Source organism: Ovis aries, chromosome 1, assembly GCF_016772045.2.
Source record: "Ovis aries strain OAR_USU_Benz2616 breed Rambouillet chromosome 1, ARS-UI_Ramb_v3.0, whole genome shotgun sequence".
Lineage (NCBI taxonomy): Eukaryota > Metazoa > Chordata > Mammalia > Artiodactyla > Bovidae > Ovis > Ovis aries.
This window is the reverse complement of record NC_056054.1, coordinates 201368929-201427204: the sequence shown is the minus strand read 5'-3', so window position 1 is coordinate 201427204 and position 58276 is coordinate 201368929. Positions and strand designations below refer to the sequence as shown.

The following is a 58276-nucleotide window of genomic DNA, read 5'->3' as shown; positions in this document are numbered from 1 at the left end:
AAAGACCATAAAATGCAATTTAGCTCCTCTTGCATGTGGCCTCTCTCCCTTAGTAGGCATCTTCCTGAAAGCAGTAACCTGGCCTCCCTCTTAGCTCTGCACTGTATCTGGCACAGTGTTAGCCACTTGAATTACAGTAGTGAACAAAACATAAAGCCCTTGTTTTCTTGGAGTGTATATTTTGATAGGGAGAATGGGTGAATGCCAAATCTGAGCTGAGGCCTGAAGAGTAAGAAGCCAGCACACGAAGATCACAGTTAAAGCGACTTTTACGCAGTGGCAGACTCTGTTCTAAGCTGCTGCCTTAAACAGCTGTTAAGAGAACAGTCCATATTCATGCTCTCATGAAACTGGCATTCCAGTATGTGTGTGTGAGGGCAGGGATGAAAATAATAGAGCAGTATAAAAACAGAGATTCAATAGTTGCTAATTTTGGTTGCTCCGTCAAGGAAGTCTTCTATAAAGTGGTGAATTTAAGCTGTTATCTGAGTTTAAAAAGGAGTCACCCCTGTTAGGATCTGAGGGAAGAGTGTTTCAGGCAGAAAAAAAAACTAGAATAAAGGCCTTAACTAGGAATGAGCTTGATGTATTCAAAAAAGATAAAGGAAACTGTTTTGCTGGAAAACGTGGTAAGGAGTATACTAGGTGAAGGTACAGATCATGTACGTTTTTTGTTCTTTTTTTCCCAGCTTTATTAAAAAATAATGTTTCTTACTGGCCACATGTGGCTATAGAGCACTTGAAACTTGGCTAGTGGCACACTGGAATGATGCTGAGAGTCAAGGTGCATTCATTTATACATTCCTCCCTATGTCCTGCTTCCTGATTCTGACTTTTGCCTGCCACCTGCTGTGATCACTTGATCACCATAGCTGCATTGCCAATCATGGCTCAAATATTTATCTGTGAGGTTTGCTTTTTCTATTTAAGTTCCCATAAATTTTTATTTCATTATATTTATTCTGCAGATGATCACTGGCATGTTTGAACAGTATCATTCTCCCATTTCCCCAGCTCTTTATATTCTAGACTGAGAGATTTTAGATTATCAACTTAATCTGACTTTATACACATTTCTTATTTTTTGAGATGTAACAGTACAGACTTTTAGGATTGTACAGGAAGAGACTCTCGCCTTTGGGATGTTACTAGATTTTAGAACTAAGATATTTTCTAGGATTAACATTATTCTGAAAATTTGGGTGACTGCTTCAATTTCTTTCGTCTCATCCTCAGTCACCCCTTCTCTTCCTGAGGATGAGATAGGTGGATAGTATGATCGATTCAATGGACATGAGTTTGAGCAAACTACTGGAGATAGTGAAGGACAGGAAAGCCTGGCCTGCTGCTTTCCATGGGGTCGCAAAGAGTCAGATACAAACATGACTGAGCAACTGAACAAATCTGGTTCTTTATATTATCAATGTTTTAACATTGACTCAGCTAGGCCAGTATTCCTCTTTAAACTTTTTAGGCACTAGAGAATAATTAGGTAGATGGTTTATTTAAAGTTATATATTTAAAGTTATATATTTGCCTTTCCCTGCCTATTAATATTTTTAATGTGTATGATACCCAAGTGATATACATATATATAATTGATAAATTTTAAATCTCTTTAGACATTTCTTATGGGGCTTCCCTGGTGACTCAGTGGTAAAGAATCCGCCTGCCAATGCAGGAGACATGGTTTGATCCCCGGGTCAGGAAGATCCCCTGGAGAAGGAAATAGCGACCCACTCTAGTATTCTTGCCTGGAGAATCCCATGGACAGAGGAGCCTGGCAGGCTACAGTGCATGGGGTGACAAAGGGTTGGACACGACTTAGTGGCTAAACAAGTAAACATTATTATATTATCTAATAGCTAGTATACAGGCTGGGGATCTTATTGTTAAGTGCAACGGAAAGTCATTCAAGGCTTTTAAGCAGAGAAATTATATGATCTGACACGTGTGTAAAAAATCATGGCAGGGAAAAGGATCGGGGTGAGAAAGAGATCCTAAGATATTAGGAGTGGAGGCAGGGAGACCAGTTAGGAAGCCCTTGCCTGGTGGGAGATGATGTGACTTGGCCAAGAGGTGGTGGAGATATATAATAGTGGACAGATTCAAGAAATGGTTTAAAGGTAAAGATTCGGATAGGGGACACAGGAGAGAAATCAAGGAAGATACCTGAAGCTTTGCAGTGAACAACTAGGTGGTGATTTACTGAAATGAGCAAAGGGGTGGGTGGAAGGGGTCAGAGGGTCGTTTCTGGTTGTTTTTTTTTGTGTTGTTGTTCTTTTAAGTGTAATATTTATTATTCTTTGCGTGGTTACTATGTGCCAGACGCTGCGCTAGACGGCTTACAGATTAAAATTTCACAATACTATCAGTAAATGCTGTGCCTCAGTTTTGTAGAAAAGAAGCTTAGGCTTAGACTTGGGACAAGGCGCATGTTCTCACCGCTAGAAGTGGTGGAAGCTGAATTCGAACCTAAGTCTGTCTGCTTCCACGGACATCAGGCCTCTTCTTTGCGAAACGAAGACCGTTTCGCGTGAGTTTTGTTAGGAGAAGGCAAATCATGACCTAAGCGTCGCGTCCGTTGTACCGTTGACTTTCAGTCATTGTCCCCGCCCATCTCGCTCGCGTACCTCCTCCCGGGCGTCCAGCGCCTAGCTCTATATGAATGAAATTCCTAGACTTGTAACCAATATAAAACTTCCCTCCTGCAATTGGCCAGTGCTGGAGGAAGAGCCTTGTGATTGGTAGAGAGTCCAAGGAGGCGGGCGGAGGGAAACTTCTCGTACCGTGGACGCCGGCTCTAGGACGCATCCTACATCACCAATCTTTACGTAATTTTCTCCGACTGGCAGGTGCCTGGGCCGGACGGATTCCTGCGGCGGCGCGATTCTCTGACGTTTCCCCTTCTAATTGGCCGGGAGCTGCGGCTGCAGTCCCGAAGCCTAACTGGCCGCCCGCGCCGCCTCGGAGGTGAAGTGTACTGCACTGATTGGCTGTGAGGCGCCGGCCGCGTGTGATGTCCGGAGCAGCGATTGGCTCTGGCCCGCTAGGGGCTTCTCTCGCCGGGACTCGGGACTCCCGGGAAGTGGACTGGTAGAGGAGGGGGCAAGCTAGCTGTCGCTGCTAACTAAGTCGGAGACCCGGGCGTAAGACGGCTTCTCAGGGCCCGGTGGGCTGACGAGCCGACGCGGCGGCGGGGGCTGTGAGGAGTGCGGGGGACCGGGGCCGGCACAGAGGGACTATGGCCCCGCAGAACCTGGGCACCTTCTGCCTGTTGCTGCTGTACCTCATCGGGACCGTGATCGCCGGGTGAGGAATTGGAATCTGCGGGCACGGGGCCATTAAGTCAGTCTTGGCTAGGAAGCAGGCTGGGGAGAGAAGGGGACATTGTCCGACGGGGGGAGTGGTAGGGGGCGTTGCTGTGGTGAGGCGGTGGAGAGGAGGAGTGGGTAGTGTGGGCCAGGCTAGTGGGATGGAGAGGACGACAGTGGGTGACCCGGGAGATAGGGACTTAGACTCGGAAGCCCTAGAGCTAGATTTGCCCAGAGAAGCGAGGGTTGGATGCAGTGACAAACGCAACGTGGGATGAGGGGCTGCTGAGTTTGGAGAAGGGGACGATACAGTGTTAAGTCTACGACGAGCCGTTGGGCTGGCATTAAAGTGGGTGGGTTGTGATACCAGGCAAAGTGAGGAAGTGGGGAGAATAGGTAGGGTAGCCATGCCGGGACTGAAAGAAATTGGAATGAAGGAGCAAGGCAGACCCTTTGAAGAGCCCTTGTACCTTTCAGCTTCGTGAGATACTGAGCCTAAGCTGTCATGCCTCATTGTCTCTCCAGGAAGTATTCTTAGGGAGCTGAGTAGTATTACAAGCAGAGGGGAGAAACATTTCACGAATAGCCAGTAGACTGGAATTCTAGCCCCACCCAACTTATGAATTATGTGACTTTGAAAGAAAACCAAAATTCCCATCTTTGACATGAGGATGATAATGTGCCACCTGTTTGAAGGAAGCAGGACCTCCTGGACTCTAGAGATTCTCCAGCCTTTAAGATCCACTGTCCTGTAGGGCCGGTATCCACTGAATTTGATATGTCAGGCTCATATTTAGAATGTGGAAAATAGTAAATCCTTAGCTTCTGACAAATTTGTAGGTTACTCTGAAAGAAGAAAGCACTACCTAGAAGAACTTGACACTTTTAAGTGCTTATTATTCTCTTAAAAGTCCCCCCACCCCGTGTGCATATATGCTTAAACTTTTTTTTTTCCCTTGTGAAACATCTTATATTTCTAAAATAAAAATCTTCTTCTCCTAGGTAAAACTTTATTGTATTTTTAACATGTTTTTGTTAGCACTTTTTGCACTTAAAGCAATGTGTACCTTAAGTTGTTGAACAAGATGTCAGCATGCTGCTGCTGCTGCTAAGTTGCTTCAGTCGTGTCCAACTCTGTGCCATCCCACAGATGGCTGCCCACCAGGCTGCCCCGTCCCTAGGATTCTCCAGGCAAGAACACTGGAGTGAGTTGCCACTTCCTCCTCCAATGCATGGAGTCGCAAAGAGTCGGACACGACTGAGTGAGTGAACTGACTGAATGACTGCAAAATTGATATTTTCTCTTTTTCAGCGCAAAACTCCACAACTCATACATTCAAATGAATGTTATTCTCTTTTCAGGCTTCTCTTGTTTGGGCTTTGACTTAACTTCTGTGTTAACCTTTGAAGTTAATTTCAGCCACTTCATCTTTAACATTCAAAGAGTGCTACTGTTAGAATGTTTATGTGATACAATTTTTTTGGATAAAGAAAATCATCCTTTGAGATTATTTGATCTTTGGAAGCAGTCAAGTCATTTGAAGTCGATAATAGAGGATGACAAAGAGACTCAATTTGATTATAGCGGTATGACCATAAAATAAGAAAATGACTTTCTTGACTAAAACTAGTTATCCTAAGAATGCCACAGATACTTTGAATAATCCTAGCATTGTTCAAAAAGTACATAGCCTCTCATTATGATTGCTTCAGTGTATGAAACTCATTACAAATTCTGGTGTGGTTTTTTAAGTCATTCTTTTTGTGTGTCACATATGTACCTTCATTTTCCTACCTCTTTGCTCAGACACAAACCTAAATGTAAAGGAAAAAATTTCACTTTTAAAAATGTAATGTATAACCCTTTAATGAAGTATCTTCTCCCTCTCCTGCATCCCCAGGCGAGACTTCTATAAGATCTTGGGGGTGCCTCGCAGTGCCTCTATAAAGGATATTAAAAAGGCCTACAGAAAACTAGCCCTGCAGCTTCATCCTGACCGGAATCCTGATGATCCACGGGCACAGGAGAAATTCCAGGATCTGGGTGCTGCTTATGAGGTGAGTCAGGAAGAAGGTAAAGTATAAACAAAACCTTGCAGATACAGAAAAGACCATGTAACGCAGAGTAACACTCCCGTTTTTCAGGTCACTTTTTAAAAGAAATAGACAGTAGATAAAAGTAGTGCTCAGTGCTGTATTGTACATGTATTTTAGAAGGTACTACTTCCTGCCCTTTTCATATCAGCATTTGTTTTATTAAGGAGAGTAGTGTTGAAAAAGATGAATGAAAGCAGATAGAATTGGTAGATTAATAGTAGATTGGAAGTTGGAGCCAGAAGCAGAAACAAAATCTAAATGAGGATTGCAAATCCACCCGCCTACGTGGACCAGGCAGATAATATGCATGGCAGGTATTAGGTAAAACAGGAGAGTGGATATTCTGCCTCCATTTTAGCAATCATCAGGGAATGAAGAGGACTCTGACAAACTGAAGACTTCTTGACTCATTTCAAGGGGGCAGCTGTTATTCAACCCCAACCAGTTTTTGCCATATATAGATGTAAGCACTGTGTTGCCAGATCATTTAATTTTTCTAGAGGAGTGGAATCCCTGATTTTTTTGGTAAATTTTCGTGGTTATAACGTGTTGGGAACTAATTCAATTTAAAATTTTCTTTTATGTGCAGATCAAAGAAAACATAGCTATAGTTTGAATTTACAACCTCTAATCTAGAGGTTAAAACATTTTGATGTGTATCATTTCATTTAATCTTCATTAGGACAACATGAAATATAGTAGAGCTGGGCATATTCTTATTCCCATTTTCTTTCTTTTTCATTTTTAACAACACAGAGGAGTATTTACTGAATCCTAATCACCTTTTTTACTGTTTGAAAAACCGTTTCACACAGAACCATTTTACACAACACCATGGTGAAAAAATTTTTACAAATAAGCAGCTGATAATCTTTCATGTGTATTAATATAAGAGTTAGCTGCTTAGCATGTGTTGCAATTCACCTTTCCCCTAGAAATAGGATAAGAGATTGGTGGTTATATTTTTTTTTCAGCTTTGTTGAGATATAATTGATAAATGAAATTGTAAGATATGTAAAGTGTATGTTGTGGTGATTTGATATGTGTATACATTGTGAAAGGATTTTGCTCAGTCCCTCACATCATGTATTTCTTTTTATAGTGAGGACATTTACTTTCTGCTTTCTTCACAGCTTGCAGCTATACAATACATTGTTATCAGTTCTAGTCACCATTTATTCCCATTTTCTAAAAGGGCACAGAAAAAATTAATTTGACTCTAGTAGTCAGGGAGCTGACACTGTTTCCACTGTTTCCCCATCTATTTCCCATGAAGTGATGGGACCGGATGCCATGATCTTCCTTTTCTGAATGTTGAGCTTTAAGCCAACTTTTTCACTCCTCTTTCACTTTCATCAAGAGGCTTTTAGTTCCTCTTCACTTTCTGCCATAAGGGTGGTATCATCTGCATATCTGAGGTTATTGATATTTCTCCCGGCAATCTTGATTCCAGCTTGTGTTTCTTCCAGTCCAGCGTGTCAGACTTTATCTTTTTGGGCTCCAAAATCACTGCAGATGGTGACTGCAGCCATGAAATTAAAAGATGCTCACTCCTTGGAAGAAAAGTTATGACCAACCTAGATAGCATATTCAAAAACATTACTTTGCCAACTAAGGTCCGTCTAGTCAAGGCTATGGTTTTTCCAGTAGTCATGTATGGATGTGAGAGTTGGACAGTGAAGAAGGCTGAGCGCCAAAGAATTGATGCTTTTGAACTGTGGTGTTGGAGAAGATTCTTGAGAGTCCCTTGGACTGCAAGGAGATCCAATCAGTCCATTCTGAAGGAGATCAGCCCTGGGATTTCTTTGGAAGGAATGATGCTAAAGCTAATACTCCAGTACTTTGGCCACCTGATGCGAGGAGTTGACTCATTGGAAAAGACTCTGATGCTGGGAGGGATTGGGAGCAGGAGGAGAAGGGGACGACAGAGGATGAGATGGCTGGATGGCATCACTGACTTGATGGACTTGAATCTGAGTGAACTCCGGGAGTTGGTGATGGACAGGGAGGCCTGGCGTGCTGCAATTCATGGGGTCGCAAAGAGTCGGACACGACTGAGTGAACTAAACTGAACTGAACTGAGTCAGGGAGCTACAGCTTCTGAATTCAGATTAAATCCCTATATAGTGAGAAGATTGGAAACAAGTCTGGAAAATATTTTAGTGGAGGAAACCACAAAGAGGGGATTCCTAAGGCCGCCTGGGTTAAAGAAGTGAATGAAGTAAAAGTGATTTATATGCACATGAAACTTAAAATTAATGAGGTTTCCCTTTCTTCTCTCAACACCTATAGGACCAAAATTCCTAACCTTAGGCTCACAAATAAACTTGAGAGAGTTGGTGGACCCTCTTAAATTACTATATGTAACATTTTGTTTCTTGTTAATATGGATTCCATGTTTTGCACTTTATTTACCATGAATACTCCCATTACTTGATAGAAACCCAATAATCAAAACTATTTTCTGGGAGAACTGTTGCTAAGGATTTTCCATCCTCTTTGTAGATTCTCCATGTTGTTTCACCATGACCTAGGCAGGCTATACATGCATCATTCAATGAAATTGCATTTTAACTCAGAGCCTTTCTAGTCCCCAGTTCAAATTTTCTTTCTTCTTTGTGTCATTCATTTGATTGCCTGTCTTTGGTCCTTGGATAAATCAGTGTCCACAAATCAAAATCTCACTAAAGTTGAAGGGTCTATTGTGAATACGTCTATCTTCTCTACTGAGCTGAGATTACTGCAGGTAATTAGTTGAGACTGGTTGATTGGCCAGTCAACTAAGAAATTCCTCTCTTTCTCTTAAAAATAAAAGTTTCCAAGACTGGAATAAAACTGCATTCTTTAGACAGAAGAGAAGTGAGGAGTAAGTGAATGATAATAGATAACTTTAAGGGTAGTTTTGGATGAGTTATTACAGAAGCCTCCTATGTCCAAAAAGAAGCTGACTTAAAAATAGTCTTTGGGGGGGGTTTGAAATGGAATTTCTTATGGATCCAATGTAGAATTAATTTCTTTGCCAAGGCAAGAACAGAGAAGTGGACTTGAAAGTGAAAATATTGAAAATCCCAATAACATAATAATGAGGGTTTTTCTGTTTTGTTTTTTAAGTTAACTCTGCCCATTTCTATTTCCCCAAAGTAGCTTTTTTTTTTTTTTTAAAGGATATTTACCAAACCCTTTATTTTTCACCTGCTCTATCATAGTGGCTTTAGTTGAGTACTCAAGTCACTTCTAGTCTAACTCGTTTCTCTTTGATTTTAAGAATGCTCACTTTCTTATACACTGACTTTCTTCTTATCCTTCTGAATGTATATTAAATGTTAATAGTTTTTTTTTTTTTACTGTGGCTCCTTACACATCATTCAGGCCCTGAGCCAAAAATGTGTCCTATTTACATATGCCAACCAGATCTTCCCTTTCTTTTGCTGAGTCAACAAGCCCCATATATTTCCAACCTTTTTTTTTCCTGAGCCAACACAAGTATGAGTTTCGAATAACTTTTTCCTTCCGTCTGCTGTCTAAATAGAAATGTAAGAATACCAAAGAGCATAAAGTTGTTGAATTTTCAGTTATGTTGTTGTTTAGTTGCTAAGTTCCGTCAGTCTCTTTGTGATGCCATGGGACTGTAGCTCGCCAGGCTCCTCTGCCCATGGAATTCTCCAGACAGGAATTCTGGAGAGGGTTGCCATTTCCTTCTCCAGGGGGTCTTCCCAACCCAGGGATCAAACCTGCATCTCCTGCTTAGCAGGCGGATTCTTTACCACTGAGCCACCTGGAAAGCCCCTTCAAAGTGCATATATTTCAGAATGCTGTCAGTAAATGGGAAGCTTTTTTTGGAAGGCAAATTTTGAATAACGCTGAAGCTTATTTTGTTTTACATTCTTTATTCTAGATATGAAATGGTCCCAGTGAGAAAGCATATACTTATGACTGAGCATCTGGTTTTCTAAAACCATTAAAACTTTAGAAAGTCTTTTTTCAAGTTGTGAAATTGAGCTTGAGCATCCTTCGTAGAGCAGTATCCCTTTTCACTTTTTGCAATTCAGACTCGGGACATTGTGAGCTGTATGTGCCAGACAGCACTCTTCCACAAATGGATTTCTACATATATCAAAAGAATGAAAGGGGAATATGAAAATATTGCAGTGTAGACCTTTCTGGAAACCTGTCATTTGATTTTCTCGACTTGCCAATCTCTTAATTTGTGTGGGGTAGTGTCGGGTAGAGCTTATGGTATAGGAATTCATCTCACTCTTTCCTGTTACTGCCCTCACATTCATAGCCATGTCGCTAATCTTGTTAGTGCTAATCTGCATGATGTTTATGCAGCTCCTTGAGTTCTGATCAATTTAAATTAAAAACATGAGTTGAGCATTGTGAAAAGTTACAAAGTGAACGCGGATCAAAGAATTTATTAACTCTTAAACATGCCTTAATACCATACATAATGAAAACCACCATCCACTAAAATTTTACACACAGTATCAGAGTTTAAAAATTTTAAAACATGAATGTGAATGCACCTTACCAGACCATTTTTCATAATCGTTTCCTCCACTGGCTTTTGCCCCCAGGTTCTGTCGGACAGTGAGAAACGGAAACAGTATGACACATATGGTGAAGAGGGCTTGAAAGATGGCCATCAGAGCTCCCATGGAGACATTTTTTCACAGTAAGTAATTTATCCATCTGCAAAGTATTAGTGTCTGAGAGTGGATCACTTAGTGATTATTGAAGAATTATCCTTGCTCCCTTGCTCAGAATCTTTTGATGAAAAGTACAACTCAACTGATCCTTGACCAGCAGGTCATTCATCATCCTTTGTATGGGAATATACCTCTCTATTTTCACAAAGCTCCAGCAAAGATGGGTAGTACTTATAGGGATGTCCTTCTAGCCAACCATATCAGTTGAATCAATTCCCACTCTGTTGGGGGTGATATATGTTGGAAACCAGTTCATTTTGTCTCCTCGCTGTCTTCAGATCTGCAAACCACTTACTGAGCAAGATGATTCTTGTAAGAGAGAGAAATTCCTGCTCCTATACCCAGAGCTGCCTCTTCATCCTGGCAGCAAGAAAGGGATGATTGTGATCATCAGCATTGGTGGAAGGAGTCAGGGCAGAGAACTCTCCGTCTCTTGCTGCTCCCGGCTTTCTGAGCATGCTGAGTGGCTGGATGATAAACACCTTACCTTCCCACTCTTTGAGGCCCACTTTATTGAACATTTGAATTTTCATGTGCTCTGATGATGCATAAATAGGTGGTCTTGATCGGGGGTTTTGAGTCAAATTATAAATAAAAAGATATTTGAATATGCATTTCTGTGGGGGGAGGATGCAATGCTTTCTTCAGATTCTTATAAAGAGTTTTGTGAACTCAAAAAAGTAAGAATCACAGTTGCTATGTTTAGTGTTTGGGGGTGACAGTAGATTTTCAGGACCTGTGAAGATGTGTGAGTAATATGGTTAGGAAATCCTGCTTTTCCCCAGGATTGATTTGGCTGCTTTAGCCTACCAGGGAAGTGTTCTGTTCAAACCTCTTGGCAGTTAGAAGTGATACCCAGAGATGCCAGAAAGAGAAAAGGCTCTGCCCATGCCCCTCCTGCATCAAAATCCTCTCCCTCTGCTTTTATTCAAGATTCAGGGAGTCTGTTCACCGAGACTGGGGGATTTTTTGTCTTTTTTTTTCTGGAGGGAGGAGTTGAGGGGTTGTATAGTTGTCATCACTATGCTAACATCTGAGACTTCTTAACCAAAATTTAAGACTAAAATTAGAACTCCTATGGAGTTAAAGGTCACTGTTTATATTAAAGTGATGCTTCTGTTATTTAACACAAGTTAATTTTGACCATATGAGACCAGAACTTCCTTTTCTGTCAGGTCCAGAGTTTTACTGAGGCTGATGCTTTTTTAGTTTAATTATGTATCCAAGATTTTTGTACAAAGCAGTAGCTTCTTTCACCAAAGTTAGTATCTAAAAAGCATATAAAGGTGAACACTACAAGAGTCCAAAATTACTGTTGGTTTCAGCAATACATGGGCTTATATATACTATACCCTTTCTCAACATCTCCATTATATTCTGATATTTGTCAGTATTAAAGAGATTATTTTTTCATTGATTTATAATTCATTGGCATACTTTGTACACTGTATTGTATATCTAGACAATATTAAAAAGTAGTTTTTTTGTGTTGGGGCAATATATATGTGCTGTATATTTATACTGTAAATACTATATAAGTTATATATGATGTTATTACTTCAGTGTATTAAAAATGTCTTTCAGTTTTGCTCATTGGTAGGTCACAATATTTTATCAGTGTGAAGAAAACTAAAATTATAAGAGGTGAATTCTGATTTCTTTTCCTGATGATTTTACACTTACCAACAGCTTCTTTGGAGATTTTGGTTTCATGTTTGGAGGAACCCCTCGTCAGCAAGACAGAAATATTCCAAGAGGAAGTGATATTATTGTAGATCTAGAAGTCACTTTGGAAGAAGTGTATGCAGGAAATTTTGTAGAAGTAAGTCCAAATTTTGCACCTATTCATATTAACTCTAGAATGTGTTCTTATGACTAAAACTAAGAGGTTTCTGGGTACCTTCTCTGTCTTTTAGGAAGGGGGGCAGTGCGTAGAATTGAATGAATCATAATCCATGATTATGTTCCATGGACTAATGATTAGTTCATGATACGCTGTAATTGTTTCATGAACTCATCTCTCAGCCCAAGAACTTAATAAAACAATAAACCAGGACTTATATCTACCTACATGCTACTTCCCTATTCCATCCCCCCACCTCCCTTCCAAGGTGACTACGTCATATCCTGAGTTTCATCTCTATTGCCACTCTTTATTTGTCCTATTATATGTGAATGTATACCTGAATAGTATTTCGTTCACTCACATTGTTTCTGACTTTTTGAAAACAACATCAGACTACATTATCTTCTGAGACTGGCCTCTTTTTACTTACTCTTAATATTGTCAGGATTCACCCATGTTGTTGCTTACAGCTGTAATTCTATTGAATAGAATTTCACTGTGACCACATTGGATCAATAGGCATGTAGGTTGTTTCCAGTTTTTTTTCCAGTTCCAAACAGTGCTATTAGGAAGCCTTATACCTATATTCAGGTACAGAGATTAATTTCCCATGTTCCCTTGCAGGCCTGTTATCTGTAGTCATTGGCTATACATAATGTACACATCACTTTCTTATAGTTAGCAAATTCCTTGTTAATCTAATTGTAAAAAATGTATGTGACCTTGCTATTTAAATGCCCCCATGGTCGATTCTTTTTAAGAAAAATAATTACTCTAAAAGAGCATAGTGGTTAGAAGTGCAGACTTTGGAGCTAGACTTGCCTGATTTAGAGTCCTGGCTCTGCCATACATTGGTTGTGTGACCTTGGTCATATTACTGAGCCCTTCTGTGCTTTCATTCCATTCTCTGTAAAATGGAGATGATAGCAGCATCTGTGTCATAAAGAGTTCATAAATACATGTGATTAGGGCCTTGCTTGGCACATATTAAGTGCCATAACTGTTAGCTCTAATTACTTTTATTGTTTATTCTGTTGAACTGGGCTTCATACGTTAGTAGGCTTTGAGGGATTTTTCTCCAAGCATTCGCCTCATTCAGCTGCATAGGCATGCATTTCTTCATATATTTTATTATATATGAAGGATATAATATATATATCCTTTGATTTGGAGGGATCAGAATATTTGATTGCAGTCAGCTACAAGGAGATGCTCATTGTGTCTCTTCTTACAGGCTGAGTATCTAGATTGAGGCAGCATTGGAAAACAGTGCCAGATTGAATTGCCTGAAACAAGGAAGTGTTTTCATGAGGTTAATCATGGCTAATCTTGGAGTGGGAGCCACATGCCAGCTTTTGAAGGCTGTGGTTGTTCTTCAGGGCTCCTGCTTTACACAGCTCAAATTTCTCGAGAAATAGTAATTCTGTGGACTATGTTAACTCAGTAGTATTTCTTTGTGGCTTAGAAAAAGTGGTCCTATGCACACTATCTTCTAGTTCTCTTTCTTACCCTCCTCTCTCTCCTCCAGCTTTAGAATTTGAGTCCGTTAAAGATCCATTTACTACAGTCCTGTGTGGGGGCTGACTTGTAACTCCTCCAGGACTTCCCTCAGCTGTGGGTCTCCCTGAAGGATGGCTTGGGAGAGAAGGGAAGGTTCCAGCCCAGATCTGGTGAGGAAACTGAAATCTGGGGGATGCAAAGAGAAGCTTATGCTGTGTGTGCACTTCCTAGGTGGTTAGAAACAAACCCGTGGCGAGGCAGGCCCCTGGCAAACGGAAGTGCAACTGCAGGCAGGAGATGCGGACCACCCAGCTGGGCCCTGGGCGCTTCCAGATGACCCAGGAGGTAGTCTGCGACGAGTGCCCGAATGTCAAGTGAGTAGAAGCACCTTGTTCGCTCTGCCAAAGGACACTTTAATCATCTCATTGGTTTAATAAAATGCCAGTGGTCCATACCTAGATTTTTTTTCCTTCCCTCTCTTCCTCGTGTCCTGCCAGAGGACAGAGCAAAGAAATTTACATTTTTGTTTCTTCTTAAAGTATCTCTTCTGAATGTCTTCTTTTATGTCCATAAACGAATCAGCTTTATTTCTGAATATTCTTAAAGTTGTTGATATTCCATTTTTTTCTACTTGGAATATTTAGAGCAATCTTATATGTCTAGCTAAATTTCAGATTAGAGACATATTGTTTGCTGATTATATTGTGAACACAACTATTTATTGAACCTTCAGTTGTATATATTAAATCTAGCTCATTTATTTGTGGGATCGGGGGGAAAAATCAGATAGGATAAACTCACCTGTTAGATTTTCTGATAAACATGACACTGTCCTTTCAGGTGGACACTGATGTAAGTGTAAGTGCTTTTCTCTGTTACTGATCCTCATGTTAAAACAGCCAGCCAACTATAGGCCCTTTTGGAATCAGTGGTTGCGTGATTACGTGACACATAGAAGCTTTGCCCTGGCATTTGGCAGGTGGAAGGTGTGAATGGATATCGATTGGCTTTGTCATCTAGAGATATAGCCTAGTCTTCCAAGAAACAGTAGATTGAGTAGATAAAACTTGAATTATCTGTGTCTGGGATTTGGTTTATATTTTCATTTGCTTTTCCTTTTAAATTCTCTTTGTCTCAGACTAGTGAATGAAGAACGAACACTGGAGGTAGAAATTGAACCTGGGGTGAGAGACGGCATGGAGTACCCCTTTATTGGAGAAGGTGAAATATTGACATTGATGTTTTATTATCATAACTTTCTGCTCTCTGATTGCTTATGAATACCTCCCACCTCACCCCATACTTCATGGCCACGTAATAAATGCATGCATCATTTCTAACACACTTCCATTGTTTTTTAGGATACAGGAAGCTTTTTGTGACCACCTTTAAGCTGTAGCATTACTGTTTATCCTTTGAATACGATGACCAAAAGTTACTGTCTAGTAGCCTAAGTTGGACTTCCCAGGTGGTGCTAGTGATAAAGAACCTGCTTGCCAGTGCAGGAGGCATAAGAGACGTGGGTTTGATCCCTAGATCAGGAAGATCCCCTGGAGGAAGGCATAGCAACCCACTTCAGTATTCTTGCCTGGAGAATCCCATGGACAGAGGAGCTTGGAGGGCTATGGTCCATGGGGTCACAAAGAATCAGACATGACTGAGTGACTTAACATGCACACACAGCCTAAATTATATCAAAGTTTAAGATGTTCAGAACTTAATGGATTAATTTGAACTCCCCAATAAAAGAAGAGACGTAACTCTAATTGACATTAATAAGATGCTCTCAGACCTCATTTTGGGGTTAAATTTAAAACTCTAAAGAAAAAATAGCTTTAAAATATAAGGTTCATATATATGGAATTTAGAAAGATGGCAATGATGACCCTGTATGCAAGACAGCAAAAAAGACACAGATGTGTATAACGGACTTTTGGACTCAGAGGGAGAGGGAGAGGGTGGGATGATTTGGGAGAATGGCATTCTAACATGTATACTATCATGTAAGAATCGAATCGCCAGTCTATGTCTGACGCAGGATACAGCATGCTTGGGGCTGGTGCATGGGGATGACCCAGAGAGATGTTATGGGGAGGGAGGTGGGAGGGGGGTTCATGTTTGGGAACGCATATAAGAATTAAAGATTTTAAAATTAAAAAAATTAAAAAATAAAATTTAAAAAATATAAGGTTCAGAAATCAGTGAATCATTCTTTGTTTAGGAAATAGGTCAACTTATTTACTGCTGTGCCTGAGGCACAGGTGAGCCTCACTAATAATCTAAAATTTGATATAACCAGGTAGGGAGACTGTGCTCACAGATAGGCTTAACAGTCAAAGCCCAAGTTAGTGGCTTTAAAAACTTTTTTCAGCTACCAAACAGATTTGCAGTGTTCTGCTTACAGTGTGTGGTAATCTCTTCTGAGTAGGTGAGCCTCACGTGGATGGAGAGCCAGGAGACCTGCGGTTCCGAATCAAAGTTGTCAAGTAAGTCATCTCAGTTTGGAAGTCTTCTTTGGGTTGGAGCCCCTTATTGAGCTTAAATATTTATTTACTCAGGACTTAAGATTCTAAACGATGTTGGTTGGAGAGCGTTGATAAGACAAGTAAGGAGGTGTGAAAGAGAAGCAGATGAGGAGGTCAGAGATATTAACTGAGGAAATGCGCCCCATGCAATAATGGGAGACTTTTCCATAGACAGAACCTACTGTGACGTTATCTGCAGCTGCTGGGCAGCTTCCCTGGTTGCCTCTCTTCAACATGCAGTGCCCCTTACATAAGAATTTTACCTGGAAGTCAGGCTTTCTTGGTTACCACTTCGGAGACCAGTGATGCCTCTGCTTCTAAGGATTCACTGAAACAAGATTCCCACCCAAATATGGAGAAATGGGCCCCCAATGCCAAAGAATTTTCTCTCTCAGAGCACTCCTTAATCTCAGTGATCTTTCCCCAGTGTTCTTCATCTGCCTTGTCTTTCTGATCACTTCCTGGGAAACTGGGATATGTTCTGTTTCCTGAATGAACCTAGTCCCTTCTCAAGTCCATATCTTTGCCAGAATTCCCTCTTGTCCTGTCCCCAGTCTCCCATGCACCCTCCTTATCTACAGCTTCAGAGCTGACCGGGCCTTTATAAACCCAGCTCTGGGATCCCCACCGATCTCTGATGCCCTTCTCCCCCAACTCCATGGCCAGAAGTCCTCTTTTTTCCGTAATCTGATTACTTGTATTTTAATTATATGCTTTTGCTGATCACAAGCTCCTGAAGATGAAGGCTTAATAAATCCTACTAACTTTATAGTCTCTATTAATTCTATACACAAAGGAGTGTCTTAAGAGATGCTTATTGCTTGAAAGAGTGGCAACCATCCTTTTCCATGACTTTTCTAAAAAGTTTTTGAACTCTTCCAAAAAAAGACTTTGGAAGTTACTGATCTTTACCTTGTTCTCTTCCAGGCACTCCATATTTGAAAGGCGAGGAGATGACTTATACACAAATGTGACAATCTCCCTCGTAGAGTCTCTGGTGGGCTTTGATATGGACATTACTCACTTAGATGGTCACAAGGTAAGCAAACTAGTTCTTTTAAAAGTCCTGTCCTTTTAAAGCCTTCCTGTGGCTGATGTTGAGGTTACTTCAGTCCTTTGGAGCCACAGAGACATGTTTTGCTTGCCCCTTCATCCTGGTGCTCTGCTGAGCTGTGAAATGAGCTCTGGGTATCAGTGCTCACTGGAAGCTGTGGGTTGTGTTCCGAGAGTACAGTCCTTCTCTACATCCCCTTTTGCTTTCCAGGTACATATTTCCCGGGATAAGATCACCAGACCCGGAGCCAAGCTATGGAAGAAAGGGGAAGGGCTCCCCAACTTTGACAACAACAACATCAAGGGCTCTTTGATAATCACTTTCGATGTGGATTTTCCAAAAGAACAGTTGTCAGAGGAAGCAAGAGAAGGTGAGGGTATAATGTTTATTGTTCAGGGAAAGATGAGTTCTGCTTTAGAAGGATCAGAGGCTTGGAGGGTGAAGGCTACAATGGTTGCTTGAGAAGAGGGCCCAGGTGGTGGGTCGTAAGTAAAAACGAAAAGGTAAAGGAGAAAGGAAAGAGATCAAAAGTGGAAAGAGGACAGAGAAGAAGAGATGGAAGACAGCTGAAGAGCTTTCTGTTCATTCCAACTGCCTCTTCTCGTGGAATTTTGTGGGGTGTGTGTGTTGTATGTCTGCCTGAGACACAAAGACAAGGGATTCCCTTGGATGTGCGTGTATGGGTATCCTCACGTGATGAAGTTGGACATGGGTGGTTACCTGTTTAATTCAGATCCATGCTTGTCCTAGGGCCTTTTGTGGAGCCTTCCTGTGAGACATGCTCTTTAAGCTACATTTTTGTTAATGGAGTCATTTGTTCATTCTTCCTCCAGGTATCAAACAGCTGCTGAAACAAGGATCAGTGCAGAAGGTTTACAATGGACTGCAAGGATATTAAGAATGAATAAAATTGGACTTTGTTTTAAAATAAGTGAATCAGCGATATTTATTATCTGCAGGGGTTTTTTTTGTGTGTGTGTATTTTTGTTTTCATTTTCAATATGCAAGTTTGATTTAATTTTTTTTCTTCTAATGATCGTCATGAAATGAGTAAGCGGGCTTAAGAATTTGTCCATTTGTGTTGAGAAAAGAATGACCAGCAAAAGGTTTAACAATACCTCTCCCTTTGGGATTTATGTCTGGTGCTGCCACCCGAGTTTCAAGAATTAAAGCTGCAAGAGGACTCCAGAAGCAAAAAGACACTATACAAAGGGTTGGAGTTAATGGTTAGCTGTTTCATTTGAAATGCCAACTGGAGAAGTCTGTTTTTAAATACATTCTTTTGTTAATTTTTTTCTTGACTCCTGTTTCTTGTTGGTTTAGCTCCCCTGTTGTCTCTCCCATCTCCATCTGTTTTCCTTGCCATTTTTCCTTAATCAGCCTCATTTCCCTCCCTGGGACCTGTGTGCTAGTTGGATTTTCCTCCCATGAAGCAAGATGAACGCACAAACCTGTGAGAGAGTGGTGAAGTCCCCATACCCAGTTAAACACACATGGCACTTTCTAGAGAGGAGCCTGAAGAAATTAGAGATGAGAGTGGGTGAAACATGCCCCTAATTATCCTTGAGAAAGTATATTCCTTCTCATTTTAATTAGGGAATAGTAAAATCTGACATGGGAACTTTACTGTTTAGAAAGCACTTTTCATGTCTCCAATCTCAGGTGACATGTTTAACAAGTCTTTGGCTTGTGCTGGGAACTAGGATTGTTGTTGCCCCTAGAAAATGAAATTTAAAGTACTAGAGTAACAAATTTACATTTCCTTCTGTCAGTGGCACCTAATTCAGGTGGTATTTGACCTCAATATATGTGAATTTGGAACCTCTTTCCTTTTTCTTCATTATGTGGTCAGATCACACTCTTCTCTACTTTAGCTAGTGAATGTTTCAATGTTGTTGAACAACTGTTGCAGAGGGTTTATGGAGTGGCTGTCTAGCCATCAGTATGGTTCCAGCAACATTCCTGTCTATGTCTATATAACAGCCAAAGCTGCTGTTGCCTTTTCATTTATTTTTCCCTGTTTTATAAAAATTAAGGGAAGAGGGAAAGAAATTCCATCCATTTAGAACAGTTAACAAGCACATCATTTAACCTTGATCAGACACAGTTTGGATTTGAGTGATCCAACTGTGCATTTACTTGTAAAGAGAAAGAAAATTGAGGAATATTTAAAATGCTAAAAAATCTTAGAAAGTAAATGCACCACACAGATACATATGTATGTTTCATGGACTTTCTGTACATTTAATATTCATATGTACTAAGATTCTGTAGTTAATTTCTGAGGAATAATTATCAACATGTATCTTCTATATCTTAGCCCAGAAGAGCTCTCGATCATGATTTTCACCTATTGATTTTTTTCCAAGATTTTTGCAAGAATCAGTCACATACTAAGCTAGAACTGTTCTTAGCTAGGAAGACCCCAGATATAATTCTTATGCTGCAAAAAAATGTTCATGGGGCTTTGTCACTATTTAAGTGCTTTCTCTGAAACATATTGTAATATGGAAAGACTTGTATCAGAGCTCCATAGGTTTTCTTGTAATAAAGCATAGTAATATGATGTGGTGGAGATGACAGGAACATTGTAAAACCAGGCTTTAAAGTCCAAGCTTTTTGCACTAGGGTACAGCTGCCTTCCCAGAAGTTAATGCTGCCCCGAAGTGGAGCAGAAATCTCCAAGGCAGCAAGCTTCCTACGGAATGGGCTTGGGAGGTCATGGTAGTCAATATGTAAGCCCCCCTGGAGCCAAAAGTTTCTGTGTACCAAAAAAAAGTTTCCGTGAGTTACAAAGTTTTCATGTGAAGAACTGAAAACTTGTCCTCTTATTCACTGAGTAGAAAATATTTATTGAGTCCTTACTATGGGCCAGTTTCTGTTCAAGTGTTTTATATGGATGAGGTTGTTTATATGGAAGAGAGACTTATCCTCAATCTACAGATGAGGAAATTGAATTACATCTCACAGCTTACAAGCAGTGGGTCCAACATTTGAAGACAAGCAGTCTGCTCCAGAGAATGTATCTTCAACTACCATGAACTCATGATTTCTACTCGAAGAAAACAGGTGGTGTGGAGGAATATTCTAGGTAGTGATGGTGGGAAGATAATAGCGTCTTCAGCCCTGCAGGGAAAAATGTCCCTGCAGTGAGATATATAATGAAGCAGAAAGGGTGGCTGGCTTGGGATCAGACTCAGTTCTGTGACACCGGGCAAGCCAGTTGGAAATGATGATGGGTGATATATTTTAAGGCGAGTTTTTGCACATTTCTAACATTTTGGCTATATATTTATGTAAGTTTAGTTTCTGCTCTTCAGCTACATTCACTATTGGTTATATTGCCAGATTCCTGAATGGGTGTTAGTGCTCAGAAATCACTGTTGTTGGAAAAGGGAACAGGATATGGAAACTTAAAACCAATTAATTGTAAAAGTTGCATTGGTTGGTCTTAAAAATGGAAGGAAGAATTTAGTCTTTGAAAAAAGTTAAGCTGCCATTAGCTCCAGTAAAAACATCTATCCTGAACAAAGACTCCAGGAGATAAGCAGAGAGAAAAAGTTTGAGGAGTGTTTATTTTTTTTTAATTCCAGACTCTCAGTCACTGGCATGGTACCAGAACTCATGATGAAGGGTTGACTAGAGGTCACAGATAGTGGGTGCCGGTGCAGCTTCCACCATGGTTTATGTCAAAGAGCCCAGACCCTTTCTCTTTCTGCTAAATGAAATCGATACTTATGAGTTAGTAAGGTATCTCTACTGATGCAGCCAGCCTGAGAACGCCATGATCAGAGTGCAGTGCCATCACAGAGCTAAGCGTCAATGAGGACACTCTAGAGCCGCTGAGTCCAATATGGGACATGTGTCCTATATGTTCACTTCTGAGCACCTGAAATGTGGCTGGTGCAAACTGAGAGATGCTATACGTGTAAAGTACACAGCAGATTTTGAAGACTTGGTACAAAAAAAGAATGTAAAGTAATGCAATAATTTTATATATAGTATTCTGGGTATATTTGGTAAAATATATTATTAAAATAATAAATAAAATACATTATAAAATTCACCTTACCTTAGTTTTGGTTTTTTACTTTTCAAAGTGTGGATTCTAGAAAATTTTAAATTATGTGTGTAGCTCACTTTACTGATAGGGAGGCTGCCAGGTTACTTCTCAATATGGGGCAAATTGACTTAATACTTTGGGATGAAGGACCTCATGTTCACTGTTACTCAATTACATCTCATTCAATTCAGTCCAGATGGTTAAGATGTTTGGGATTCCAACTCAGTCATCTGATATTCTGTGCTTCTCCACTTGATGGTATCTGTCCTCTGTATTGGTTGAGACATCAAGAATTTTTATCCAAATAGTGAAGAAAAGAATTGAAGGCCAACTCTTGAATTTTGCCATTGAAAGCCTTGCTCCAGGTTGTCATCAAAACATCAGCATATAGTCATATCAGCCTCCATGAAAATAGCTGTTTTGCATGTAGCCATATTTCTTATCATGTCGACAAGGATATGCTGAGAGGCCTTGTTGAAATCCATTTATACAACAGCTTATTAGGAAATGAGGTGGGTCTGACTTGACCCATATTTGGGTCAAGCCCATATTTGCGCCCTAGGGATCAATACTTTCTAATTTACATGCTTACAAATGATGCCTAAGTTGACTATCATGTTCTTAGCTTTTGTAAAAACTGCGCATCTTCAGTCTTTCAGCCTCTCCTCCACAGTCCCTCAACATCACAGCCATGTTTAACAACCTCCTCTATATTCCTTTAAGCACTTAGATTTTGTCTAGTCCAGAAGACATGATTTCCTTTCAAGTGGTAAGTGTTTCTTGTCATCAGCTCTTCCCTCTTGGGCTTCCATTTCCTCCTACTAATGTTCATTCTGCCCTTTACATTTCAAACGTTCTTCCTGACAGAGTACAGATGCAAAATTGGAGGTTTTATATACCATAGTGATTAAAATGTATATGATCTAGAATCAAACTGCTTAGAATCAAACTCCAGTGCCACCACTTACAAGCTATGCCTCAGTTTTTCCATCTGCAAAATGGTAATAATAATAGCACCTATTTCACAGGGTCATTGGACACTTCCAACTGGAATCCCTGGCTTGTGGCAGATAGGCAAAAAGGAGCAAGTTAGTATTTCTATGTTGCTGAACTAAGGTTTGTTAAGGTTTATGATTTTTTTTTTTAATTTCTTCCCCTCTGCAATGCATGAGGTTTGCCTCAAGGTGGCACTATAATAGTGCTATGCTAGTGTTAAAACTCAGCCCTGAAACTCCGGACTTTTTTAAAAAAGCCATTTTCCGCCTATTATCACTTAAAAAAATGAGTTATTCATTAAAATGACAAGAATGATAACTTTCAATGCAAATTCAAATAAATAATGCACCTTGACTGTCTCTACCCTCCTCTCTTAGCCTCACTTAATCCTAATGTAGATTCCACAGGGGCTGGATTTTGATTTAGAGATCAATTCTGCCAAAAAACAAAAATAAATAAAAGATGGATCCTGAGAAAACAGTTGTGGAAAACATCGTGAGGAGCCAAACTAGATGATTAAAAACAAGTCAGGTAATTAAAGCCTGTGTCTCTTCTGCTGCCGCCGCCGCCGCCGCTGCTGCTGCTAAGTCGCTTCAGTCATGTCCGACTCTGTGTGACCCCATAGACGGCAGCCCACCAGGCTCCTCCGTCCCTGGGATTTTCCAGGCAAGAGTGCTGGAGTGGGGTCCCGAACCTAGGACAACAGAAAATTGATAGACAAGGTTTTCAGCAAGGCATTTTATGATCCATACCTTTATATCTTTGGGGGGCAGAATTAGAGACATATAGTTGGATTCATAACTCACTAACTATGGCTGAACATGCTGTTGATTAATGAATCAGTGTCAACCTGGAAGGGAGCTGGTCTCTGCTGGCACAAAACAGAGCTATGTCCTCTCAGTCTTGATCTATTCAGTACTTTTATTAGTGGTGAGCGTTCAGGAAGAGTGTAAAATGCCAAGTGCCTAGTATGTGTGTAACAGTTTCATAGCCCTAATGTGCTTGTAGGTCCAAAAGTCCTAGGAGAGAAGCAGGACACATTAAAGCTGACCAGATAAGCTTTGACTCCTGCACGATGCTCTGGATGGGGGAAGCACAGCACAACACAATTACAAGGGGGCTCGCACCTAATTTTGAGGGCAAGTAACTGTAACAGCTTCCCTGGTGGCTCAGTGATAAAGAACCCGTGTGCAATGCCGGAGATGTGGATTTGATCCCTGTCGGGAAGATCCCCTGGAGGAGGCCATGGCAACTCACTCCAGTATTCTTGCCTGGAGAATACCCATGGACAGAAGATCCTGGTGGGCTACAGTCCACGGGGTTGCAAAGAGTCGAACACAACTGAAACTATTGAGCACGCAAAACTGTAACCAACTAAAGAATCAGTTGATTCGAAGTTTTATACCATCAGGACCACTATATGAAGCTGTAAGTCTCCAAATGGTATGAGTTAGATGTCTCCATGTTTTGAGGTTTGATAAAAGAATTTTGACACTGGTGGGAGCAAGAAACTTCCCCTAATTCTGCTCACCAACTGCAACAAGAAGGAAGCCAGGTGAGCAGCCTGATGATGCTGTTAATGGTGATACCCCAGTTACTATTGCCGGGATCAAATTACGCCAAACTGAGCAGCTTGAAATAGCAACATTTATTTTTATTGCAAGCCCGCAGTATGGGATGGACTTGATGAAGACAGCTCCTTTGTGCATGTGGTGTCTACAGGGACAGCTCAAAACCTGGGGACTGGAGTTGTCTGAAAGCTCTATTCACATTTCTAATAGTTGACCCTGGGAGGATTCAAGCAGCTAGTGGCTGGAACAATGAGGCTTCTTGGGAATTTTTATCCCCATGTAACCTTGGCTGCATGGCAGCTTTAGCATAGCTGCCCTTCCTCTATGTCAGTTCAGGGCTTACCAAAACACATGTTTCAAAAGACAAAAGAAAGGAAAAGCTTTATTTCTTTGTATGACCTAGCCTCCTAAGTCACGCAGCATCTTTTCTCCATATTCTTTCTATTCGTGGCATCCACAAAGGCTCACCCATATTCCAGGGGAGAGAAATTAGACTCAACCTTTTGATGAAAGACTCTTCAGGTTCTGAAAGAGTACAGAGATCTGCATATACTGCTGTGCCCCCCCCTTTTTTTAAGAAAATACAATTTGCCCGGGAGATCACATGAGATAAACATAAGAGCAGTAACCATGAGCCAGGGATGTTAGAGCAGCAATGGAGAAGCCTCATGGTGCTCTTGCAGCATGAAAGAGGGCAGCGAAAGTTAAGAAGAATGAAGGGACTATCTGCACATCCATGAGCACCTCCCTGTCCCTGCCACCCAGGAAGGGAAGATTCTGGGAGCAGGAGTCTTGGAAATGGGACCTGAGCCAAAGGTAGCACCATTCTAGTCCATGGGGTTATCCCCTTCTCTGCTTGGTGGGGGGGGGGGGGGCCTGAAAAATGTGGGTTACACGTCAGTGACCTTCCATGAGAACATGAAGGATGCTGATTGGAGCTGTGGACACTCAAACCGGAGACTGTTGTCAAGAGGACAGGTCTGGTTCCTTTCATTCCCATAGCTGAAACCTCTCAGAACCTGGTTCTGGGAAAAGAGGACTACTAGTTGTGTTTCCCTGGAGGAGGGCATGGCAACCCACTCCAGCGTTCTTGCCTGGAGAATCCCCATGAACAGAGAGGAGCCTGGCGGGCTACAGTCCATGGGGTCACAGAGGGTCAGACACAACTGAGCGACGAAGCATAGCACAATTGTGTTTTAAACCAAATAGCACAAGGAAAGTCCTTAAAGTCAATTGCATCTTCTGGTAGCCCTCAGGACTTGCCATAGTGTGATCACTGAATTCATCCCCACCAGCTGCCAAGTGCTGTGCAAGGTGCCGAGGATAGGTGTGTGTAAGGTGCTCAAATATGCTTCTCAGCACGGGGTGAGGGGGGGGCGCTCACAATCTAGTGCAAGGGGTTCCCACACTGACCCCTGACCCCATATAATTCATGTTCAGTGCAGAAAACTTGGAAAACATGCAAAATGTCACATTTGAACCTAAAACTCTAGGGAAGAACTCAAAACACAGTTACTCCAAGATGTGTGTGCATGCCAAGAATTTGATCAAAAAGGAGATGCAAACTCAAACTGTTACGAAGTACCACACTATGAGTTGTCTTTACATTTCTTTGATGGTCTTTGTTTTACATTTCTTTGAAGTTTCAAGCCTAGATCTAGTCAGCGTGGCTCACTTTCTAGAGAAACTGGCTGAGCTGAGACGGATCCTTGGCTACGTGTAAGCCATGGGCGTGTGGTCCCTGGAATTTTGGTGACAGCATATAAATCCAGAATGACCATAGAATCTCGGACTGGCCAAACTCTGGGCAATTCTTGGATTCATTCAATGTACAGCTATGTTTATCTTTTACTTAACTCTTGCTATAGAAACTGAGAGCCCCATCAGTGATACAGATGTAGGTCCAGGAAGACATAGGTTCAGGAAGGAGATGCACCCTGACTGATAACGCTCGCTCCACAATTGCCCAGAACACTGTCTATGAAATTGCAATGTTCTCAATTTGCTTGAGTGTGATCCTGCTTAGCTCCAGGTCTGCGGTTCTGAATCCAAGTGCTGACTCTGCAGTGAGACTGTCTGAATTCAAAGCCCAGATCTTCCCATTATCAGCAATGTGACCTCGGAGAAGTATCTGAACCTCTCTGAGCCTCAGTCTCCTGACCTACATCATATTCTGAAGATACACAACACGATGTACTTAAAAGTACTTGGCAAAGTACCTGGTATGCAGCAAATACTCTTTAAATATTAGTTATCACTGTGGACTGGATGTTTGTGGCCCTTAATTCTCCTCCAACCACCAAACTCATAGATTTCAGCCCTAATGCCTAGTGATGGTATTCAGAAGTAGAGTTTTCAGAAGGTAACAAGGTCATGAGGATGGAACCCTTATAAATGGGATTAGTGCCTTATAGAGATGTGAGAGAAGATCTCTCTTTCCACCATGTGAGGATACAAGAAGAAGACAGCCATCTGCAAACCAGGAAGCGTGCCCTCACCGGACACTGGATCTGCCAACACCTTGGACTTCTCAACCTCTGGAACTGTGAGAAATACATGTCTGCTGTTTAAGCCACCCAATTTATGGTAATTTGTTATAGCAGCCTGAGTGAAGACAGTTATTATTTACTATTATGAAATAAATACAATTAAACTTTTTTTGAAGAAATTTGCACTTCTGGTAAAACATTGTATTTTTGAAACCTTAACAGGTTATCTTCCCCTAGTGTCAACCAGTGTAAAACATTCATTGACCTGCTAATGTGTGGATTTCTGACCCTGTAGTACTCCCCACTCTGAAAAAAAACCAGAAATGTCCCTGCTGAAGGATTTCTGCAAAGAGCGGATGGAAACTGACCCTACATTCTCAGTGAGCTCCACGGCCAGAAAGACAGGAACTGCCAGGAGGGGGTGTACTATAAAACATTAATAGAGAAACTGCAAATAGAGTTAGGAGACCAGAAGGGGGCACTCTCACGCTCTGGGAGGACAGCAGATCCCCAGAGTAAGCAAGATTTCTCTTTCCTAGCAAGGACTCAGTCAGTGGGAAACCATGGACTTCTTGCTTACTACAACCCTTCCAACTTCCTTTCACTCTTAATGAAAGCGTTCTCCTTCCCTTGCTGTTTGGGACTAGCCTGTAGCTCACCCTGGTTGCAGACAATGAAATGTAATTCTCTACTGGTCAGAATAAACCCATCTTTGCTGGAGAAATATCTAGCAGTCTATTTGTTTCAGTCAATATTTTGGTGGCATGAACAGGGACCAGGAAAGACTTTCAGTGGTTCCAGGACTGCTAAACAAATAGGTATGGTATCCACACTTGAGCCCAGAGTGGCTTACTGCTTTTCTCATGAACCTGGAGTCGGAAGGTACATCTTTCTCTTGGATCTGACCTCACACTCCCTTGTGTTTAAAGCTCTCCTTTATTTAGGATCTATTTAAAGGTTTCATCTTTCTGGTTAAAGCTTTATTCTCTATGTGAGTTACTGTTTGGAACTTTGGTCTGATCTTAAAATCAGACTGTTTGAAGTTCTCATGCCCTGAGATGACAGCATAGACCAACTGGAAGAAGAAAGACTCCTCTTCTTTCCCAGTAAGGACTCAGCTGATGAAAAGCCATGGACTATTTGTTTACCACAGCCCTCCCAAATTCCTTTTCCTCTCTATAAAAGTGTTCTCCTTCCCTTGCCATGCTGGGACTTGTATGTACCTCGCCTTGGTTTCAGGCTCCGAACTCCAATTCTCTGCTGACCCAGCAATCCATCTTTGCTGGAGAAATATCTGGTAGTTCACTTGTTTCAGGTCAACAGTACTAAAGGTTAAAAGAGGGAAAAGCAAACCAACCACAGAGTCTTATAAGAAATAAACACAGGTGGCTCCAGAATTGACCTGTGGTGTACCATCTGTCAGGGTGTTAATACAGCAGGAAGCCTTAAATTTCTTGGGCCTATGCTGCTGGAATTCTGAAAGTCAAGACTCACAGTACTTGGTGTGACCTGTACCAGCACCAGGGTGACCAACTCATCCTTGTTAGTTTCTGGTCTTAGAATTAGAAGTTTCAAATTCCAGAATGAAACTTGGGGTCCATGGGTTGTGTGCCTGAGCCTGATTGCAAAAAACCTCCAGAGGGAAAGCCCAGGCCCATAAGAAACATTTTTGAGACGGTTTCTTTATTTCCAGGAGAAGGTGCTGTCCACTCTGGAGGGGTTTGTTCTTCAGTCCCTCGGTCATGTCCAACTCTTTGCGACCCCATGGACCCCTTCATCAAGCCAGGACGGTTGGTCACTCTATGGACCCGCATTGAAGGGGCAGCTTGCATGGAAGATGCGTGTTGTTTGTAATTGCCATGGGCAAGAGCGATGGCTGAAGGGCCTGGATAGGCAGAGCCAGGCTGAGTCCTGAGAATATTCCATGAAGGAGGAATCTGTGAGAAATGTGCATGGAAACCTAGAAGAGCAGGGCCAAGACATGACTGTTGATGGGTGAGTGTGTGCAGTGACAGGCCAGACCCTGGTGAGTCCTTCTTGGACTGGTGCATGGATTGGCATGCATCGAAAACTGCACGCCACGTTGGACATTTATGCAGGGGAACAGAGAGGCAGTGATTTTCTTTACACATGCACCTCATCCTTTATATTGCAGCTGTAGAAACTGTTGCATGTACTGACAATATGGTTAAAATGTAAACTTGTCTTTCACACATTTCCATTTATTTTAATGAATAACTTTATTCACTCATACTTCTAAGAGTACAAGCTACTTATGTGGTTCTGGGCTTAAATTCCCTAAAAATGTCTTTAAAATTATTTTTCCGACTATATGCTGGCAAAGTCCTCTCACTTTTTGTTTGTTTTGTTGTCTCTTTATTTTTCTGTCGTGTGATTATTTGTTTTGTGCCAAGAATTTTCTTGAAATCAATATTAAGGGTTTTAATTTTATATAATATTAATAAAACACATTAGTTTCTGTGAACGATGGTATTATTCCATTTCAGAATTCCAGCCTTCCCTGACTACAGACAGTAGGCAATGGCCAGCTGGCTGACCTCAGAGTCCCTGTCACAGCCTGAGCCTGCAGGCACAGATTGCAAAACCCCTCCAGAGGGAAAACCCAGGCCCACAAGAAACATTTTTGAGACGGTTTCTTTATTTCCACGAGAGGTTGCTGTCCACCATGGAGGGGGTTGTTGTTTAGTCCCTCAGTCCAGTCCAACTCTTTGTGACCCCATGGACTGCAGCATGCCAGGCTTCCCTATCTTTCACTACCTCTTGGAGTCTGCGCAAACTCATATACTTTGAGTTGGTGATGCCATCCAACCATCTCATCCTCCATTGCCCCTTCTCCTCCTGCCTTCTATCTTTCCCAGAATCAGGGTCTTTTCCAGTGAGTCAGTTCTTCGCATCAGGTGGCCCAAGTATTGGAGCTTCAGTTTCAGCATCAGTCCTTCCAATGAATATTCAGGGTTGATTTCCTTTAGGATTGACAGGTTTGATCGCCATACTGTCCAAGGGACTCTCAAGAGTCTTCTTCTGCACCACAGTTCGAAAGCATCAATTTTTCGATGCTCAGCTTTCTTTATAGTCCATCTCTCACTTCCATCCATGACTCCTGGTAAAACCATAGCTTTGACTATGGAGGGGATAGGCTGATATAATATACAACCTACTGACTGAGGAGTCAGGTATGGAAACTTTGTGAAGTAAATGGCAACCTACTCTAGTATTCTTGCCTAGAGAATCCCATGGACAGAGGAGCCTGGCAGGCTACAGTCTATGGGGTCGCAAAGAGTCAGACACGACTGAGCAGCTGAGCACACACACTCACATGGAAACTTTGACTGACCGTTGCCAGGCTTCCAGTTTGTTCTAGAGTCATTTTAGCTCCTCCTACTGATTGGCCATGAATACCAGCCCCTCTCCCTATGACTCAGGCAGGGGCTCCATGTCCTCTTTTCAGCCAGGGAAAAGTCCAGTGTCTGTGGGGCAGAGAGGGAGTGGGCAGAGTTATGCCAAGGAAAAAGAGAGAACTTGACTGTGGAAGACTTTTCAGGCTTGCCTGTGTGTGTGCTAAGCCGCTTCAGTTGTGTCCAACTCTTAGCGACCCTGTGGACAATAGCCTGCCAGGCTCCTCTGTCCATGGGATTATCCCGGCAAGAGTACTGGAGTGGGTTGCCATGCCCTCCTCCAGGGGATCTTCCCCACCCAGGGATGGAACCCACATCTCTTATGTCTCCTGCATTGACAGGTGAGTTCTTTATCACTGGCACCACCTGGGAAGCTTCTTGCAGGCTTAATTTGGTATAAAAAACAATTAGAAACAATTGCAGACTTTTTCAAAGGGAAACAAGAAGAAAACAATATACTCTGTTGAGTCATTACACATTTATCAAGCAGCCTCAATGTACAAGAACTTTGGAGACCCTGGGGAACCAACAATGCCCAAAGGCCAGCTTATGCATGGGGGAGCCAGCCAGTGGGAGTGGGGAGGCAGGCTTGTTCAGTGATCTCTCTAAGAGCCATGGCTATTCTCCTGACCTTGGTAGGAAAATTGGCCTCATCGTGTTTGTGACATCATCGGAGTGGCAGAGCAGAGGTGGAACTGAAGCCTGTAGGCACTGGGGGTTAGATTCCTATTCGGCAGTGGGGCTCAGGGTAAGCTAGCTGGGGTTGGAGGGAGTGCAGCTGACATATCATAAAGTGGCACTTCTGTAACATTTCATGTCAGACTGGATGAAACATCAATCATTCACATCAAAGGCAAGGCAGTGCTGATGGAAACTAGGGCGTCAACCTCACCCCCATCCACTCCACTAAAGGCCCTCCCGCCCCCTGCCTCAGGCTCTCTGGTCAATACTTTTCCATGGACTTATCTTTAAGCTCATGGACAAAGGACACAGGAATAACAAATGGAATTTGACTTCTATTACATCAGAAAGTAAATCAACCTTGAACTGTTAGTTTTGGAATTTTCACAAAGAGATAATGCTGCCATCCCCTCTCCCTCCATAATCTTGTCTCCCTTGGTTTAAACTTCCCTGGGTAACCATTTACTATTCCTTCTTAAACACAACGCTTCCAAATTTCTTTAGGTTAAATGCTTACCGCTAGAGATACACTGTATAATAGCTATTTACAATGAGTGGACATTGTTTTCTAACAGCAATCAAATGCCATGGGGACGTTGAGAGCACCACTGTCTTCTGCAGGGCACACTGCCTGCCCCTGGACTCTGCTGCCTGCCCCCAGGCTCTGCTGGCCCTTGTCCTGGGCACCACTCCTGCTGCTGGGCCCTGGCTTCTCCTGCCCCAGAGGAGGCCCTGGAGCACCCAGGGCCACACTGAGTTCTGTACAGTCTGTGGGCGAAGGTCTCTTCGCTGTCCTGTGTTATAGGCTGTCAACAGGCAACAAAACATAAATGCTAGAATTTTCCTGAGGTCCTCTGGGGACAGCCCTCTTCAGTTCTTTCTCATAATAGAATTCAGATAATGAGTTCAAAGCAGTGCCAGGCCAGGAGACAAATCTGAGTGACACTGTTGTGTTGTTTGCTTTGATTGTGGAGGAGGCCTCCGTACCAGGCAGGCCTGTCGGCCCTGACTCTATCCAAGGAAGTGGGTGCTGCCCCAGAAGGTGCCCCACCCCTCCAGCAGATGGTGTCTTGGTGGTCTGTTCCACCAATCCCCAGACACACAGCAACATGGCCTAGAAGGGGGCTGAGGCTCTGGGACCACAAAAAACCAACTAGCTATCTCTATAACTCTGTCTCACTTAATTTAGAAATGGGAGCTCCAACTTTCAGAAGCCATGGTACGCTTACATAGGAACAGGAAAATCAAGGCATGTTGATCGAGTGACAAAGTTCAATATTTATGCAAATCAAATGGAAATAACACAAAATGTATGTTGGAGTGCCATTCATGATCCACTTTGTTCATTGAACTAAACTTTATTTCTTTTAAATTATTTATTTATTTATTTTAATTTCTTGGCCATGCTGTGGGGCATGTGAGATCTTAGGTCCTGTGGGATCTTAGTTCCCAGACCAGGGATTGAACCCATGCCCGTGCATTGGACGTGCAGAGCCTTAATCACTGGACCGCTAGGGAAGTTTGAAATAAAACTCTAAAGATAAATTTTAAGGTAGTAAGGTTGGGGATAGAGATTGTGAGATGTTTAGAAGAAAATATCTTTCATGTTATCTCTACTCTGAATGGCCGGAGTATGACCATAGCTAAATTTATAAGTACCAATGCTGGCAATGCTTTCTAGATCACTCCAGGAGTCCGTTTGGGGAAACCCACCACTATGGAGTGAAATGAGGGCCATGGCACTGTGGGGTAGTGGACAGAGGATAGGATGTGGACTCTTGTCAGAATTCCACCTTTACACCACGTGCCTGCTATGCAAACCCCGACACAGAACTTGAGTTCCAAAAACCGAGAGAGAGCAAGTTAGATGATGGGGATTCCTGACTGAATTTTTTCCTGGTCTGCATTTGATCTATTACTTGACCTAATGAAGTATTTTCCACTTTTATTTCAATAACCACACTTTTCAATGAAAATTTTCTACTTGATTCTTTGTCATATCTACCTCTCCCGCCTGCTGCCTTGCTTTGTGGTTTCTATGAATACCATGGCTAAATTTAATGCATGAGTTTGACAGGCATCTAGCAGAATGGATCTGGAGGAAAGGTCTAAGAGAAGTCTTGGGGAAAAGGCTACCCTGAGAAAGTCCAGCTGAGCACAGTGCTGCCCCGGGACAGCCCATGTGAGCAGCCCAGGAGTGGGGACTCTGAATTCACAGGGTTTCTTACCATTGCCTAAACACAGCCCATCCTCCTCCACCTCTTGACTTTGTCAGTGTGTTTCTCCCAACCAGACAGCCATACTCTGATTTCTACCTATCCAAACCCTGCCCATTTTCAGGGTCACATTCAAAATGCACCCCCATCTGTGATGTCTTCTTTCCTTTCTGCTGCCCACCGTCAGTGGGGAATGATTCTCCCCTCCTCCCATGAATGTCTGTAAGCTTGGTTCCTTTTATGATTAACAGAGCTGGCTATATGATTTCATGGCTCAATGCAAAATGAAAACACAGGGCTCCTTGTTCAAAAGTTATTAGGAATTTCAGTTCGGTGACAGCAGAGTGTAACAACAAGTGCAGAGCACTGCTAAATGCTGGCACTGTCTGGAAGTACCTGGACCACTATCTGGAACACAGTCAGCAGCCAGGTGACTACACTGGAACCCTCCGGGGGAAACTGAGAGGCCCACTGGGCAGACACAATTGTTTAAATGCTCCTTCGAATCCCCTCCCAGGGAATCTCCTGAGTTGCCCACCTACCTGAGCACTCCAGAACCTGCCTGCCTGGCTCCCCACCTCACAGGCACCTAGCTGAGGGCTCGCCTTCCCCAGCCCTGCCATTCACTGATCTATGCCTACCATCCCTTATCCCCGAGTCCTGCCTTATTGATGGCATTAGCACAAGGAACAGGGAAGAACCTATACGTAGCTTTCCACAATCCCACTATCCCCCTTTCTCCTGCTGCTCCTTCCTGTTGCTAAAAGTTACACACACGTGGCCCTCTCTTTGCCAGCTTGTTGGTGCAAAAAATGCAGTCACATTCTTACACATGTTCTAGTTCTTCTCTCTATGTGGCAGTGTAGATACTTACTTGATGCTAGGAATATTAAGTGTACTATCTCATGTAACGTTCTCTGCAATCCTCTGACGTACGCACTGCTATCCATATGCCTTTTCCTAGATGAGTAAACCAACTCAGATGGGTTAAGGAACTCGTCAAAAGTGATAAAGTTGAGGATCCCTCATTCTTAGCCATTGGCCTATATTGCATCTGAATAGGATGTTGTCATTGTTAGTCAGTGTTAACTGAAGGCAAAGACCATATCTTAGTCACATTGTATTCCCCTTACCCTGTGATATCTTTTTTTGCTTTCTATACTAGAGTGCTGTTGGCGTTATTCAGAGCTCCCATTTATTGATAGCTCAAAGTGTGCCATGCCCTAGGCTGAGTATTTGCAAGTGTTATCTCATTAAATTCTCAGAACATTTTTGCTAGCCAGGTTTTACTGCCCTAGTGAATGGATGAAGAGGGCTTCCCCACTGGCTCAGTAGTAAAGAATCTGCCTGAAATACAGGAGACCGCCTGCAATGCAGGGAACGTGACTTCAATCCTTGGGTCAGGAAGGTCCCCTGGAGAAGGGAATGGCTACCCACTTCAGTATTCTTGCCTGGAAAATTCCATGGACAGAGAAGTGTGGTGGGCTATAGTCCATGTGATTGCAAGAATCAGACACAGCAATTAAACCACTACCACTACCTAACAGATGAAGAAACTATGGCTTACCATGATTAAATCTCTAGTTAGATCAAACAGCTAGTAAAGGGCGGCTGCTGCTGCTGCTAAGTCACTTCAGTCGTGTCCGACTCTGTGCAGCCCCATAGATGGCAGCCCACCAGGCTCCCCCGTCCCTGGGATTCTCCAGGCAAGAACACTGGAGTGGGTTGCCATTTCCTTCTCCAACACATGAAAGTGAAAAGTGAAAGTGAAGTCGCTCAGTCGTGTCCGACCCTCAGCGGCCCCAAGGACTGCAGCCCTCCAGGCTCCTCTGTCCATGCGATTTTCCAGGCAAGAGTACTGGAGTGGGGTGTCACTGCCTTCTCCAGTAAAGGGCAGCACCTAACTCTAAATGCAGGGCTCCTGATCAAGCTAAGCTGCTCCTGAGCCCTTCCCCACAACCCATCTGCCCCTCTCCATCTTACTCGCCCTGCCTTCCTGCTAGCGTTCATCCTCCCACTGCCTTAGGATGTCTGTAAATGCCTGAAGCCCAACACTGCATCAAGAAATCGATTTAGTTAGTGTAGTTCCTGAAGGGAGAATCTGCATCTGTTAGTGAGGCTGCAAGTTAGGCCGGTGTTGACTCAGCGTGAAGAAAACTAGTAACTTCCTGGTTACTAGAGGGATTCGATAACAGATGGGTTGCCACAGTGGTGGAGAGAAGTCTGCATCCGGATGTCCTCAGGAAGACTCCAGACATTGGAAGGAGGCTCTGAGTTGAGTAGGAGACTGGCCAAGAGCCCCTCAGTGATCATGTATGGGGCTTAGTCTTACAGGGTTGGGCAGGAGGCAGGTGCTGAGCACATAAAATTGAAAATGACATGGACCCTGCTGTCCTCCGAGAACCTCCCAACTCAGGCTTGTGTTCCTCTGGATTTAATGCAGGCTGAGGGCTGGACCCACAGTCTGTACTCCTCTAGTTTGTGCTCAAGAACTAGCAGAGCGCTGCAGAGCTAGACTCAACAGTGAGCATCGAAGACAGGAACGTCGCCTTCCATCTGTGCATCCTTAGCACTGGGCACAGTGTAAGTGTCCGAGAAACAGTTTGAGTTAATGTGTGCCCAGAGAATAACTCAATACAAGTCAATAAATGGATCCCATCAAACTTCCAGTACTGACTCACTGTCAAAAAGGACCCATTCCAACCCCAGTCATCTACATGCTGGATAAAGAAGGGCCCAGATTTACTAAGGTGCAATGAGCTGGCTGATTTCAGTGGCCTCAGTATAACCATACGACCCAAGGCCCCAGCTCCTCTGAACACCTCCATGTGCAATGGCTGCAGATGGCACCCCAAGGTGCTCATTAGAAGACAATGGTTTCAACTCTCATCTTCCTTCTGGTCTGAAGACAGCCACTCACTTATTTGGAAGATATCAAATGTTGATGACAAACCAGCAGGAAGGATGGATGTAACTCTCTGCCTTGACTAGCATTCCCCTGGAAAACATTTAACCAGAAATAATGTAATCATTTACCTTTTATTTACCTCCTAAACTGGAGTTAGAGATAGTTTCAAAAACAACTGAAGTCAAGAGGTGAAAGTCTCTTCTGCAAAATCGATTTTTAGCTATTTTCCACTGACTGAAATGAAGTGGATAAACTAATTTTTTTCCTTCTTTTAATTGTTAACCACACAATACATTTTTCTATATCTTTTGCATTTCTTCAAATATGGCATACAGCCATGTTTCCTATTGCTAAGAATAATGATTTATTCACTTTTAGGCAATGTTTAGGAGCCAACCTCCTCAGTTTTTTGGGGGCCCTATATTCTTTTGGTTTGAGGTTAATAGAGAAAAGCAATTAGAGTATAGCCAGGGTCCACTACTGTGTGATATGGGCAGGTTTCTGAACATCTCCGAATCTCTGTTACTCTATAAAGGATGGAAGATGAGAACAGTACAACTCTCAGGCAGTTATGAAAAAGAAAAGCACAAAGCCTTTTACAAAATAAGGAATCAATATCATTTGCTCTGATGATGATGTTGTTTTCTGAGGGGACACTGTTACAGCTTCAGAAAGTCCAAATCTCCCCATTCTTTCTTTAATCCTAAATGATTCTCTTTCGTGAGACAGAACGTTGGAGCGGGTATCAAGGCCACACTAAGCAGTGTATGATAGTAAGTCTTCTTCTAAACAGAAGAGAATAGAAGGTTCCCCATAGCTTCCTATGTGATAATGAAAGCCAAAGACAAGTGTCACTGAGTTCTTGAGGCTGATTTCATACAGAATATCAATATCTAAATAGAAAAGAAAAACACTATACTTGAAAGACTTGATGAAATACAAACATTTTTTTCTATTCTGGGTTTAGATTCTGCCTCTTCCTCAGGGCCAGGACTGGGATCCACCAAAGTACAGGATGAAGGCACATAATTTAAGGAGGTGTGACCCTCAAAGCAAGCATTTCTTTCCATGGATTAGATTTTTGAGCCAGATCACGGTTATGAGCAGGATTGGGCAGGGGGAGGGTGGGGGGGGGGTGGTGCTTGCTGAGCCCTTTCTCCACCTAAAGAAGGAAGTAATCACCTGTGGTCACTGGGGTTTAATCTATTTTGCCAAACTGTGCTCAAGCCAGTGTCTCCCAACTTTGGTGCATCGGCCCTGAAAGCAAAAGTCTCTTCTAAATAACTTTCAGGGCAACTAGGGCTCCATTATCTTCACGAGAAACCTTGTGGGGGACTCCCCTGGTGGTCCTGAGGTTGAAGCTCCATACTTCCAGTGCCGAGGGGTACAGGTTAGATCCTTGATTAGGGAATTAAGCCCCACATCCCATGCAGATAAGTAAAAATAAATAAATAAATAAAAATAAAAATAAAAAAAGAAAAGAAGCCTGGTGGGTCCTTGGAGAAGGGCAATTTGCATTTTATTGATCAAGGGTTTTACACTGGAGATATAAACCCCAACCTGTCTCCCTAGGACATACAACACAATCATCTCATATAACTTACAGCTCTTGGCTGATCAGATGTTGCTGGACCAAGGGAGTCAAGGTAAGCTCCTTTAGTGCAGACTGTTTTCTCATCACTCTGCTTACAGGCACCTGACATCACAGATAGTAGGTTTTCAGTAAATACCCATAAGGATGAAGAAACACCTGGCTAATCAGAAATCACTACTGGGCTTCTTAGGACCTAGGCCCTTTAAGTACCAGAAAGGGCAGAGCCAAGAATCTGGCCCAACAATTTAAACACCAACCACTGCCACTTCCTCCCTGTGAAAACCAATGGTTCCACTGGCTTTTGCTGACGTGCACTTGTTCATGTCACTAGCTCTCAACTGAGCCCTCACTGCCTGACTTGATATTTCACCCCCTTCTAGCTCTATCTTTCCCTCCGAGATTCCTGTCTGCTGGCAGGGCCCAAACAGAACCAACCCCCAGCAACTCTGACTCTGCACTTGCCACCATCCTTATCTGACTCCCAGCTAACAACTCTCAAGGCTGAATTCTGCTTTGGAGAAATTTGAACGCATCGCCGCCCTAGTGGACAGCCCTACTCACAAACACAGAGCAGCTGGTGCCAACCCTAGCTGCCATCTTGGAATTCCGCCATCAGCCCGTGAACTCCACACACCAAGCACTGCTTAGCACCCTGCTGCCATCTCCTGGTGGTTGTTGGTCCTCTTCTGCTCCTTGGATCTTTGGGACTGCTCTTCCCAACCAGCTCTAACAAGTTCCTGATATCCTCATCGTGCTACTAGACATTGTTTTATTGCAGACCTGGGCCTCAAAGAAAAATGCAAAGAGAAGTCATTAAAGTAATGAGACGCATGACCAGAAAATGGAGTAAATGCTTATCTCCTCTTGACATGCTAGAGCTAAGTAGGTGAAACTTACCCAAGATCACTCAAGGATGGATATATGCATTTGTTGTGTGAAAATCTTTCAGAGTTTGAAAGTGATGTCGCCAGGCACGGTGAAATACTTAGAGCCTCCCTTGGGCATCCTTTGTCACAGTTTTCTTGGAAAACATATCAAAAGATCCTCTAGTGTCTCCTTCATTTTCAGTAAGTAAATGGTAATCTTTGGTTTTCCAACTGAAAAAAATTGAGACCTTTTTATTCAGCTTGACACCAAAGCTATTTTAGTTTATAAGCATTAGATATATAGAATAGTTGAGCTAAAACCAAAGATATCCATAAAATACACCAGTTAAATGGTAGGGATAGAAATTAACGTAGAAATTTCTGACAGGCAATTTGGCCACAGAAATTAAGATGTTCTAAAATCAATGATTCACTAATAAATCTCTATCTTGCATAAAAATAACTAGAAAGTCAAAGATTCCTGAATTAAAAGTTCATTAGGACTTTGTATATGAGAGTTCTCGATTGAAAACAAACTAAATACACTACAATAAGAGAATGGTAAAATAGATTATGATACAACAGAATCATAGGTAGTCATTATAAGCAGATTTAAAGTATTTAATAACCTGAAGAAATATTCAAGTTATAATGTTAAATGAAAAAAGAATACTAAGCTGTATATAAGTATGATTATATTACACTGAATTATATTAAAATAAGATGAAAATACACCAAAACATTAACACTGTTGATCTCTGGGTGATGAGACTGTGGGTGAATTTTGTTTCAGTGTTTATCTGTGTTAGGATGACAGCTGAGATATTAACTGCTCTTTACTACATGCTTTGTTTTTCTAGCATCAGCAAAACAGGACAATACCTGGGGCTTTAGAAATTGTCACCCATGAAAGATCCAAGAACAAAGATATCAAAAGAAATGTGCCAAGTATAAGATAGAAACGGTCAGACAGGATGATCAGAGAGAACTTTTTTTCTCTTCTTCTACCCTCAGGTTGGGATGGCAATAGAACCACCCCCAGAACAGTGTGGGAGTCCTGGAGAAGAGCCTCCAGAAGAGCCTGGAACCTCACTGCAGGGATAGGGAGGGGAGGGGACACACAGGTAGCACAGTGAGATACCACATGGCAAGGAGAAGCCCCCTGAGTAGCAGGGCTGCCCTAGGGCAGCGGGGGTGGGGGCCAGTGGGCTATGACAGCAAAGTCTAAACAGACAAGTTTGAGTCAGCCTCAGGAAGCCCCCACAGCCTGGGAGGGCAAGCAGACAAATTCTCCTAAGCTTAAAGAGGCGGGTGGCTCTGGGACTTGTGTGGTTGTTCAGTGGAGTCTATTCTTCCATTGCATGGGGCATGGATTCTATCCCTGATCTGGGAAGTTCCGCATGTTGCGAGGTGTGACCAAAAAAATAAAAAGAAGGGGGTAGCTCCCAGCTAAGAAAGGGCCTGTGGGCTAGAAAGGGTGCCACAGTTTTGATGATATGACCCCTGATCATAGGATGTGGGAGGACTGTCTTTCTACGGATTAGATGGAGGAAAGCAGGCCATTAGCTCAAGAGTGCATTTGTCTGAAGACCACATGAGACAGGCTACCTGGCAGAAGATGCCAAGGCAAAAGTAGATACCTCTTGACCTTGACAAAATCAGTATTTGCATAAATCTCCCCCTCTGCACTTCAGGCTTTCTTCTAACCTCATCAGAAGAAGCATAATGGCAAACCTAAATTGGACTGGGTTTCAATCCAAGTACCTGGAAAGCTGAGTTGCCTGGAAGTGAGTAGATTCCATTTTCATGAAAGAAAGCTCAGAGTCAGAAACCCAATTGTGTTATGGAAAATAAAATTATATTGTAGACATTTGAGCTTATGCCATGTGAAACATGTACTCACTGCATATATTTTTTGTGATTTTCAAATTTTTAGTAATGACCATATTTTGCATTTTAAAAGAAAAGCAGAGCATCTGCAAAAAGTTTCTCATGAGTCAAGGCCCTGGAGGCAATGGGGCACAAGGCTGATGGAAAGTCCCCCAGTTCTGAGGCTTATCCTGATGGATGACCAGAGAACCTGGGGTCTTGACCACACCTTCTGAGCCTCTGGAATTAAGGGTCTGTGTGTGAACAGCTGGGAGCAAATGTGAAAACCGTGCTTACACTGCCTACTACCTTCTCTACCCATCACAGGCTCCCCCCGCTGCTTATCTCCCTCCTTACAGGAAGTCAATATTATTAAGCTTCTCAACAGAACACACCCCCCCCACACTTTTAAACCAAGTTTTGTTCTCTGAAGCAATAGCAAACAACAGAGCAAGTCCACCCCCACGTAATGATAACCTCTAAATATTTGGAAAACGTGTTGGTTTCCACGTTTCGGGCTTCTTTGTTCCAGGCTAAACCAAACTAAACCTCGGATGATATTTTCCAAGGCTCTCGCTATCCTGACCACCTCTCCTTGGAGGTCACACCTGAGATCATCATGGGCCACAACTGAGAGGCAGTGTCTGAGCCAATATTGTGACCTCGTGCTCTGGCCACCAAGATTCACTCTAGTTCTGCTAATGCTCCAAAGGGCCCTAAGGAGGCATCTGTGTTCTTAATGTCCTCATAGTGTCTCAGCCTGCAGTGCAGAATTCAAAGCCAGAGGTCTGCCAAGTGAATGGCTATTGGACCAAGGCTCCTCTCTGCTGCACTCGTCTACTGGCTGAGGGCACAGGCCACAGGAGCACGGGGTCACTGGTGGCACTTGGTCACTGGTGCCAATCACACTCAGCCACCCAGGGAACCCAGGTCAGGGTGCATCTTTGCAGTGTGTTGGCAGTCTGGTCTGGAGAAAAGGGGAAGTAGCAGTGGGGAAGCTCTGCAGGCCATAGCCCTCTGGGCTCTGCTTCAGGGAGGAAGGGCTCTCTCGCCATTCCCCACTCCAGGCAGAAATCTCTCCCTTCCTTTCTTCTTTTCTCTAAGGATCTTATCCAAGCTCTTATCCAAGATCCCTTAACTCTCCCTCTTCACTCCAAATCATTGGTACCTTTGCTACATCTGTGGGCCTTGTTCTCCCTCCAGAAGAAGGTAATTGTCCCTGACATGCGAAGATTTTAGTAAATTGCTGAGCATTCCTACTTTCCCAACATGGACCCCATGTTGCCCTCAGCTCCCAATGGAGGGCACTCTCTCTGCTGCCAGAATCACAGTGCTCCAGGGCCGACTATGCCAGCCCCTCGTCACCTTGGTGCTCACCTTGTCCTCTCAGCTGCCTCCCCTCTTTGCTGCTGTTACCATGTTCCAGGCCAACTCTGGAGCATCTCCCCAGCCCACCCCCCAACCTGCCCACACTGGCCCCTAAGCAGCATTGACTTTGGCAGATTTCTTGGGGGCCAGCGATGTCATAACCTGTTTGCTTTTCCAGGACTGATGTTTGCAGGGGGCTTTTTTTTTGGAACCAGAACAGAAATCATCCCATATCCTTACGCAATCCTTCCGCAGGCTCCAACATATAAATAAAGCCTTTCGACACTCCACCAGGCAGAGCACCTGGGTTGGTCCGGAAGCCTCCAGCTGCCTGCCTGCTGACACACCGGGGCCTCTCTGAAGCCACCATGAAATCCTTCCTTCTGCTCTTTTGCCTGGCTCAGCTCTGTAGCTGCCGCTCGATCCCGCTTGACCCGATTCCAGGTTATAAGGAACCGGCCTGTGATGACCCAGACACAGAGCAAGCAGCCTTGGCGGCTGTGGACTACATCAACAAGCACCTTCCTCGGGGCTACAAACACACCTTGAACCAGATTGACAGTGTGAAGGTGTGGCCGAGGGTAAGTGAACCTGCCCTGCCAGGTGGGGCAGGCTGGCGTGGGAGGCTCAGCTGGGTGTCTCTGAGAGCCTGCCTCCCAGAACAAAGGAAACTGCATAGCAAAAATGCCCTGATTCCTCCAAGGAGGGAGGGAGAGGGCAGGCTGAAGGAAGAGAGGAGACATTCTGTACTGTGGTCAGGGTCTCCAGGAGGGTGCTGGATGGGAGCAGGAAGTGTGAGGAGAGGACGAGGCTTCAAGTGGTATTTTGAAGGTCACAAGTAGAAAGTGTGACCTTCTAGAAAAACTAGCACCAGAGAAAGGATTCTGGCTGCCAAACTACTACTGGCCGGAAAACATTTCTTTTTCTTTGTTTCTGTGTCTCTGCATAAAGACTGAGTGTGAATGAAGTGCGCATTTTTAAAGTGCCTACTATGTGCCAGGCCCTTTCATATAGTTCATCTCTGTAATCCCTTCCCCGCTGCGTCCCCAGTTCTGTGGGGGTACTGTCCTTGTCTTACATAAGAGATAGATAACCAAGGCTCTGACATATTTAGGGCATTTTTTTTTTTTTTACCCAAGGTCATAAAATAGTAAGCATCAGGCAAGGATTCTATTTCAGTACTGTATTCCTTCCTCTACACAAGCTGCTTTCCCAAGAAAGGTACCCACATCCCAGTGAGAAATCTTGGCATGAAAGGATTCACCTCCTCATATGCTGGAGGAGAAAGCAATGCAGTCTGAAGCTGGTGACAATGATGAAACTGGGAAATGTGCCTTGGAGGTCAGCTGAGTGATTTGGAGAGGTGGGGAAAAGGCATTTGAAATTAGATTTTACAGCTGATGAAGGATAATTCTTTCAGCCTATGCTAATTACAAGTCTTCCAGAACAAGAACCAGTGTCAGGCGCTATGGGACGTGCTAAGTTGAATCATATGAAATAGCCAGCTTTGTATATTAAAAGCAGTCAGATATTGGCATTTTAATGATTCAACCTAACACAAAGATGAGAAAGACATAATTAGTGCCACAGAAGAGTCACAATCTAGGAAGGAAAATAAGGCAAACCTTAGGACGTCTGGACTGACTCACAGACCTCTGATCTTACAATGGGACAAAATAATTGAAATAAGGATTGTCCCGGATGGAGTTTAGGAGTTCTGCAATAGTGAAGTACAGTGGTGGTTCAGAGGAAGCAATGATCAGTTCAGGGGAAATAACACACAACCTGCATATTTGAAGGAAAGAAAGAACAACGTTGCAATTTTCACTTACAGCAGGGTTTGAGAACCGCAGGAGTGCCCGGCTCCTATTCACTAGCTCTGAGTGTTTTCAGGAAGTTAATTTGGGCACATCTGCACAATATAAAATAGGAAAGGAGATTCTGAGGTTTCAGGTACTAGTGAATCAGGCACCACAGAAATGAGAGGCAAGCAGAATTGGGCTGAAAGAAAAAAATAGGTATATGCGTACCTTCTGGACTTTCTGGTCTTTGAAGAAAGGATGCAGAAACAGGTGAACTGGCAGGGAAAACTCCAAGGAATCATCCAAGCCTTACCCACTACTCCTTTCCTCTGTGCAAGTGAAGGACAGACACACTGCTTCCTCCAGCAGAGGAAGGATCACGCTTCCCCCTTACTACCAGCAGGGGACAGTAGGGAACCCCAGCTTTGCATCCAGGCATCTACAAGACAAAAAGCCACAGAGGACAGCTTTTCCTTTAGGAAGGAAAAGAAAATGGGGAAGGAAGGAAAGTAGGTGTTGAGAAGGAAGGAAGGAAGGAAGAAGTAGAGGGAGGGATGGAGAAGATAAAGGAGAGACAGTAAATTATTATCCTACACCACCTTACTTTGCTGCTGGACTGAGAAAAATCCCAAACTGACTTTTTCAAAGTACCACTGGAAGGGTAAGCACCGACAGTCATTTTTGCCTTCCAATTACATCTGAGACCGATGACTGTGGTTCCATCAACCTGTCCAAGCCCATGCCCACTTCTTTCTTACCCTTCCAACAATGGGTGTGTTGGCACCCAGTGGGGGCTCACCCGTGGACCCGCTTAGCAGGCTCAGGCTCACCTCTTCATCCTCTGTCTCCACAGCGGCCCACGGGAGAGGTATATGACATTGAGATAGATACCCTGGAAACCACCTGCCACGTACTGGACCCCACGCCCCTGGTGAACTGCAGCGTGAGGCAGCAGACGGAGCACGTGAGTGGCCCTCTCCCGGCAAATGCAGGGGTGGGGCGGGGTGGTGCCCCAACTAAAACTGCCAGTCAATGGCGCCCTCCCTAGCGCCGATTTTTAACAATTCCCCTTTTTGTTGCACCCTGCCCCCCCCCCCACGCCTCCCCCGCAACCTCTATAAAACCAGACACTGTCCTATTTCAATATCACCAAGTGAAGGAGATTTTGTGAGGCTCACCTTTGACATCCACGCCTGAGGGACCACGCCCTCTTCCCCCCTCCTCCCATCTTCCACCTTGAGAAGTGAAGGTCAACCCTCTGGGGCCCTCACTGTGGGTTTATTTCTCCAGGCGGTGGAAGGAGACTGCGATATCCACGTGCTGAAACAAGATGGCCAGTTTTCCGTGCTGTTTACAAAATGTGATTCCAGTCCAGGTAGAGTTGACTATTCTTATTACTGTTACCCGGTAGAGAGAGTGAGGAAGGGACCTGAATTGGTTTTAACAGAAGCAGATCTAGCCACTTTATTGGTGATGAAAAGGGGAAGCCAAATTTCCTGAGTTTGGGGGTTTTAAAACTGTTTTTTAAGGAATTGTTCAGCTCAGAGGTTGAAAATCGCCCCTTGGTGAGAGGAGCTGCTGCAAAAATGCCAGCACGCCAGGGGCCACCCGAGGGTTTAAGTAAGATGCAGAGAATCAGCCTGTAACTGTTTGGAGCCTGTCTTCAGTTCAGTTCAGTCGCTCAGTCGTGTCCGACTCTTTGCGACCCCATGAATCGCAGCACGCCAGGCCTCCCTGTCCATCACCCGGAGTTCACTCAGACTCACGTCCATCGAGTCCATGATGCCATCCAGCCATCTCATCCTCGGTCGTCCCCTTCTCCTCCTGCCCCCCTTCTCAAATAAGCAGAGCGGCGACAAATGCCGCTGAGAATTCCAGGCCCGAACCGGGTTACTTCTGTGCGCAGATTCCGCCGAGGACGTGCGCAAGTTGTGCCCAGACTGCCCCCTGCTGGCCCCGCTCAACAACAGCCAGGTGGTGCACGCCGCAGAGGTCGCGCTGGCTACCTTCAATGCCCAGAATAACGGCTCCTACTTTCAGCTGGTGGAAATTTCTCGGGCTCAATTTGTGGTAAGACTGAGACCCTGCTGACAGGTCGGGCAGGTTGGTGGCACTTTGCGGTGTGAACGTGGTGAAGCAAGTGTGAAGGAGGGAGCAGGGGCAAGGCAGCCACAGGAAGTCAAGGAGGGTGGTGGGAGAAAAGGGAAAGAAAGGGTCCTAAGTGTCCTGGACCCAGAGCACCCTCACCGCACCCCCCACCTAAGCCACTTCAACATAAAATAGTCAGAGTCTGCGTGTCTGTTCAGGCTGTGTTCCTCGGGTTTAGTTAACACCAGAGTGGGAGTTCCCATTTTATCCAGAAGCACACACTGTAAATTCATGGGTCTCCACATCACCATCACCTATCACCACTGAACACCTGCTCTTGTAAGTGTCAACTCTTGTAATTGATACTTACAAAGGCATGGGCATACTTATATATAATGGCAGAATCTTAAAATGCCGTGGAATCACTGAAAAACAACAACAACTAATTGTCCTGTGGTTAGGTTAGCACATTTGAACACAATATAATTCTAATATTAAAAAAAAACGACAACAACTGGTATTCTGGATGCCAGCCATGGCATACTTGGAAATACACTGTAGGTAGTAATTCTATTAACCAGGATATATGTGATTCTAGAACCTCTACCCCAGACTATAACAAATAAGAGATATTTTATTATTTTAAGTGTCCTTATGCTCCAAGAACAATGAGATAGAAAAGCATAAATATCTTCTGCACTTCCAGTTATCTTTTTCATTTGATCCTGCTATCTAAAATATGTGGGAGAGAAATTAATTACTTTCCCATCCCATCTTGGAATAACCTGAACCTTGGGTCTCAAAGTGCAACCTCAATACGGAAATTGGCAGGAGGCAGGGTTTCTACCCAGATCAGTCAGCCCTCTGGGTTCCTGCGTTCTGCCTGAAAACTCGCCTCTGCTCTGGAAGGATGGGCAGTGAATACCTGCACCTACTTCAGGGAACACCCAAACCCCAGCTTCTGTGTGCAAGCCCTTAAAACCCAATGTCCCCATGTGAGCCCTGTGTAAGCCACCAGGGGCATGTTTCCTGGCCACACAGTGCGGTCTACGTGAATGGTGCTCCCTGGACTACGTAGTACCATGGCCCTCACTACTTCCCTCTGGGCTCTCCTTCCCTGCCTTTCTCATGCTGTCATGTTGCTTCACGAAAATTTATATATCTTCATCAGCCTCTTCCAGGTTCTGTCTCTGTGGAGTTTGCAGTGGCTGCTACTGACTGTATTGCTAAAGAGGTCGTAGATCCAACCAAGTGCAACCTACTGGCAGAAAAGGTGAGCGGGCCAGGCAAAGCTGGTCATGGAACAGAACATTCTTAGAGCAAGTTTATATCTTGGGGCTGTGGAAAGAGATAATGCAAAATACTCATGCCCTGTGAGGCTGGGTCATGCCAGGTCATCCCTTGGGGTGTCATCTCCCCTGCTTAAGAGCTATCTCCAGATCTTCTCATCTGCTGGAGGCCCCTGGAGTTAGAGAGGCTATTTCCTAACTAATATGAGTCATATCAGGCTGCTGGCAGTATAAAATGTAGATTTTCTAGATATACCTCAGGTATGCAACCTAAGTCCTTAAGCCAGTGTCTACTTCTAGGAATTTAGCCTAAAGAGGCCAATGTGTTTGACAAAATATATCTATAAAGATGATTTATGACATATTCAAAATGACCCCAAACATCTGAATGTCCAACAGGAGGGAATTGTTGAATAAAATATGACGTTAGTAAATAGAAAATTATAGTCACAGAAATTATGCTTTCAAAGAATAATGAATGATATAAGAGAATGCTATCATTCTAGCATGTGAAAAACACAGTCTCCAAAATGGTATAGTCACAATCATGTCAACTTTCAAATGATATCTAATAGTATTTAAAAATAAAGAAATACATAGATGTTAACAGAAGTTCTTCTGGGTCACCACAATTTCTGAGATTATGGGTGAGCTCTCTCACTCCCAAAACATTTCTGTATTTTCTACATGCTATATAAAATATAAGCAGAAAGCCTAAACTTTAGGGAAAACGTTTTTTAAAAACAAAACAAAAAGACAGGAATTAAGAATTTCAGCGGTTCACCCTGGATGTATTGAGTGCAAGTGGAACTGGGGGAGAAGTCCACTTTTTGGACCTGCTGAAATAACTCCTCTCTTTCTGTGGGCAGCAATATGGCTTCTGTAAAGGCTCTGTCATTCAGAAAGCTCTTGGTGGGGAAGACGTCACAGTGACTTGCACACTGTTCCAAACGCAGGTAAGGGCCCCACAGATGTACTCGCCCTGCTTTTCAGAGTCCAATGACCCCTTTGGATTTCTGCCATGCAATAGTAATTAGGGCATTAGCTGCCTGTTCTTCTGAGCCCCACAACACAGATAGTGCCAGGAATGTGAAATCATCAGTAAATGAAAGGTTTCAGTCATGCCCTCCCCTTCCAGGGACTGGTAGCGTATAGGGCAGAACCACCCCCAGGTGCAGTTGGCAACGTCATGTTTCTAGTTGCCATCCCCGGGGAGTGAGGGTGTGTGGGAGTGGTTTTCTGAGTTGCAGAGACTAGGTGGGTAGATCTGCCTGCTAGCTCCTGTAACTGCAGGTGTAGATGAAAAAGAGGTGAAAGTTAGCCGTAAGGTGGGGTTCTTTTGCTCGTGAAACGTGAGTGTAAGTCTACCAACCCCAAAACAGCTGGTGAGAAAGGGAATGGCGCAAGCCAGTTACCCCACCCCTGGAACCCTGATGACTATTCTTTGTACCTAGGTAGTTCTTCTTTGCCAGATTCCTTACAAATAAAAATTATTACCGTGAGAGTATTGGGTGGGAATTTCCCCTGGAAGGAGGAGAAAGGCAGCTGACCCAAAGAAACGCTCCTCTTTCCTCCAGCCTGTGATTCCGCAGCCCCAGCCCGAAGGCGCCGAAGCTGGGGCCCCAAGCGCTGTGCCGGACGCAGCTGTGCCTGACGCAGCTGTGCCTGCGCCTTCTGCAGCCGGCCTGCCTGTGGGCTCCGTGGTGGCGGGGCCAAGCGTGGTAGCAGTTCCCCTGCCGCTGCACCGGGCACACTACGACTTGCGCCACACCTTCTCCGGTGTGGCCTCAGTGGAGTCGGCCTCGGGAGAAGCGTTCCACGTGGGGAAAACACCCATCGTGGGGCAGCCTAGCGTTCCTGGAGGTCCAGTCCACCTTTGCCCAGGGAGAATCAGATACTTCAAGATCTAGAAGATGGTCGGAGATGAGACAGTTTGGCACAGAGAATACAGCTATCATTTTGTCCAAGTATGGGTAGGGGTTTTGTCTGTTCTGGCAGCAAGTGCTGCCTGTGGTCTAGATTAATGTCAGGTCTTGAGTCCCAACTTCTCATCCTTCCAAGGACAGGAGCAGAGGAGGTGCTAGTGATGTTTGATGGAACATAAAGTCAGCAGCTTGATTCTCACTGCTTTGATGTAAGCCACCACCACTGTGTTCTCTACCTCCTCTTGACCTCACAAAAATAACTGGAACTGTGACTCTGAAAGGTGCTCTTGCCAAGTTTATATCTGCTTGTCATTAAAAATGCCCTAATAAAGAAGGTTCTAAGCTGAAATGTCATCATGATTGTTGCCTGCTTTGTCCAATCTCAGCCTTGACGTGGTCTTTCCAGCAACCATACCACAAGTGTCCCTAATCAAAACCAAAGTGAAAATAGGAATAAAATAGAACAAAACCTCCTATATACATGGGAAAAAGTGAGACCAGGATCTGCTCACAACCTATATGATCTGATAATTTCCTTCTAAGAAAATAACTCATTTCATAATGGTCAGAAAATATTAATAAATTAGGACCAAGTGCTGAAACTTTGTACAGACAAACCAACCATTGGTTTTCACCAATTCCCAGGTAAGGAAAAGTCAGTAATTAACACAAGAACCTCACTTTAATTATACCTGTTGATTGTACTATATGTGTATATAGTAAGAAAGAAACGAAGTTGTTCAGTCGTGTCTGACTGTTTGCGACCCCATGGACTGTAGCCTACTAGGCTCCTCTGTCCATGGGATTCTCCAGGCAAGAATACTGGAGGGGTTGCCATTTCCTTCTCCAGGGGATCTTCGCAACCCAGGGATCGAACCCAGGTCTCCCACATTGCAGTGAGACACTTTACCCTCTGAGCCACCAGGGAAGTATATATATAGTTCAGTTCAGTTCAGTCGCTCAGTCGTGTCCGACTCTTTGCGACCCCATGAATCCCAGTACGTCAGGCCTCCCTGTCCATCACCAACTCCCAGAGTTATATACTAAAATGGATTCTAGCCAATCCATTTTAAGACCTCAAGTTTAAGCTCTGGTTTATAGTATGAATAGAAGAGGGGTACCTCCAGTGGTAAATCCAGTGGACATTTGTAGATGCTATCCAAGTGCTCAGAGAGCATAAAGAAATAAATAGTTCCCATTATAGAGTGGTGCCTAGACAATTTCAATGCTTATCCACTAGCATTAGGTTGTTCTGAGCAACCTAAGTGATGGGCCCTTTCTTATGAAATTTTAGAGGACTGGGACTAATAACTGATTGAGGGGTTTCACTTGACCCAAGAAGACTGAATCAGGCATTGACACTCACCTTATCACTCTTGCCTGGTGGTTTTGCCAACACTCCAGTAACCAGAAAGAATGGCCAGGAAGGTAGGAAAACCATTAGGTGCCTCAGAAGCCAGGGGAGATGGGGCGGGCATGACCAGCTGAGCTAAAGGCTGTAGCAAGAGCAATAAACGTGAGGACCAAGAAAAGGCCATGGGTTAGTACACTGACTCGGAGGTGACGGTGACCACTGGCTTATAGAATTTCAAGAAGGGTGAGTATGAAAGCCTGGTGTCAGGGTGGAAGATGCCTGGTGGAAGATGATGAGAAAATGAGAGGAGTGTGTAATATCTTTCAAGCAGTTTGATGGTGAAGGGTGGGAGAGAGAGTATATAATCTTAAAGGATTGATTTTGCACAGACACAGTGGAGAGCAGCAGCTTGCAGCGAGACCTTCGTTCCCTGACCAGGGATGAAAACTTGGTTTCAGCAGTGACAGCACAAAGTCTTAAGCACTTGACCAGGAGGGACTGGGGCTAAGACTCTGGGCCCCAGTTCTTGTCTACCTAGAAAAAAAAAAAAATCGCCAAGGAGACAAAAGGTAGAAAGGAAAGTAAGACGTGTACTAGAAAAGCAGAACACATGCAGAGAGACTCACAGGTGAGTTCAGAGAGTCACACCTTGGGAAGTTTAAATCATTTACAAGGGGGCAGTCTTCCTGGTCTTTGTTTTCCTATGGCCAGTTGTCTTGCTCTGACCCTACCGCTGATTTATCTCAGGGTCCTCCCCTCTGTGCACATGCATCCTTTAGCCAAGATGGAATTCAGCACGAGCATCCCTGGGAAGTTAGCAAAACGTACAGTCTGGCATCCTCTCCCTTTTTGACCCCCAAGGAGCCTTTCTGTGCATGCTCAGTTGAGGTCTTTCTGATTCCAAGGATGGGAAATATGTGAGCTCTTGATCTTTTACCCAAGCAGGGCTTAGTCCCTCTCTGTCCCTGCCATTGCTGGACTATTATCTTAAAGTGTCCACAGGAGACAAAGTCCGGCTGTTTACCCTGTTCCTCTTGTTATTTCTGAACATCCTGGAATTCGAAGTCAAGTGGGCCTTAGGAAGCATCACTATGAACAAAGCTAGTGGAGGTGATGGAATTCCAGTTGAGCTATTTCAAATCCTGAAAGATGATGCTGTGAAAGTGCTGCACTCAAATCTGGAAAACTCAGCAGCAAATCTGGAAAACTCAGCAGTGGCCTCAGGATTGGAAAAGGTCAGTTTTCGTTCCAATCCCAAAGAAAGGCAATGCCAAAGAATGTTCAAACTACTGCACAATTGCATTGATCTCACATGCTAGTAAAGTAATGCTCAAAATTCTCCAGGCCAGGCTTCAACAGTACATGAACCATGAACTTCCAGATGTTCATGCTGTTTTAGAAAAGGCAGAGCAATCAGAGATCAAATTGCCAGCATCTGCTGGATCATCAAAAAAGCAAGAGAGTTCCAGAAAACATCTATTTCTGCTTTATTGACTAGGACAAAGCCTTTGACTTTGTGGATCACCACAAAGTGTGGAAAATTCTGAAAGAGATGGTGATACCAGACCACCTGACCTGCCTCTTGAGAAATCTGTATGCAGATCAGGAAGCAACAGTTAGAACTGGACATGGAACAACAGACTGGTTCCAAATAGGAAAAGGAGTACGTCAAGGCTGTATATTGTCACCCTGCTTATTTAACTTCTATGCAGAGTACATCATGAGAAACGCTGGACTGGAAGAAACACAAGCTGGAATCAAGATTGCTGGGAGAAATATCAATCACCTCAGATATGCAGATGACACCACCCTTATGGCAGAAAGTGAAGAACTAAAGAGCCTCTTGATGAAAGTGGAAGAGGAGAGTGAAAAAGTTGGCTTAAAGCTCAACATTCAGAAAACGAAGATCATGGCATCTGGTCCCATCACTTCATGGCAAATAGATGGGGAAACAGTGGAAACAGTGTCAGACTTTATTTTGGGGGGCTCCAAAATCACTGCAGATGGTGATTGCAGCCATGAAATTAAAAGACGCTCGCTCCTTGGAAGAAAAGTTATGACCAACCTAGATAGCATATTTAAAAGCAGAGACGTTACTTTGCCAACAAAGGTCTGTCTAGTCAAAACTATGGTTTTTCCAGTAGTCATGTATGGATGTGAGAGTTGGACTATAATGAAAGCTGAGCACCAAAGAACTGATGCTTTTGAACTGTGGTGTTGGAGAAGACTCTTGAGAGTCCCTTGGACTGCAAGGAGATCCAACCAATCCATCCTAAAGGAAATCAGTCCTGAATATTCTTTGAAAGGACTGATGCTGAAGCTGAAACTCCAATACTTTGGCCAGCTGATGCAAAGAACTGACTCATTTGAAAAGACCCTGATGCTGGGAAAGATTGATGCTGGGAGGAGAAGGGGATGACAGAGGATGAGATGGTTGGATGGCATCACTGACTCAATGGACATGAGTTTGAGCAAGCTCCGGGAGTTAGTGATGAACAGGGAGGCCTGGCGTGCTGCAGTCCATGGAGCCGCAAAGAGTTGGACATGACTGAGCAACTGAACCGAACTGAACTTGTTATTTCTATCTGGAAGTATAAACAGGAGGCTGGTTGCAAAAATGTCTAGCCTGGAACTCATCTGTTCTCCTGCTTCAGGATAGATTAGAAGGTAGAGGGAAGATTTCTTTTCCAGGAGAGAAGAGTTTTGAGTGTCCTTAGGGCAAAAGATAGGAAGAGATGGATGAAGAAAGAGAGAAAGGATGTAATGGGGCAGGGGGCAGAGGCAATATTTAGTGAAGAACTGGAAATGGTTTGGGCAACTCTGCCAAAGAGATTAGTCCTTCTTTGAGGGAGTTTGCAAGGGAATTCTGAAAATTTCACCTTTCACCAAGGATTAAAAGACTCATTCGCTTTCTACCCTTGCTATACTCGGGTGTGGCTGTGAGGGAACACGAAGTATTAGAGTGTTTTCCTTGGCAGGTGGTAGATACCCAATCCAAAGCAGCTTAAGTAAAAAGAGAAATGTCACTCCCTCATGTGCTGGGAATTGAAATGGGTGAGTCTTACTTAGGGCACCACAGAGTCCAGGAATCATTTCCCTTCTCTCTTTTTCCCTCCCCATCTCCTTTCCTTCTCCCCTCTTCCCTCCTTCCTTCTCTCCTTCTGTCATCAGTGCTTGCCTTCAGTCTTAGCCAGGATAGCCACTGGCAGCCTCACCCCTTCATAAGTACTATTGCCTAACCCTTCAGAGAAAGAGAAGGGCTAGCCTAGAGGAGACAAGGGAGAAGCTTCCCAGAGGAAGAGCAGGCATGAAAGCCTAAAGGCAGAAAGTATGCTGATGTAGCTAAGGGTGAGAAAGGAAGCTGGACTGAAGCAGCTAAGAGGAGAAAGAGGACGGCTTTAGAAGATGAGGTTGAAGAAGTAGATGAGGGCAGGTCGTGAACAGCCTTGAAGTCCCCCAGAAGGAATTAGGATTGCATTGAGAAAAATCAGTGCAATGGGAAACCACTAAAGATTCTAAGCAGGGAAGTGGCATAATCTGATTTACCTTAAGAGATCAACCAGGCACCATGGTTCTAGACCTGGGATGAGGAAAGGTAGGGTGAAGCAGTATTATTCCCTCCCACTCCCCCCACCTGGGGACATCTGGAAGTAACTGGAGACACTTACTTGGGATGGTACTGGACAGAGACTAGGGATGCTAAACATTTTGAAATGGACAGGACATTCCCAACAATGAAGTCCTAACAATGAATGAAGGTTAATTAATGCCCCCAAAAGCCAACAGCATTCATGTTACATTGTTATTTGCTATAGGAAAAATGGGTTGTATCTGGGAAAGAGGAGCCATGGGATAGGAAGTGACTGGAGCTTTCTAGGGGAGAGATGTGTACCTTAGTCTAAGGTTGTGAGCAGAAGATGTGGTTGAAAAATAGGAATGTAACTTCAGGTAGAACCCCTAGGACCTACAAATGGATTTAATGTAAGAGAGAGAGAGGTGAAGGATAACTCCTGATTTGTGGCTTTGCAAACTGGGTAGAGGCTGGTGTCTTTTACTGAGGTAGAGGGCGCTGGTTCATTTCATCTGAGTTACCCCGGTTTCTCTCCTCTCTGTCTTATAATTGTGCCTTTGATTTTTCTGTCATCCCATTCCATGCCTTAATCTGACAGACTTGTGCTGTCTGGGCTAAGACAACTCAACTTTTGATTTATTCTGGCCTCCATTATACAACCAGGTGTATGCCAACAGTCTGCCAGGACTGTAGGGAGGATTAAATTCCACGCTAGAAGTAAATGCTTGGAACCTTCATGACACATTCTAGGTACTCAGTCAGGTCCTCCCTAGCTGCTTCCTCTTCCTGTACTCTGAATTTGGTGGCTTCTGAAGATTATGTCCTTGAGCTTCTCTTAAATGTGTACTCTAAGCTTAGGAAGTCTGTTCTTTCTCATGATTGAAACTCTCGATCTTACACAGATAACTTCCAACTTTATAGCTCTAGCTGGGGCATTTTTTTTCAAATTCTAACACTGCATTCCAAATGTCTCTAGGATTTCCTGACTTGAATTTACCTGGAACAGTTTCCTATGTGATTTATTTGTTATAAGAAAGGAATGCATACATAAAGACTTAGTAATATTTGAAATGTGCATATTCTAGAAAAATTTCTTCTCAAGAATAAACATAAATTAGAGAGAATGAGTTATGGAGCTGTTAAATCAACAGTGCCTCAGCACATTTTTACATCTAATACAGCCCTATATTTTCTCAACATCATCTTTAATATTTTGCAGAGTGCGCTCTCCTAAATTAATAGCATTGCATGGGTCTCATTTACTTGCCTTCTTAATGGTTTTTTTAAAATCACATCTGCTTCACCTTCCAAAGTTACTGAATTTCAGGTATGTTTTTCAATATTGTATCACCACACCAATCAACAATATGTGGTGGGAGTCAGGATAATAGAAATACAACAGTGATAATAACAGTGACTATTAGAATTAGAGAACACTGTTGTTTTTGAGTCATTAAGTCATGTCCCCGACTCTTTTGTGATGCCATGGGCTGTAGCCCACCAGGCTCCACTGTCCATGGGATTTCCCAGCCAAGAATACTGGAGTGGGTTGCCACTGCTATCTCCCATTACTCAGGGCATCTTCCTGACCACCCAGGGACTGAACCTGCATCTCCTGCCCTGGCAGACAGATTCTTTACTGCTGAGCCATCAGGGAAGCCCAAGAATAATAGAATAGTATTCATCAAAAGCACTCATGGAAATTTGCTACACAGGAAAATTTAAAAAGTGGTTCCAGTGATATTGACAAAGGGTGATGGGCATTTCTCTTCCATGTAACAATCACATGGCAATGTTGTAAACAAGGTATACAAAGTATTTGCTGAAAAGCTGTCTGTACATCCTCTGCTTGACCAGTTCCTGCTTCAGGTGAACTGACTCTCCCTAAATCATCCTCTTAAATCATAGGTTCTAATTAGAAAATACCTATATACTCCCCTCGTCATCCCACCTGAGGTACCGTTCTAATCTTGAGCTCAGAGTGGCTTCTCCTTGATAGTTTAACAAAGAGAAAACCTCTGCTGCAGGAAGGTACTTAGCCCCTGGGGGTTTTAGAGGGCTCAGCTACTCTGCTGGTTTCCTGGTAACAAATGAGCCAAGCTGAAGCCAGTTCCCCCATAACTGATAGCCTTCCTATTCCCCCAACCCAGAGTGAAGCCTGCTGGCACATTCTACCCACCATCCACTGCACTGTGGGGTGTCATTCCAGGGCCTTGCTTCAGATGTGTAGTAAGCTCCCTCATCCATTACATCGTTGATGTCTCTGTCGCAAACTCTGGGCTCTTTCTTCAGTCTCACAGCTGGGCAAGCACAGGACTTGCAGACCTCTAGGGTGCAGCTCAACAGCTGTGGCCAGCCAGAGTCTAGCCTTCTCTGTCCACTGAAGCAGAACGAAAAATACACAGAGACAGAGCTTGGAGGAAATAGAAAGGTGGCTTTTATTCTCAACTGGTGGAGAGAGGATCCCAGCAGGCTCATGCCTCAAGAATTGTTTTCCCCTCCGTGAGGAGTCTAGGGGCTTACATAAGCCAAGGCTCGCAGTTAGGGGTCAGTGATGAGGCTGAGTTCTTCCTCTTGCATTGTTTCAAAGACAGTCATAAACTGCCGTCAGTAACCCAGGAGTTGAGCCCGGTGGTTCGCTGGCTCTGTGGCCTTCTTTTCTGATATGTATCTACAAGGAGAAGGGTGCTGTAAGGGTAAACACCAGACAGGGGTTTTAGCATAGAGTTATAGGAGAAAATGTGAATTTTAGCTCCTGCAGAGTTAGGGGGCAGAAGCAAACTTAGTTACAGACATGCAAGAGTTAGGAGCAGTTAAAGTAAAAAAAAAAGGGTGGGGGGAGCTTCCCTGGTAGCGCAGATGGTAAAGAATCCACCTGCAAGGCAGGAGACCCCAGTTTGATCCCTGGGTTCGGAAGTTCCCCTGGAGAACAGATAGGCTACCCACTCCAGTTTCTTGGGCTTCCCTGGTGGTTCAATGGTAAAGAATCTGCCTGCAGTGCGGGAGACCTGGGTTCCATCCCTGGGTTGAGAAGATCCCCTGGAGGAGGGCATGGCAACCCACTCCAGTATCCTGGCCTGTAGAATCCCCACGGACAGAGGAGCCTGGTGGGCTTCAGTTCATAGGGTCACAAAGAGTCAGACAGGACTGAGCGACTAATCACAGCACAGCACACGTATTCCTTTCTGGCAGTCAGGGACTCCTACCCACCTGCTTCTCTACCATTTTGTCTCTTTCCTTGCCCAGTTTTTAATTGGGTTGCTCATTTCCTTATGGTTGAGTTTTAAGAGTTCATTATTTTGGATTAAAATCCTTCATCGGGTATGTCTTTTGCAAACAATTTCTCCCAGTATATGATTCGCCTTCTCATTTTCTTAAAGGGTTCTACTCTTATTTTTACCTGCAAAGAAAGAAATTAAGCTTTGCTAATATTGAGCATATCAATTGTTGATATAGACATATATAATAATTAGTCAGAGATCAAATTGCCAACATCCACTGGATCATGGAAAAAGCAAGACAGTTCCAGAAAAACATCTATTTCTGCTTGATTGACTATGCCAAAGCCTTTGACTGTGTGGATCACAACAAACTGTGGAAAATTCTGAAAGAGATGGGAATACCAGACCACCTGACCTGCCTCTTGAGACCTGTATGCAGATCAGAAAGCAACAGTTAGAACTGGACATGGAACAACAGACTGGTTCCAAATAGGAAAAGGAGTATGTCAAGGCTGCATATTGTCACCCTGCTCATTTAACTTATATGCAGAGTACATCATGAGAAACGCTGGGCTGGAAGAAACACAAGCTGGAATCAAGATTGCTGGGAGAAATATCAACAACCTCAGATATGCAGATGATACCACCCTTATGGCAGAAAGTGAAGAGGAGCTAAAAGCCTCTTGATGAAAGTGAAAGAGGAGAGTGAAAAAGTTGGCTTAAAGCTCAACATTCAGAAAATGAAGATCATGGCATCCGGTCCCATCACTTCATGGGAAATAGATGGGAAACAGTAGAAACAGTGTCAGACCTTATTTTTGGGGGGCTCCAAAATCACTGCAGATGGTGACTGCAGCCATGAAATTAAAAGATGCTTACTCCTTGGAAGAAAAGTTATGACCAACCTAGATAGCATATTCAAAAGCAGAGAAGCAGAGACATTACTTTGCTGACTAAGGTCCACCTAGTCAAGGCTATGGTTTTTCCAGTGGTCATGTATGGATGTGAGAGTTGGACTGTGAAGAAGGCTGAGTGCCGAAGAATTGATGCATTTGAACTGTGGTGTTGGAGAAGACTCTTGAGAGTCCCTTGGACTGCAAGGAGATCCAACCAGTTCATTCTGAAGATCAACCCTGGGATTTCTTTGGAAGGAATGATCCTAAAGCTGAAACTCCAGTACTTTGGACACCTCATGTGAAGAGTTGACTCATTGGAAAAGACTCTGATGCTGGGAGAGATTGGGGGCAGGAGGAGAAGGGGACGACAGAGGATGAGATGGCTGGATGGCATCACGGACTCGATGGATGTGAGTCTGAGTGAACTCTGGGAGATGGTGATGAACAGGGAGGCCTTGCGTGTTGCGATTCACGGGGTTGCAAAGAGTCGGACACGACTGAGCGACTGAACTGAACTGAACTGAATAATTAGTCATACATATCCATATTCAAACATTCTATTATTAGTGGGGTACATGATTCTAAACATTTAGAAACTTCTAATGCAAGGAATAAAGTCTAGATTCCTTAAATCAGCATTTAAGTCTTTACAAAATTGCTACTCCCCTTCTCAATCATCATACCTTGATTATCTGGTCCATTTTAATCTATCTCTTTGTTTTTCAGTCTACACAGGACATGGCCTTATCCTTAGAAAGCCTCAAATAAAGTTTCTGTTGAGATTAGACATGGTCCAGTGACACTACTTCAGGGATCTTGTCCCCACAGTCACACCCTCATGGAGCAGTTGTCCTCATCCTGAACAGTAAATCTGGCTACACCCTTTCTTGGTCCTTTAGCTGCCTTTTCCTCCACCTCTCACACACCCTTGGGTAAGTTAAACTGGTTTTTCAGCTTCACTGAGGGCTTCAGTCCCTCTGTCTTGCTGGACTCCTCCTGGTTTCACTTTCTTGCCTGTGAGCCCCAATCTCACAGTCAGCAATTTCAG

At 43.6% G+C, this 58276-nt stretch overlaps 2 protein-coding genes and 1 long non-coding RNA gene across 5 annotated transcripts; 2 read left to right on the top strand and 1 right to left on the bottom strand.

Annotated features, from left to right (window-relative positions):
* Nucleotides 1–3051: 3051 nt before the first annotated feature.
* Nucleotides 3052–18339, top strand: DNAJB11 (DnaJ heat shock protein family (Hsp40) member B11). The gene is made up of 10 exons (XM_004003062.4): nt 3052–3312; nt 5216–5372; nt 9989–10086; nt 11810–11942; nt 13698–13840; nt 14605–14687; nt 15895–15952; nt 16919–17030; nt 17256–17415; nt 17879–18339. The coding sequence occupies exons 1-10, from the start codon at nt 3245–3247 to the stop codon at nt 17941–17943; spliced, it is 1077 nt and encodes a 358-aa protein (XP_004003111.1). The 5' UTR covers nt 3052–3244; the 3' UTR covers nt 17944–18339.
* Nucleotides 18340–30038: 11699 nt separating this feature from the next.
* LOC105602783 (uncharacterized) lies at nt 30039–43826 on the bottom strand. 3 transcript variants are annotated; one of them, XR_006056413.2, is made up of 6 exons: nt 43715–43826; nt 43113–43323; nt 37877–38076; nt 37541–37765; nt 36990–37081; nt 30039–35475 (listed from the first exon to the last, which is right to left on the bottom strand). It is a non-coding gene; the product is annotated as an uncharacterized LOC105602783 (long non-coding RNA). The 3 variants fall into 3 exon arrangements; XR_009601616.1 differs by lacking the exon at nt 30039–35475 and having other exon boundaries at nt 36880–37081; nt 42915–43323; XR_003585811.3 differs by lacking the exon at nt 30039–35475 and having other exon boundaries at nt 36880–37081.
* AHSG (alpha 2-HS glycoprotein) lies at nt 41396–48539 on the top strand. Its single transcript, NM_001009802.1, is given in 7 exon segments — nt 41396–41663; nt 43738–43848; nt 44175–44259; nt 44791–44954; nt 46144–46245; nt 47131–47217; nt 47839–48539. Coding segments are annotated over 7 exon segments (1095 nt in total). The 5' UTR covers nt 41396–41450; the 3' UTR covers nt 48172–48539.
* Nucleotides 48540–58276: the final 9737 nt, after the last annotated feature.

Bases quoted from the DNA above. Each gene is read 5' to 3' on its own strand.
- DNAJB11 (XM_004003062.4), top strand. From the start codon at position 3,245: ATGGCCCCGCAGAACCTGGGCACCTTCTGCCTGTTGCTGCTGTACCTC. The intron at 10,087-11,809 runs GTAAGTAATTTA...ACTTACCAACAG, and splicing joins CATGGAGACATTTTTTCACA to CTTCTTTGGAGATTTTGGTT. The intron at 13,841-14,604 runs GTGAGTAGAAGC...TCTTTGTCTCAG, and splicing joins GACGAGTGCCCGAATGTCAA to ACTAGTGAATGAAGAACGAA.